This window comes from Acomys minous (genome assembly GCF_964271855.1).
Source record: "Acomys minous genome assembly, chromosome: 15".
Taxonomy (NCBI): domain Eukaryota; kingdom Metazoa; phylum Chordata; class Mammalia; order Rodentia; family Muridae; genus Acomys; species Acomys minous.
In genome coordinates this window covers 81326388-81397709 of record NC_140497.1, presented here as the reverse complement: position 1 = coordinate 81397709, position 71322 = coordinate 81326388, and the positions used below count along the sequence as shown (strand labels likewise).

At 45.9% G+C, this 71322-nt stretch overlaps 2 protein-coding genes across 2 annotated transcripts; both read right to left on the bottom strand.

Moving 5' to 3' along the window:
* Positions 1–31607: 31607 nt before the first annotated feature.
* On the bottom strand, positions 31608–39179 carry CASP14 (caspase 14). Its single transcript, XM_084758993.1, has 7 exons — positions 38946–39179; positions 36661–36731; positions 35218–35367; positions 34908–35133; positions 34290–34406; positions 34033–34136; positions 31608–33480 (listed from the first exon to the last, which is right to left on the bottom strand). Exons 2-7 carry the CDS (start codon positions 36685–36687, stop codon positions 33376–33378), a joined length of 729 nt encoding a protein of 242 aa, XP_084615119.1. The 5' UTR covers positions 36688–36731; positions 38946–39179; the 3' UTR covers positions 31608–33375.
* Positions 39180–63612: 24433 nt separating this feature from the next.
* Positions 63613–69604, bottom strand: TEKTL1 (tektin like 1). The gene is made up of 8 exons (XM_084758824.1): positions 68938–69604; positions 68363–68467; positions 66801–66999; positions 66293–66459; positions 66088–66183; positions 65881–65994; positions 64385–64886; positions 63613–63961 (listed from the first exon to the last, which is right to left on the bottom strand). The coding sequence occupies exons 1-7, from the start codon at positions 69505–69507 to the stop codon at positions 64638–64640; spliced, it is 1500 nt and encodes a 499-aa protein (XP_084614950.1). The 5' UTR covers positions 69508–69604; the 3' UTR covers positions 63613–63961; positions 64385–64637.
* Positions 69605–71322: the final 1718 nt, after the last annotated feature.

The window sequence follows — 71322 nt, the reverse complement described above, 5'->3', positions numbered from 1 at the left end:
GCGGTGTTCACTCTGTTGTAACGTCAAGAAACATACATTTCCTGGTGCTAAGGTGAGTCTTGAGGTTGTTGAGCTTTGTTTTCTCTCCATTTTTGGTCCTAGCTGACTTTTCTGGCGTGGAGTTTGACTCCACCTCTGTGGGCCTCTCAGCTCCGTCCCAGCAGGAAAAGACTCCAGGTTGTAACCCAGAATGACTGGTTAAAGGGGTTCATCTCATTATTTGCTAATAAGCACTCAATTGGTATGCCAATCTGAGTATCCTGATCTCTTGTATTTAAATCTGGGCTTCCACCAACTCTCATTTGGCAACACTGAGGACAAAGCCCAAGGTTGGCATCCTGTCCTTGATATAGCGATAGGAACCATCTTGAAAATGATTGACTCACGATGATTGTGAATATTTATGAGATAAGATGTGATGTTTCAATATAGGTATACATTGTGAAATGACGAGGCAACTAGCAAACATTTATCATTTCTTTGAGGTGAGAATATTTAAAGATCTCGTCTGGTTATTTGCCACGCACGATGCATTGGTCGCACGTACAGTCGCCACACTGTAGCATTGTGTGCCAGAATGCATTCTTCCTTTCCCTTCCTCACCTCCCCCCCCCCCCCCCCAGCTCTTGCTGGGTAGTTCAGGCTGGCCTCGAACCTGGAGAATCTCTTGCCTCAGCCTGCCAAGTGCTGATGTGTACCACCACACGCATCTTACTCCTCCATCGAGCGATTTTGTTGTACTTGCTCACTAATCTGTTCCCATCTTTCTCTCTCATCTCAAGGGGAAGGCATATTCTACTCTCAACCTCCATGGCAGTGGCTGTTTTAGACTCCACACGGGTGAGAACAGATAGCATTTGTCTTTCTGTGCCTCACTCCAGGCATATTATGTAAGCTATTAACACAGGCTCGTCCGCAGTCGTGGGATTACATTCTCTCTATAGCTGAATAGCTCTGGTTGCATCGACAATCAGCAGAATTTGAGGCAAGCCTAAGTTTCCCAATCACCTGGGCAGGTTGGATTTTTCTGGAACGCAGAATTTTTTTTTTTGTTACTTCAATACACAGAAAGTTGAACACACATATACAGTATGGAAAACTAGAGGGGGAAAATATTATCTTTCATGACTTAAGCGTGTGCACCATGGCACACATGTATGGGTCAGAGGACAATTTGCAGGACTTAGTTCTATCCTATCCTGTGGAGCCCAGGGGTTGAAGTCAGGTCTCCAGGCTTGGTAGCAAGTGCCTTTTCCCACTTAACCATCTTGCCAGCCCCTATACCACATTTCTTTATCCATTAATGGAAATGAAGGTTAATTCTATATCCTGCGCCATCTTGGCTAACCAGGTGTCCTTTTACTGGAGGACATAGATGGGCTGTCATGTAGTCTCACAGAAAACTTTTCCTCTGTCACCTAATTTAAAAACTCATTGCAATGAGATTTTGTTGTACACATATTTTGTGTGTGTGATGCTGGGATTAAAACTGAGGGCCCCACATATACCAGCTCTCTTTTAGTGAGCTTCATTCCTAGTCTCTGCTGGCAGGATTTTAGAGAAAATATCAATGTCTCAATTTATCTGGTCTGGGGGCCTCTTTGGGCAGGCTAGAGAGAGAGAAGAGAATTTTTTTTTCTAGTGTGTCCTTTGGTACCCAACATGATCTGAATCAGATACTTGCTTCCGTGGTTCAGTGACCTGTGACTGACCTTTGGTTTCTTTGGGGATGCTGGTGGATGAGAAAGAAAAAAGAAATAGTGAGGGGGGTGGTGGCCTATGCCTTTAATCCGGGCACCCAGAAGGCAGAGGCAGGAGGATCACTGTGAGTTCAGGGTCAGTCTGGTCTACAAAGCAAGTCCAATACAGCCCAGGGAAACTCTGTCTCGAAAAAACAAAAAAACAAACAAACAAACAAAAACCAAAAAAAAAAAAAAAAAAAAAAAAAAGGCTGCTCAAGCAGCAACTGGTTTCTTGCTATGGCTTAACTATGAAACGCCCCCTATGGGCTTATGTGTTGAATGCTTGGGCCCCATTGGAAAACTGAAAAGATGGAGGAACCCGTAAGAATTTAAGGCACAGGGACTGAAGCTCCAAAGGTGCGCAATCTAGACTGCTCCCCTGTGTAGGCTGGTCCAGGCAGGAACCTGACATGCTGGTGAGGATGTGGAGAAAGGGGAACACTCCTTCATTGCTGGTGGGAATGCAAACTTGTACAACCACTTTGGAAATCTATCTGGCGCTTTTTCAGAAAACTGGGAATAGGGCTTCCTCAAGACCCAGCTATCCCACTCCTTGGAATATACCTAGAAGATGCTCCAGCACACAACAAGGACATATGCTCAACCATATTCATAGCAGCCTTATTCATAATAGCCAGAACCTGGAAACAGCCTAAATGTCCCTCAGTTGAAGAATGGATAAAGAAACTGTGGTACATTTACACTATGGAATATTACTCAGCTATTAAAATCAAGGAAATCCAGAAATTTGTGGGCAAATGGATGGAACTAGAAATGATCATACTGAGTGAGTTAACCCAGAAGCAGAAAGACTCACATGGTATATCCTCACTTATAATTGGACACTAGCCCAAAAGGCATGTCCCATGAAAGTCTTCACTTACCAGGAGATTGGGATAGATGTGAGGACATCCTATGGGGATCCTAGGTGAGAGAAATATAGGTGATGGGGAAATAGAAAGACCCAGAGGGTCCTAGAAACCTACAAGAAGAACATCGTGATGGGTGGATTAGGGCCCAGGGGAGTCTGCTCAAACTATTGCACTAGCCAAGGACAATAAAAGCAGTAAACATCGAACCCCTATTCTGATCTAGCCAATGGACAGAACATTCTCCACAGTTATGTGAAGAGCGGGGACTGACTCTGACATGAACTCTGGTGCCCCATATTTGACCACTTCCCCTTAGTGAGGAGCCCTGGTGGCACTCAAAGAAAGAATAAGCAGACTACCAAGATGAGACTTGATAGCCTATGTCCATACAGTGGGGGAGGAGGTCCCCCTCGGTCATAGACCTAGGAGAGGGGAATAGAGTAAAACAGGGAAGGAGGGAGGAATGAGAGGATAGAAGTGATGGGATAACAATTGAGTTGCAATCTGAGTAAATTAATTAAAAAAAAAAAAAAGAATCAGGAGGTTCAGGTAAAAAAGAAAGAAAGAAAGAAAAAGAAAGAATTTAAGCACAGATTGCTTTCGCCATCTCCTTCCGCAGACATCACAGGCACCCTTCTGCGACACTGTAATCTCTAGCTAATGCACTTCCAGGTGCCAGGATTTCGGATCTGGGGAAATTGAATTTATACCAAAGATGGTATTTGTGGCCACAGCCTGCTCCCTACCCACTTCCCTGCTTCCTGCTAGGGAATCAGAGAGTCTGGCTACGGCTTCTGTGAAACCAACCCCACCCACAGAAAGGAATAAGGAGGAATTCCTTTCTGCAATGTGTTCCCTGATTTCTCTCTTTAGGGTCCCTGGTGTGGTGTCAGTCTCTACTGCTGGGGCCTCTGTCCATGTTCTAAAAGACTCCATGATTCCAGCAATCTGTGTCAGTGTCCCTCTTGAACCCTCATCCCAGACCTTTCATGGGGTGAGGGGAGGGGGATGGGCTGGTGAGCTTGCTTAATAGTTGGTGTTTGGGGAGTGACGAAGCTCAGTTGAAGTTTTGTGTTTTCCATTCTCTGTGGCTTAGCACCAGCATCCGTATTCTTGGGAGGGAATAAATAGTGGTGGTGAATTCATTATTATTATTTTCTTCTTCTCGAGATAGGGTTTCTCTGTGTAGGTTTGTCTGTCCTGGTGTGGTGGTGGATTTTAATTATTGGGTGCATGGTATGCTTGGGGCATCTTACATGTATTATCTCTCACCCGCCCCCCAAACCAGCATATCAGTCAGTGTAATTCAGATTTATTGAGGAGGCAAGTAAGGGAGGCTCAGTCCAGTGCTGTAAGATTTACTCAGCTTATCAAAAAAAAAAAAAAAAAAAAAAAAAAAAAAAAAAAGAACATTAAAAACTCTCAAAGCAAAGCAAAACAAAACTATCTCTCCATTCCTGACTAGAGATAAGCCTCGCTGTTCGAAGCTTTTGCCTGTGGCTTTTCCAACCATGATGGGCTATAGCTGGCAACTAAGCTAAATAAACTCCTTAAATTTTTTTTTTAACCTAGACCACTCATAAAGTAACATTAGGAGGATTTTCAATTCTATATACTTGATTCTGAATTAAAAACAAACAAACAGAAATATAGGGGGGGGGGACTTGCTGCAGGGCGGGGGCTTGGTGGTAGAGGACATTAAGAGAATAGAATCTTCTGGTCAAGAGAGTCATTCTAGCTGGACCAGGTCAATTGTCTAGCTAGGAGACCAGCCCTAAGAAGGTTGGCTTGCTTTAAGCCGCTCTGAAAACACAAGGAAACGATTAACTCCGGTGTTAGAGGCCTCATCCACAGGCTCACTGCAGCACTCTCACCCACAATCATGAGTCAGTTATTATAACAATAATTTACTGTTATTAGAGACTTCATGATGTTAGACTATGCTGGCTGGCTGAGTTGGATTTTTTTTTTTAAAGCATAACAAAGAGAGAATAGTAAAAATGGTTTCTATCCTTTGTAGGTTAACTTGCTATGGGGCACTCCTTTTGAATGCTATCACAGCTTTCATACTGGTTAACCAGTCCCATCAGATCATGAGGTAGAGCTCTCACCAACAAGATGAGACATAGTACCTATCCATCTTAAAAATCAAAGATAAGGTGGCAGCATGCCCGTAATCCCAGCACTTGGGAGGCAGAGACAGGTGGATCTCTGAGTTTGAGGCCATTTTGGTCTACAGAGTGAGTTTCAGGACAGCCAGGGCTACACATAGAAAACCTGTCTTGGAACACCTCTCCCTCCCCCCTGCTTCCACCCCCCCCCAAAAAAAAAGGAATCAAAGATGAAGGCATCTCCATCATGTGTGCCTGGTCTGGGTTCTGGCACATCCTTTTTGCAAAAAGAAATTGCCTTGCTGGGTTGCTTCTGCTTTCATTGTGTGCTTCTTTGCGTGATACTGATTTCCCAGCAAGGGTAAGGTGGAGACTGTGACTAGAGTGTCTTATATACATGTATACAATTGTCAAAGAAGAAGTTAAAAATAAGTGAACTAACAACAACAACAACAACAACAACAATGCAACAGCTTGCTTGATGTGGTGAGGCTGAGTTTCCAGTTAACCAATTAGCCAACGAATCTCTCAGTCAAACAGTAAAATAAATATGAGCATATTGGGATGCCTCTGAGATTGATAAAGCCTTTCTCAGGGAGTTAGTGTCCCGGAAAACTTGACAGCTACCAAAACAATCCTGAGGTAATAACTTGTGTCACAAATCCTAGGAATGAAACTCACTGTATACACGAGATGAGCTTTAGAAAGAAGTTTATTACAGATTCTTAGAAATTTATTCAGATTTATTCAGATTCAGTGCACAGGGCAGGGGCAGGTGGGGGTGGGGGTAGGGGGTGTGGAGGGTGGGGGTAGGGGGCATGGAGGGGTGGGGGTAGGGGGTATGGAGGGTGGGGGTAGGGGGCATGGAGGGGTGGGGGATGGGGAGCAGTGAGTTGAGCTTCCATATAGTAGGAGGAGTCTCAGGAAGTAGGGAGCACTAGTCTGGGAGCTTTTAAGGGATTTACAGTAGAAAGTGGAGTGAGGTATGGTCATCCTGCTGGCCCAAAGACCAGGTGTCCAGGTGCCTCCCATAGTGTCAATATCATGTAAGCCTCCAGGCAGAGTGCTCACTAAGGAGGCAGAAGAGGAATCAGAAGGATGTGAGTACAGGTGCTGCTTGGGGAAGGGTCTCTGCCCACTCAGAGGAGCTTCTGTCACATGGCCTCATCATAAACAACTACGGCCCTTTGTTCCCTTCTTCCAGTTCTGAGGCAAGGAATGAATTAGATGTGGCTTCAGAGCAATAAAAGCTTGCTACCCCTGGGGAAGGGATGCTAAGCTGACTCCATTTTTCTTTGGACAATTGGACTTTGCTAACTTCAATAACTATTTTTTTTTTGCAGTGTGCATTAGTGCAATGACACAAATAGTTGTGGAAATGTCAAGACAGTGCCTTCCTCATCCTTATTGCACGCTGAACATTATCTGGAGAGTTCTTAGGGGGTACAAGTTTTGATTTTTTCTTTTGTCCTGGAATTTGCTTCAGATGTGTTGAGTCAGAAAGTCTGGGCTCAGGCATGTGACTGATTTTTATTTGCCAGGTTCGAGGGCAACCTCAGCGATGACTTCTTTGCCTAGCACAGACTGAGACTCTTAAGATGTGTCCAGTATGTGATAGAAACATTGAAACAAAGCTTCCGTTTTGAGTTCAGAGAGTGTGTGGAGGGTCTGAAGAGAAAATTCAGGCCACCTGGAAGCTCTAGGGGGCCCACTGCAAGCCATCTGGAGAAGGAGAAGGAGGGGAGTGTCTTCACTGTGAGGAAGGGGAAAATCTAGAGGATTGGGGGGCTGTAGAAGAGTGACACCTTGAGGTGTCTTTGCAGGACAAGTCAGGGGTGTGCCATGGGCCTTTGATGCCTGCTGCCTCTAAGTTGCTTGGCACCTGCCGATCTGCTCCAATCTCAGCATCTAGGGAGCTGGCTGTACAAATGCAGACTGCCCGTTTACATCTCCCTGTAGCAGCAGGAACAAGAATCAGTTCCGAGGACAAAGGGTGGGGTGATTCGGGGTTGAAGTGTTCCCATGCGAGACAGACATACTGTGTCTCCGATTTAGCAGTTCCTAGGGAGCCCAGGAAACTGGAGACAGACTCACAGACATCAGGCCCTATCTCAACTCTAACAAAAACTCACATGGCTAAATATTTGTTGGGAACGCTCTTTCCCATCAGGCATGATGAACAGAGGGAAGGGATAATAACGTCCAGTGCTTCAGTCTCTGTCATGCTGACAGATAAGGAAAGAGGCCAAGTATTTTCTTTGATGGTTGCTTCTTGGCCTCAGCCTGACAGAGATTGAAGCGCTAGATGAATGCAAGGCAGCCTGCTTCCAGTTGTTGCTTCACCTGGAATGGGGCTTGGTCTATGTTTTTCCCCTTGCTGGCTGAGTTTCCGTTCTGGCTGACTTGCCTCAACTGCCCAAGGCTCTTCCTAGACATGTCTCCACTTGCACGAAACTCTAAGTCTCTCAAGCCCCTCTGATGGCTAATCTGAAAGGATGGGGGACCTACCTTATAACACCAAAAAAAAAAAAAAAATACTTAAAAGATCCAAGCCCTGGAGGGTTGGAGTTTAGTTTCCTAATCCCTCTCCACTTGTGGGTAGTCTGTCTTCATGTGCTTTGTTGAGTGTTGAGACCTTGATTTTCCTTAAATTGTCGGAGAAAAATAATCCTTTTTTTTTTTTCAACAAAGATGATCTCACCATGAAGGCATCAATTTCCTGACAGCTGTCAGGCAAGAGATCCTCCACAGTGAGCTGCCTCCCAGATTTGGAAAGCCAAACTCTTTCCTAACATCTAGGGTATGGTTTTGTACCACCCAGAAGCTGGCCGCAGGTTCCTCCCTCTCCAGGACCAAAGCCCTGACTCATGGTAGCTCCCAGTGGTTTGGATTTGACAACTCTGCTCCTGGCTTGGGTGTGAATTCTAGCAGACGGATCCCAGTTCCCTTTTTAGGAGGAAGTCTCACACTGGGAAAACTCCGGGCACAGCTGGGCCTACCTATGTCACTTACCAGCGTGCGTCCTTGAGTAGGGATGAAAATCTTTTGAAGACTTTAAAATTATTAATTTGTGTGTGTGAGTGAGTGTGTATGTAAGTGTGTGTGTGTGTGTGTGTGTGTGTGTGTGTGTGTGTGTGTGTGCTTGCATATGACTGCAGTGTTATTACTGCAGACCAGAAGAGGGCACTGGATACATTGGTGCTGGAGTTACCAGGCAATTGTGAGGTGTGTAACATGAGTGCTGGAAACTGAACTCAGGTCCTCTGGAAGAACTGCAAGAGCTGAGCTATCTCTCCAGCCCCATCTTTTGGTGAATGTGTATTTTTTCTGAAGTCAGGGATGGCATAATACTCTGAATGTGAAGTGCCCCACAGAGGCTGGACATATGGGAATGGTCAGGTGCCTTTAGAAGGTGGTGTTTTTGCTTTTAGAAATAGGGGTAGGTTTTATGTTTTAAATAGAATAGAATTTAATAATAAAATTAAATGGAATCATTTATTCTTTGACTATTTCATGCATGTAAACAATGTGAAAGGTCTCAAATGGGGGCTTGAGGGGACACTGAGATGTATTGTTGGGCATATGGAATTTATTAATGCTATGAAAAGACAGAGAGAGAAAAAGACAGACAGACAGACAGCATCATGGCAGGACTCTGAGGCAAGTTCAGGACCTGTCACCTAAGACAAACAGTATACTGGGGTTCTGAAGAGAAGAACAAGGACTCATGTGGCAGAGGTGGGGTACGTTCTTGAAACTTTCTGAAGATGGGGTGATCTCACAAGACAAGCCTGCAGTCAGCCTCTGATCCCCAGGCAGGAGTCAGGGACTTGGCTTGGGAGCAGGATGTGTGGCCACCTCTGACCTAAACTCACTTAGCCGGGTGAGAGATCTGGTTCCTAGTGACTCAGTGTGGGTCGCTGCCAGCATCTGTGAAAAGGGAAGGTCTGTAGCAGGTGTCATGGCCTGAAGTGGATTCTCAGATCACATTCTTACACAGTGTATGTAAGTGTTAGAGCGCTGAGGGGAAAGGAATCCTAGCAGCTGAAAGCCAAGGGACTCTCTCCTCTGCTCAGGAGAGAAGCAGCAAAGAACCAAGTGGGAAGTGGGCACATACAGGGTTTCTTGGGGTTGGAGTTTTCCATGGTGGAGAGTTGCAGGGTGAGGAATGGTGGGATTTCAAGTCCTGATCTTGGGGCAAGCTCAGGGATTGGTGGGTTTTCAAGACCAGGAACTGAGCTCCAGCTTTTTACCCTACATCATTGGTTGTTTCCCCCCCCCCCCCTCTCTCAAAGATTTTATATATTAGCCAGCGTGGTGGCGCACACCTTTAATCTCAGCCCTCAGGGAGGCAAAGGCAGGGAGATCTCTGTGAGTTCCAGGCCAGCCTGGTCTACAAAGTGAGTCCAGGACAGCCAAGGCTACACAGAGAAACTCTGTCTCGAAAGTAAAAAGATTTTATTTATTTACTTTATGTATATGAGTGCTCTATCTGCACGTACACCTGCATGCCGGAAGAGGGCTTTAGAGGGTATAGACGGTTATGAGTACCATGTGGTTGCTGGGAATTGAACTCAGGACCTCTGGAAGAACAGTCAGTGCTCTTAACCGCTAAGCCATCTCTCCAGCCCCCTATGATGTATCTTGATAATACATATTCCTATTTCCCTCCTCCAATTGCCCCTGGACAGCTGCAGCACACCCCTTCCCCATTCATGTCCTCTTTTTTTTTTTCCCTTTGTACACTGAGTCCAGTTAGTGCAGCGGTAGATACTGGCTGATCTTGTTGGCTTGATCTTGTGCTAGCAACTGCAACGGTGGTGATCCCATGCGTAGTAATGGCCAGGTCTTGTTCAGAAGACAGTACTCTATAGCTCTCCTTCCCATCCCCCAGCTCTGACATCCCCTCCACACCTCCCTCCTTCATGATGTTCTACAGGAGCATTGGCATTAGCTCTTCTTTGCAAGTCTGGTAGAATTCTGCGCTGAAACCATCCGGCCCTGGGATTTTTTTTTTTTTTTTTTTTTTTTTTTTTTTTGGGTTGGGAGACTTTTAATGACTGTTTCTATTTCCTTAGGCCTATTTAGATTGTTTAACCAATCTTGATTTAAATTTGGTAAGTGGCATCTATTGATTAAATTGTCCATTTCTTTTACATTTTCTAATTTTGTGGAGTACAGGTTTTTAAGTAAGAACTAATGGTTCTTTGGATTTCCTCAGTGTCTGTTGTTATGTCCCCCTTTTCATTTCTGATTTTGTTAATTTGGATATTCTCTCTGTCTTTTACTTAGTTTGGCTAATGGTTTTGTCTATCTTGTTGATTTTCTCAAGGGACCATTTTTTTTTTATTAATTTCATTGATTCTCTTTTTCTAGTTTTGTTTTGTATTGTTCTCTTTGTTTCTATTTTATTGATTTTTATCCCCATGTTTGATTATCCTGCCATGTTGGGTGTGTTTGCTTCTGTTTGCTCTCGAGCTTTCAGGTGTGCTGTTAAGTCACTAATATAAGATGGCGCCAATTACTTTGTGAAGGCACTTATGCTGTGAACTTACCTCTTAGCACTGCTCTGTGTCTGATAAGTTTGGGTATGCTGTGCCTTTCATTTTCATTGAATTCTAGAAAGTCTTTACTTTTTTTTTTTTAAATTCTTCCTTGACCCATTGGTCATTGAGTAGAGAGTTGTTCAGTTTCCATGAGTTTGTAGGTTTCTGTTGTTTCTGTTGTTGTTGAAGTCCAGCTTTAATCCATGATGATCTGATAAGGTTCAGGGGGTTATTTAAATTTTCTTGTATCTGTTGAAGTTTGCTTTGTGACTGAGTATATGGTCAGTTTTGGAGAAGGTTCCATGAGGTGCTGAGAAGAAGGTATATTCTTTTGCGTTTGGGTGAACTGTGCTCTAGATATCTGTTAGGTCCATTTGAGTTATAACATCTGTTAGTTCCATTATTTCTCTGTTTAATTTCTGTCTTGTTGACACGTCCATTGGTGACAGTGGGGTGTTTAAATCTTTGACTATTAACGAGTGTGGTTCAGTGTGTGATTTAAGCTCAGTAATGTTTCTCTAACAAATGTGGGTGCCCTTGCATTTGGGTATAAATGTTCAGAGTTGAGACATCATCTTGGTGGATTTTTCCTTTGATGAGTATGAAGTGTCCTCTATCTCTTTTGATTAATGTTGGTTTGAAATCTATTTTGTTAGATATTAGAATCACTACCCCAGCATGCTTCTTGGGTCCTCTCTCTCTCCTTCTCTCTCTCTTCCTCCTCCTCCTCTCTCTCTCTCTCTCTCTCTCTCTCTCTCTCTCTCTCTCTTTCTTTCTTCATTTTCTTAGAAAATCTTTTTCCAGTCCTTTACCGTGAGATAATGTCTATCTTTGAAGTTGAGGTGTGTTTCTTGTATGCAGCAGAATGATGGGTTCTGTATTCACATCTGTTCTGTTAGCATCCATTTCTTCTCTTAAGGTTTTTTTTTTTTCCTTTTTGGTTAGGTGTTTTATGATAAAAAAAAGAAGTACACACACACACACACACACGGAATTACACAAAAGGTGCCAATATCTTTCAGGAGAAAATTTTCAGCATAGTGTGAGGCCCACAGAAGTGCAGGGAAGTGTGTCTGACTACCTTTAACTCATTAAAAATAAAAAATAAATTGTTATTTTTTTTAACTTATGTGTATGGGTGTGTATTTGAATGGATGAATGTCATGTGAGCGCAGTGCTGTCAGAGGCCAGAAAAAAGCATTAGATCTAGAGCTGAAGTTACAGACTTTTGTGAGTTGCCCCACTTGGGGCCTGGGAACTGAACCCCAGTCCATGCTCGTAGCTGCTGAGCCTTCTTTTTCCATCTTCATGGTGTGTGTGTGTGTGTGTGTGTGTGTGTGTGTGTGTGTGTGTGTGTGTGTATTTTCACACATGCATGCAGAGGCTGGAAGTTGATTATTTTGTGTTTTTGAGACAGGGTTTCTCTTGTAGTCCTGGCTGTCCTGGTGTCCTGGACTCACTTTGTAGTTCAGGCTGTGCTCGAACTCACGGAGATCTGCCCGCCTCAAGGCTGGAAGTTGAGAAGGGGGTAACAACTTCTATTGTTCCTCTACCTTATTCACTGAGATAGGGTCTCTCAGTCAAACCTAGATCTCACTGATAAGACGAGTTTTTGCTAGCCAGCTTGCCCCTTGGGATTTCCTGTCTTCACCTTCCCAGCTGGAATTATAGGTGGACATCATGCCCATCCAGAATTTGTGTAGATTCTGGGGTTTGAACTCTGGCTTCCCTACTTGCACAGCAGATGTGTTGACCACTGAGACATCTTTCCAGCCCCCATTTTCTTTTTTCTTCTTATTTTAAGATTTATTTATTTATTATGTATATGGTGTTCTGCCTGCATGTACGCCTGCAGACCAGAAGAGGGCACCAGATCACATTATAGATGGTTGTGAGCCACCATGTGGTTGCTGGGAATTGAACTCAGGACCTCTGGAAGAGCATCCAAACCCCGTTTTATTACTCTATCCTGAGCACTGAGCCCAGCAATTTGGTGTAGAAGACAGAGGCCAAATGATTGCTTCATGGCTCCGGGAGGAACTATAAGTTCTTAGAGCAGTGTGGGTCTCAACCTTCCTAAGGCCACAACCCTTTAATACAGTTCCTCGTGTTGTGGCGACCCCCAACCATAAAATTATTTTCATTGCCACTCCATAACTATAATTTTGCTACTGTCATGAACTGGGACGTAAAGATCCGATGTCCAGGAGATCTGATGTGTGACCCCTGTGAAAGGACAGCTTGACCTCCCCAGGGCTTGCAACCCATGGGTCGAGAACCATTGCTATAATTTTGCTGCTGTTGAGAATTGTAATGTAAACATCTGTGTTTTCTGATGGTCATAGGCAACCCCTATGAAAAGTTGAAAACTGCTGTCTTGGAGAAACACTAATGAGTGATTGTGAGACTGGACCACCTTTTCCTGGAAGGGACCAGACAGTGGAGCCCTTCAGCAGTGAGCCCTGGGCTCCGTGGAGACAGTTGCTCTCCGCCTTTGTAGTTCAGAGGCATATAGACAGCATTAGGTGATGCTCCCAGCTGATGCTGAGCGTGGGACTCTAGTACCATGGCTGTTCTCAGCTGTAGTTTGACTGGGCTGAGGGATGTCTAGAGATGATGAAGCCCGACCCGGGGCATGTCTATGGTGGCATTTCTAGAGAGGCCTGAGTGGGAGTGCACATCTGGATTCCAGCTGTTGGATATTGGAAAGGGAGAGCTGAGAAGCTCAGGAGTTTGAGGCCAATTTGGGCAACACAGTGAGACTCCAGTTCAATAAAACACACAAATAAACAACAACAACAACAACAACAACAACAACAAAAGAAAATACTGTAAATCAAACATGCCCTGGGGGCTAGGGAGAGGACTCAGAAGGTAAAGGCCAGTGTCCCTAGTCCAGTGCCTAGAACCCATGAAGCAGAGGAGAGAACACTCCAGAAAACTGTCTTTGACCTTCACACATGTGCAATTGTATGTGCGTGTGCGTGTTCCTCCAAATAAGCAAATAAATAAACGTAAGAAACAAGTAAGTACCCGTGCTTGGAACCCGCCTAGTTCATTGCTTAGCAACCCAGCACACTGCAGAGAGTGGTCCATTCTCCCCACACCCAGAAAGGAGCGAGGGATGAGGCTGACAGTGCAGTTGACAGCATACTACTGCACGTGGCAAGCCTAGGAACAAACCAAAATTCAAAACTGAATCTTGTACTCTTTTGTTGTTTTAAAATATATTTCATTTCTATTTTAGGGTGCACATGTGTGTGTGTGCACACACACAGACACAGATACACACAGACACACACACACACACACACACACACACACACACACACACACACGCAGTGTCTGTGAAGACCAGAAAAAACTATTGGCTCCCCTGGCACTTAAGTTACAGGCAGTTGAGACCCACTGACAGGAGTGCTGAGAACTGAGTTCTGACCTGCTGTGAGAGCTGTACATGCTGTTATCCACAGAGTCACCTCTTCAGCCCCTGTTCTTTGTGTTTGGAACAAGGTCTCATGTAGCTAGCCTGGCCTCGAACTCACTATATAGCTGAGGATGACTTTGTACTTCTTCATTTGCCCTCCCCCCCCTCCCCCCATCTCGGGCTGGGATTATGGGTATGTATCACAACGCTAGGCTTGAAGTACAGTTTTTACTGAATGCATGTCACTTTGACACCATAGTAAAGTTTAAAACTGGCAAATTAAAACACTGTAAGTTTTAAAGTATATGTGTGTATATTTTGAACTGATGTATTTTTTTCTTCTTTTTGTTTGTTAGGTTTTTTTTTTTTTCCCCCAGGCAGAGTTTCTCTGTGTAGCCTTGGCTGTTCTGGAACTCCCTTTGCAGACCATGCTGGCTTTGAGCTCACAGAGATCCGCCTGCCTCTGCCTCCTGAGTGCTGGGATTAAAAACGTGCATCACCATGCCCGGCTCAGGATCAAATGTTTTGTCCTAGAGAAAATTGCTACACAATTGTGTGTGTGTGTGTGTGTGTGTGTGTGTGTGTGTGTGTGTGTGTGTGTATCCCGGGGATCAGATGCAGGTCATCAGTCTTGGCAGTAAAAGCCTTTACCCACTGTGCCCTTTCTCTGGCCCCAAGCAGAGGTTTGTTGACCATCTAAAAGTTTGGCAGCTGAGAGAGCTTATTACTTTCTCCCATTTAACCTGGTACCCACGTTGATGACACGCACTCTTCAAACTTCTGCTCCAATGGCTGCTTCACATTCCCAGCACACTCTCTTCCCTCTCCTCCCTCCCTTCCTCTCCCTCTCCTCCCTCTGTCCCCGCCCCTCTCCCACTGTGTAGCCTGGGCTAGCTAGGGGACTCACCCTATAAACAAAAACTCACTGATCCTTCACCGGGCTTAAAGTCAAGTCCTTTTGTAGCATGACATAGTGGCCTTTCTTTGTTTCTGTCAGTTTCCTAGACAGATCGAAGAGGGAGAACAGGGTGACAGCAGACAGAGCACTTGCTTAGGGTGCGTGAAACCTGGGGTTGATTGCCCCCCGCCCACTCACAGTAGTGCAAAACCAAACCAAAAACCAAAGTCAGAGAAAGCTTTTTATGACCTTCAACACAGGTGAGAGCTCCAAAGGCAGCAGGAGTTTATGCCACTACCAGGTGTTTCACTGTTAGCTACTAAAACTCAGCCAAGAATTTATTAGCATTTAACACGTCTCTGCATGTCTGCAGGAGTTGGCTATGCAACACTTTTATGATTAATATAAGAAAAGAAGACGCCACACAACAGATATTAGATAAGGAGTTTATTAAATGGACATGGGGAAAGAAGGAAAGTGGGAGGACGGGTACAAGTATGAGAGAGAGACAGACAGACAGACAGACAGACAGACAGACAGACAGACAGAGACAGAGAGATAAGGAGAGAGAGAGAGGAAGAAAGAGAGAGGTAAGAGAGAAAGACACGAATAGGATTTGGCCTTTTATAATCTTGGGTAGGGCCACGCCCCCAGGGCAGGTAGGCGATGACGTCACAGGCTGAAGCCGAATCCTAACACGCACTCTTTGTGGGCAAGCTTATAGAGTGAATGCTCCTCATGCAGCTTTGTGTGAGAGGGTGTACAGAGTAAGCAGGCCCACGGTTCCCCGCGTGGAGCGCCTTCCAGTGGTGGACGCTTCCTGTGAGGTTAGCCTGACGTCTGGTTCTGTGGATTCTTGCTTTCTCTTAAAGCCATAAATAACACTCTCCCCTGCTGAGCTCCCCTTTCAGGGCTTTACTGACCCTGTAGGTGTTAGAATTCAGTACTTGCATCTCCCCTCTTCCCATTCATAGATACAGCAGGACCCGCCCTTCCCTCTGCCTTTGCTTGGACAACCAATCATGTTTGGTTTGTTAAGTCAGGCTCTCATCAATGGCATGAAATGAAGTCACTGCTTAGAGCAAGGATTCTGATGTATGCTGCACACCTTTAAGCCCAGCACTTGGGAGGCAGAGGCAGAGGCAGGCCTCTGTGAGTTGGAGGCCAGCCTGGGCTACGAAAGCGAGTCCAGAATAGACAGGACTGTTACACAGAGAAACCCTGTCTGGGAAGAGAGAGAGAGAGAGAGAGAGAGAGAGAGAGAGAGAGAGAGAGAGAGAGAGAGAGAGATACATTCATACATTCTGTTTTTGTGTTGCTCTGTGTACCTTGAAACTATGTTTTCCTTATTTTCTAACACTGTGGCGAGTCTGCCTGATGAGGTCAACTTCCTAACAGACCCATAGGTACCTGACTTTCTCAAGTGAAGTTTCCAGACTCTAGACATCAAAGGGCTACTTTGGCTGCAGATAGTGAGACCCCTCCCCCACCCCCTCCTCTGACTGACTGCCTTCTAGGGAATTAGAGAGCTGGCTGCAGGTTCCCGCTGTGTATAAGAAGGGCCTTTGCTCATAAAAGGCCTGATTCTCCTTGAAGCCTCCATCATAGTTTATTGCCCTGATAAATAAACTCAGAGCAGTGCTCTGCTGTTGTCTGTCTGACCATGGCATTAAAAACCCTTCTAATATGCTTCTTACCCCAACAGTCTGCCTGAGTGCTCAGTGTACCCCAGCCCTGCATCTGACTCCTTTCACTTAGGGTGGGTAAATACTTTATTCTCGTGTTATTTCCAAGTTATATATATTCCATATAACAGAATATTAACGATTAGTAATTAAATAAAAAAAGAAGAGATATGGGAACTTTGATAAATATGGACCTTTCTTAGGGAGTTAGCACCCTGGAAAACTCATTGGTCACCAAAGTCACCCCAAACCAGTGGCTATTGGGTTCTTGAACTTGTAAATTCAAAACAGAACAACTTATAGGTCGCAGAAGGTGAAGTTTATTATAGGTTCATAAGAGAGCTGAAGAGGGAGAAAGGCAGTGAGCAGGGAAGCCCTGAGCTCCTGTACGGCAGCTGGAGTCCCACAGACAGGGCCTTTGGCAGACACTGGGATGGGGTCTGGAGAGGGGACAGTCCAGAAGGCCCAAGCAGGTGTCCACGTGCATGTTCTTAGTCTCAGTCATCAGGCATGTAGAGCGACAAAGAACCAGAAGGCAGAGCAAGGACATTGTCTTATATTCTCAGAATTACTGCTTTGGGCCTATCTGACTAGGAACTTCTTCCTGTCCTCTTCAGAAGGTAGCATGCAAAGACTGTGCGCTCCATTTATTTGTTTTGAAACAGGATCTCGCTATATGGCCCAGGCAGGTCTCAGACTTCCTGCCTTCATCAATCTTCACAGGGTTTTCACTCTTCCAGCTCTGGACCCAGATGTCACTTCCTGGCCTGGGGGTGCAGAGGCCAGTGGTACAAAAGCTTGCCTAACATGTGTAAGGTTCTGGCTTCGATCCTTAGCACAAACAGACGAAATAAGGCTGGGGTGGTGGTGGTGGTGTTTGTTTTCTGTGCATTCTCAATGATCATCCTCTGCCCTCCGCACTTTTACTGTGGCCTGTGTGCTTGTCTCCAGACACACAAGACAACAAATAAAAACATAACGAAAAGGGCTTTGCCAAAGAGGAGAAAACAAAGCAATACTAACCAAAGCAAGACCAGCTACCTAGACACAGGGCCTTCTTTAGGGATGATGAAATGTTCTGAGACTATTTGGAGATTGTGGATACCACTAAACTGTGCATTTTATTTAAAATAACAAAGTAAGCATTATGCATATTTTACCACAATAAGAAAAGCCTCTTTCTCCCATTGTTCTCCAAGCCCCGTTGTGCTTAACTTTCCTCTGTTGCACTTAACACTTACTACCTTCATCATGCTGTACTGTTATGAATTTAGTAACTATCTCCCTACTCCCCCCCCCCCCACCGCCCCACCCCATCTCTGTGATGTGCATGAAGGTCAGAGGACAACTTGTGGGAGCAAGGTCTCTTTTTCTACCACATGGACTCTGGGATCCAACTCAGGTTGTCAGGCTTGGTGGCAAATGCCTTTACCTGCTGAGACATCTCACTGGCCTAGATCTGGCACTTACAAAAAAGAGATTGACTTATATTTATATTATGTGTATGAGCATTTTGGCTGCATGTGAGTGCCTGGAGAGGCCAGGAAAGGGCATCGAATCCACTGGAAACTGGGATTGTCCACGATTGTGAGCTGCTGTGAGAAGAAACCAGGCACTTTGCAAAAACAGCTGTCTTAATCTCTTGAGACATCTCTCCAGCCCTTAGATCTGGCACTTTTAAAAACACATTATTTTCAGTACCTCAAATACATCTGGCATTTGGTAGAGGTGAATAAACTCGTTTTAAAGCAAGAATGAGTAGGCAAATAAGTCAGAAATAAAAATGCCTTATCCCAGCCAGGCATGGTGGTGCACGCCTTTAATCCCAGCACTTGGGAGGCAGAGGCAGGTGGATTGCTGTGAGTTCAAGGCCAGCCTGGTCTACAAAGCAAGTCTAGGACAGCCAAGGCTACACAGAGAAATCCTGTCTCAAAACAAAACAAAACAAAACACAAAAACAAAACAAAACAAAACAAAAAAGCTTTATCCCTTTGGACTAGCAGTTCTTTTCCTGCAGAAATATTTGTATATGTCCATAAAAGGATATGGACCAGGGCTGGGGACATGGCCCAGAGGTAAAGCCTAGAGTCTTCCAGTGAGGGGCTGGGGACATGGTTCAAAGGCAGAGCCTCTTCCTAGAATCCACTAGTGAGAGGCTGGGGGTGTGGTTCAGTGTGGCAGCTTCTGCCTCAGCTTCTTGAGTAATTGGCCTTATGGGCATGTACCGCTCTGCCTGGCATTATGTGGCTCTGTGCAACTGGAATTTTCCATTCTTTCAAGCTTCGTTCATGTTATAACCTGTACCAGTTTTTCATTCTTTGTATTCCCAGATAAGATTCTGTGTTCATGGACAACAACATAGAATCATTTTAAAGAACATATCTGGGACCTGGAAAACAGCAGTTAAGGGCGTTCACTGCTTTTGTAGACAACCAGAGTTCAGTTTCCAGCACCCAATACAGTGGCTCACAACCACCTGTGACTCCAGCCCCAGGGAATCTGATGCCCTCTTCTGTCTTGTATAAGCACCAACACATATGCATACATATCCACACACAGACACGCGGGCACACACACAGTTAAAAGCAAAACTAAATTTAAAAGAGAAACAATGACAAATGCTTTGGAGTAATAGCGCATGGCATGAAGATTTAATATAAAAACACACAACTATGAGGCCTGTGATATAGAAATCCTGTCTGGAAACGAACTGCTGGGGCATGCCTTCTGGGTGTGTGTGTGTGTGTGTGTGTGTGTGAATACGCTTTAATTCTGTGGTTTGAGAGGACCATTTATGGAGTGAATTATCCATGCTGAGTTCAGCCTGCTCTATTGAGGTAGTAGTGGGACAATGCTGGGTGGAAAACACTGGCCAGGGAGGCTCAAATCAGTTGCATCATCTTTCTTCTCTTTCTTCACCTAAGAATCTGCCCAAAGGAGCAGCTGCCTTAACAAGTTAAGTCCACATTCCCGAACGTGTGTGAATACACCACCCTCACACACTACACTCATACACAAAAAATCACGTGACACCCGTAGATAGACACACGCATCTACCATGTCACAATTCAGACCTTTCTAAAGCAGTTTGTTGAAAACAGGCAAGAAGGAGAACTAGGCTAGTTTGTGTATGTGTTTTCTACATTCATTAATGTGATCCTTACACATATTATTGGGGATTAATTGTCCCCAGGTTGAGTGACAGTTTATCTTGATACAATAGCAAAGGAACCCTGAGCACCAGGACCGAACATCTAAATTCCTCTCAAGTTAAGCCATGACACAAAGCTAGGACTTGCTAACCAGAAGTTCCTGGCAACTGACAAGTTCATTTGCATAGATTAGGTGCCCTAGGTCTACTTACTGTGCTTTGTAATTAAGGAGGATTAAGCCCTGTGGCAATTAGGATTAAATAAAGGAAACAAAGCACAGTAATCTATTCTATATTGTATGTCTGACCTACAGAGAGAGGAGCTTGAAGGTGCCAAGAAGTGACGAGGAGCATGTTCAGGGTGTGCTTCAGCGGTAGGACACTTGCCCAGCATGTGTGAGGTCCTGGATACCATCTCCAAAGCTGGGGGAAGAAAAAGAAGAGAAGAGAAGTGTGTTCTCGGCTTCTGCACAGCTGAGGAAACAATCAGGTAAAGAGGAAGCCCAGGGAACGGAAGAGAAGCCTTCCCAGGTGTGAAGGATATGACTTCTGACAGAGGATTTATATCCAGAATATATATTAAAAAAAAAAAAAACTCAGAAAACAAAGAGTCAAAGAAACAAATGACCTTTTTTTTTTTTTAAAGGGTCTGGGACTGAACAGAGAATTTCTGGGAGAAGAAGAGAAAAGGGAGGAAGAAGAAGAGGAGGAGGAGGAGGAGGAGAAACTGCTAAGCAATATCACAAAAATGTTCATTCATTGTCTCTAGAAACTATGGAAATGCAAATAAAAACATTTGTATTGAAATTTCATCTTACCCCACCCAGTCAGAACTCAAAGATCAGTGAAACTACGGACGACAAATACGACAAATGCTGGAAGAGGTGTGAGGAAAAAGGGAGCCCTCATTCATTCTTGGTGCCCAGGTACTTTGGAAATCAGTGTGGAGCATCCTCAAAAAGTGAAAAACAAATCTGCCACATGACCTAGCTAGACCACTCCTTGGCCCAAGTGACTTGATATCCTGCTTCACAGACACTCGTTCAGCCATGGTCATTGCTATTCCAAGAGTAGAAACAAGTTAAATGTCCTTCAACTGAAAAACAAATAATGAAAACATGGTGCACACATACACACCGTGGAATACTCTTCAGAAGCAAAGGAAAATGAAACCACAAACCTTGCAGGTAAATGGATGGAACTAAAAAAAGACCATATTGAGCGAGGTAACCCAGATCCAGAAAGACAAACTTTGCATGTTCTTTCTCGTCTGAGTTGCCTAGCTCCAAATCTTCAGGTGTAAGCACAGAGCACAAAGTAACCACAAAAACTAGCAAAGAAAAAGGGCTAGGAAAGCCACGGGCCTTGCTCATCACTTTTACTGATCTCCAACTGGCTTCTAAATATTTGTCCTTTTACCCACACGTAAGTGTAATACTCACCCCTCATCAAGGAAACTTGTCTTTGTAACACATAGAGACCACTACAGACAAGCTGAACCAATCAAAATGTGGAATTGTAGAGCCCAGTCCCATTACAACACAACTCCTGCATGTTAGCCTCAGGGATAAAAACAAACAAACGCTTTCTCATACTGTAGAACCGTTGTTACAGGCAGTTGTGAATCTACCACTGAGGGTGCTGGGAATCAAACAAATTCCAAACAGCAAGTGATTTAAGTGATTTCAGCCACTGAGGATCTCTCTAGCTCTTCAGAGAGAAACTTTTAAACAGTAACTCCCAAATCCGCCCCCCACCCCCCAGACCTTTTAGTTTTTGATAACTGCAAACTGGTTGCCTGTCTCTGTGAACTTGCCTTTCTGGATACTTTTTGGAATCATGCCTTGTATCTATCTGTCTTATTTCTTGTAACATGTTTCTAAGGGTCATTCAGGTTGGAGAAGAAACACAACACATCTTAAAAGAGAGACTTGAGCGTAGGCATCTACTAGACAATCAACAGAGGACTAGAAAGGCAAGCAGGTAATGCTAGGCTGGTGAGATGCCATGGTAGCTAAAGGCACTTTTCTCTAAGCTAGGTGACCTGAGATCATTCTCTTGGACTCATATTGTGAAAGGAGAAAGAACTGACTCCAAGTTGTCCTCTGACACACAAGATATGGCCTGCATGCCCATACCCACCCATTCAATTAATAAATTAAAAAAAGGAAATGCTAGGATTTCTTTTATTCCCCTCCCCCAATTTTAAGATTAATTTTTGTTGTTGTTCTGTTTTGTTTTGCTTTGTTTGCTTTTGTTTTTTTGATGTGGCCTTGGCTGGCCTGAAACTTGCTATGTAGACCAGGCTGGCCTTGAACTCATGGAGATCAGCCTACCTCTGCTTCTTGAGTGCTGGCATTAGAGAGATTTGTGTCACCACACCCAGCCTCTAAATATGCTTGTGTGTGTATAAATGCTTTGCCTGCATGTTCATATGTACACTACTACTGTGCATGTCTGACCACAGAGGTCAGAATATGGCCCTGGATTGCCAGGAACTGTATTTAAGCATGGTTATAAGTTGGCATGTGGTGCTGGGAATCCAACCCAGGTCCTTCTCTCAAGAACAAAGTGCTCTTAGCTGCTGAGCCATCTCTCTGGGGCCCTGGACTCTCTCTCCCTCTTCCCTCCATCTCTCCCCTCACCCTTCCTCTCTCCCTTCTTCCTCTCTCTGTCTCTCCCTCCCTCCCTCTTTCCCTCCCTCCCTCATCCCTCCCTCTCCTTTGCATTCTATTGACAGTGCTCCAAATGTAAGCTGGGGGTTTGTCTATACGAAGCGTGGGCTTTTACCACACACCTGTTTACAGCACTGTGGTTTTAGCAGATTATTCTTGTGGGAATCAGCTGAGCAGCCCAGGTCTGGGAAGTAGAAGGAAATGTTGACGTGAGATCCTAGACGTTTCAGAGGTGAAACTGAGACTGCTGTGTGCATCTGCATTCCTCTCTCAGGAGGAGTGGGCCCAGCAGCTGGTACCACTGTGTCAAAAACAGAAATCACTGGCCTGAGAGATGGCTCACCAGGTAAAGGAACCTGCTGTCAAGATTGACAACTTGAGTTCAGTTCCCAGGAGGGAAACAGTTTCTGTAAGTGGTCCTCTGATTTCCACATGTGTGTGGAGGCAAGCACACACCTTCGTGCACACATAATAAGTAACTAACTTGTAAACAAAAAGGACCAGAAATGATTTGATGTTAATGGCACTCAAATCAGACCCTATCCCTCCACCTTCCTTCTATCCCCCTCCGGCTCTCTCTCCCTCTCCAGTGCCTTTCCCTGTCAGGAGCTAACAAGAAACCAACTGGGCACATGACTCTTGGCTTAAGGTCATGGGTGTGGACTCTGATTGAGGACCTCATCAATAAGGGTGTTAGTTTAATGAGCTGGCTGGGGTGAGGGTGACCTCATTTCTTATAATTGATTACTCTAAGGACAACTTCATAAACAGGTGAAATACTTTCCTCCCCAATAACCCAGCGAATTAGAATGAAGGTGGACTGGTTTTTGTATGCAGTTCTCAAAGCTGTTGAGTTTAGGGCTGAACATGGGCTCCTTGGAAATGGCTTGTGCTTCCTTTAGAGTGTCTAAACTCTGGACATTGCTCATAAGTAAAGTGGCTTTGTCTCTAGCTCATGGATTCTGTGAGTTTCTTACATGGATTCTAGGTCACTTACTATGATATTCATTATAAGGTGCATTTCAGTCTGGCTCCTCATCTTCAGCCTTGTCTGGTGATAGGTCAGCATAGGCCAGGATATGCTGTACAATACAAGTGCTTCCAAAGCTCACTGGCTTATAATATTTAATCAAGGAGCCATTAAGTGGAGAATCCAGGTTTAGATACTCATATAAGCCACAGCTTCGTTTTCTTTAGTGTTCTAACTTTTTAAAGTTTATTTGATATGTCGTAAAATCAGCATGTCATTTTAAAGCTTAGTGAACTCCGACTTCGTGCCGAACTAGGGGCCCGAACTTGAGGTCTTTGGAAATGGCTTGTTTGTGAATAAAAATTGAATGCCACAAATGCAAATTATTTCTAGATACAGAAAATAGATTGTGTGTGTGTATGTGTGTGTGTGTGTGTGTGTGTGTAAATATGTTCTCATGTGATCCTGTGCATGGAAGTGCATGGGGGTCACCCATAGATACTGTTCTTCAGGGGACACGGCCTTTTCTTTTAGTTTTGTTTTGAGACGTGGCTTCTGTCTTGGACCTGGGCTTCTCCAATTAGGCTAGACTGGCTGGCCAGCAAACCCAGAGAGCTGTCTGTCTCTGCCTCCTTGACCCTGAAATTACAAATGCACACCTCTATGCTTAACTTTTCTTTTCTTTTTTAAAAAAGGTTATTATATATTTACATCACTTTCCTCATCCCTTTCCTCCCTCCTAATTCTTCCGTGTACACACAACTTCAAATTCAGGTCCTTTTTTCCTTTAATATACATGTGTGTTTATAAATATATATATCCCTAAATAGAGAAACACAACCTGCTGGTCTGTATAATGTTACCTGTGTGTATGTTTTCAGGGCGGCCACTTGGCACTGGATAACCAATTAGCATGCCTGTCCCAGGGGAAGTACCTACCTCTCTTGGTGTTCCTTAGTTAACTGCAGCTCTTTGTGCAGTGTTGAGGCCTCTTGAGCACCACCCCCTGCATTAGCATGTCTATTGGGGTCATGCTGATTTAAGTCACATTTAGGCAGCCATGTTGGTGAGACTTCATGGGTGCAGCTTCTGACCCATGAAGCAGTAAAACTTCTTTTGCTTCTGACTTTTGTAATCCACCTCCTCTTCCACAAGGGATGACTGGGCCTCAGACGCAGGTTCTGTTGTAGAGATGTATTGACTGGGAGTGGGCTTCGCAACTCTGCGTTTTGGTTAGTTGGAGTTTTCTGTAATGGTCTCCATCTGTTGCAGAGAGAAGTTTTCTTGATGAAATGTGAGAATTACACTTACCCGTGGGCATAAGAATAACTTTTAAACTGTGCTTAGGGTGTTGGAGATCAAACTCAGCTCCTCACACTGGCACCCACATATATTTATTTGTTTATTTTTAAAACTTTTTAACCGATTCTTTGTGAGTTTCATATCTTGTACCCCAATGCCACTCATCACTCCGTCCCTTCCTATTTGCCATCTGCCCTTGCAACCTCCCCCCGCAAAGAAAAACAAAACAAAGCTCAGAAACCAGCTCATCATGGAATCTGCAGTGAATGTGTCACAGTGTGTCCCACAGTATACCTTTCTGTCCACACAGCTTCGCTTGCACGTGTTGATTGCAGGGAGCCATTGATTTGGTTTGATGAGGCCTTTGGCTTCTGGTACACCATCAACAGTGGATCGTCACCAGGACTTCTATAGGTTACCTTGTTGTCCCATTCCATGGAGATCCTGCAGCTGTGGATCAGCAGGACTGGCCCTTTCACACACTCCAGCAGTTCATAGATGAGGTAGAAGTCGGGGTGGGCCAACTCAAAGCCCTGGATCTGGGCCTAGGTGGTAGCTGAGTCGGAGAGCCCACCAGGCAGATCTCCTGCACCTCCAGCAGTGAGCTCTCCAGCACTGCCCAGGCTAGCTTACTCAATGCTGCAGCTGGCGGTCGTGGTGGTGGTGTGCATGTTTGTGTGTGTGGGGGGGGATGGGGGCACAGGGAGGGGTGGAGGTGGGGACAGGGCTAGATCTACTGTGCTGCTCAGGTGAGGGGCAGGGCCTGCTCTCCCAAGTGTTGCAGCTGGTGAGGGGCAGGGATGGCTCTTCCACTTTCATGACCTCAGGGCTAGTTGTTCTAATTGTCGTAGGTGGCAAGGGGTGAGGAGATGGAGGGCATTACCCCTACGCCCAAGCCAGTCCACAGCTCTCCCATGCTCTCCCCCTCAGGCTGGCTCATCCACATCCTGGCTACCAGGGCTAGCTCTACTGTGCTGCCCAGGCAAGCTGCAGGCCTTGTTCTCTTGAGTGCTGCCACTGGTGAGAGGCTGAAGCAGCCAGTGAAGGGCAGTGCCAGCTTTGCACAGCCCTAGCACATCTATGTGGTCCCAGGCAGAAGCCCAAACCAGGGACTTCTGCATGGTCTTCAGTGGTAATTTGAGCCATAGACATCGACGCAGACCCCTGCTGCTGCATAGCCAGGGACTCAGACATGGCCCTCAGCAGCAGCACAAGCTGGGACTTCACCAAGGCTTCAGGTGGTAGGGCAGGCTACTCACAACAGGCTATTCCTTTCCACCCACTAGTCTCCAGGTCCACTTCCCTTCATAATGCTCAAACTTTTCCACTTCTCTTTTCCCATTTGTTCATCACGTACTTGACCATTGTAGTGGGTCCTGCTGAGGGTCCTGCTGAGGGTACATGGCTGGAGGGTCTCTGGATGTCTTCCTCCACCTGTTTGCTTGGTGTGGTGGCAGGCAGACTTTTGGGTGTCCTCTGCCTTCCTCTGCCGTCTTGTGGCCCACATTTATTTTTAGCTTCTAGATTCTGTGAATTTGTTTTGTGACTGCATTATGTCACTTGTGTGAATGAAAAAATATACCGAGAACTAAACCTTGGTATTATATGAATAAATAATATTTGTGCTATAATAGGAAATTTTCGAAGGGGTAACTCAGTGGTAGAGTTCTTGCTTAGTGGCCCAGGTTCCATCTCAGAACCACACACCCCTAAGCACACATATGAGACCCATAAACAGATACAAATACTCAACACACACATATATACAACACATATATACATAACATACATATACACAAAATACATCATAAACAGACACACACACAAATTATGCACATATGAGACCCGTAAACAGACATAAATACACACAACACACACATACATACAATATACACATAATACACATGTATACAAAATATATCAAATGAGATCCATAAACATAGACACACACACACACACAAATCACACACATAATACAATACACACAAAACACACCACACACATATTAGACGTATATATACATATGTACATACACACACAAACACATGCATACGTGAATAGCAACAATGTGCACACACATACACATCAACCCCCTCCCCACCCCCCAACATTAAGCTTTCAAATCCTTCCTTTGGTTGCCTTTGTCACTGGGTATGGACCTTGGGCAAGTGCACTAGCCTGGCCCTCCCCCCAGCCCCCTTACTTAACAGGCAAGGGCAGCCTGCAGCTGGGAGCAGGCTTTGTGAAACACTAAAGCCGTGGATCTCAGCACTTTGCAGCCCCTTGCTACACACACAGTCCTAGTGTGGAGTAACTCTGACTTCGGCAGAATTGGAGTTAAAAACTGTATGATTTAAAGTGTATAACGTGGTGCCCATATGTACAGATGCGGTGGCGTTCTTACAGTGAAGCAAATTAACGTATCCATTACATCGTTTAGTTGGCCAGCCCTCCCTCTTTTATTGGTGATAAGAGCACTTGAAACCTATTTTTCCCCCGTGTGTTGCCCAGGCTAACCTGGGACTTGTGATGCTTCAGCTTCCTGAGTGCTGGAATGACAGGCCTGGGGCCACTTCAGCTGTCCTAGCTGGTGTTTTGTGTCCTTTGACCAACACTTACCCGGTTCCTTTTCTCCTTTCTCCTCTATAAGCAGGATTTTACTTCTCTACCCCTGTGCGATCAATGGTTTTGAAATCTCACATACAGGGACAAGAACGGTGACTAGCAGTTAAGAGCACTTACTGCCTTTGCAGAGGACCCAGTTACCTGGCAACCTGCCTGACTTTTTTTTTTTTTAATGATTTTTTCCCCTTTATTTCTTTAAACTTTAAAAAAAATGTTTTCTGGGGTTGGAGAGACTGCTCAGTGGTCAAGAGCACACTGTCTGTTCTTCCGGACGACCCAGGTTCAATTCCCAGCACCCACATGGCAGTTCACAACTGTCTGTAACTCCAGTTCCAGGGGATCTGACGCTCTCACACCAATGCACATAAAATTAAATAAAAAAATTTTTAAATGTCTTATGATTATGGGTGTTTTGTCTGACACACATCTGTGCACTGTGTGAGTGCTTGGTGCCCTTGGAGGCCAGAAAAGAGCACTGGGTCTCTTGGAACTGGAATTACAGATGGTCATGAGATAGCTCGTGGATCCTGAGAGTCACGAGGACCAAGTACTCTTAACCACTGAGCCTTCTCTCCCGTCTCCAACTTCTTTTCTTTAAGAAAGTTTTTATTGCATTATTTCTTTGTTTAGTGTTTGTTTGCTTGGTGTGTATGTGTGTGTGTGTGTGTGTGTGTGTGTGTGTGTGTGTGTAGGACTGTGTACATGTCATGTCATGTCATGCAAACAGATGTCAGAAGACAACTTTCTGGAGTCAGTTCTCTCCTCCCTGTGGGTACCGGAGGACATACTAAGGTCAAGCATGGTTGCAGGTGCCTCTACTCTCTGAGGCAGCTCACCTGCCTGTTTTTAATGTTGTTAGAAAGCTCTGTGCTTTTCCCCCTGATGGCTGTGTCAGTCTCCTTTCTGTCAACAGTAATACAAGGGTTCCTTTTCCTCCACATCCTTCTGCATATTCTTGCAACCCCTGTCCCCCCACCCCACCGAGATTCCTTTCTCTATAATAGACATACTCACTGTCACGAGGTGGTATTTTGCTGTGGTTTTCATAGTAAACTTGAGATTGGTTGGCTGGAAAGATAAGTTTCAAACTTTAAAAAAATAAGTAGTTGCTTGGAGCAGGAGAGCTGACCCTGTCCTGAGGACATGGGAGCAGGAGAGCCGGCCCTGCCATGGCCCTGCCACAATGACATGAAGCGGGAGAGTGGGTCCTGCCCTGAGGACACAGGAGCAAGAGAGCTGTCCCTGCCCTGAAGACAAGGGAGCAGGCCTTGATCCAGGGCTCTGAGTGGACCTCACCCCAACATCTACACTATGTATGACCTGCTGGAACACATGAAGGGGCCAGACCTGTAGATTCAAAGATTAAGAATCTCCTTGACACACGGCAACAATGAGATATCTGACAGTAGTCCCAGTGAGGATCCGGTAACAATAGTGTATGCCTCCAACCAGACCCATGACTTGTAGCAATGAGCATTTGAAAGTAAACATATGTGGACAAAAAGGCTATACTGTGTGATACACTACAGCTTCTGTGACAAGATTTTTTTTGTTTGTCTGCTTGTTTTATTTTACTGGGGGTTGGTGCATGACGTGTAAATCATAGGCATTCAATAAAAGTAAAAAAAAAAAAGTAGCTTCACTTATTTATTTAAATATTTACTAACATTTGGTTTTCAGTTCTGGATAGAGTTCTGGATAGGAAAACATAGGTATTTGACCTAGGGGTTGGTGGGCAGTACATGTTTGTGTATGTTAGAGAATCACTCAACTACATCCCTACCTAGAAAAATAGCTATACTTTTTTTTTTTTTAAGCCAGGTGGTAGTGATACAAATCTTTAATCCCAGTACTTGAGAGGCAGAGGCAGACGGATCTCTGAGTTCAAGGCCAGGCTGGTCTACGGATAAGTTCCAAGAGGGCCAGGACTACATAGAGAATCCTGGTCTTGGACCACCACCCCCCCCCCGCCACAATTTTATTAATTAAATTTGTTTTTTAAGATAATTTTATACATATACACAACATTGACCACTCTCACTGCCTACCCACCTGCATTTTCTTACCGCCCCTCCTGCCAAGCTATATTTTTTCAATGAATGGCTTTTTCCTTATCAGGTCTATTCACTTTGTTTTGTGACCCACTGAGCTTAACCAAGACCATCTGTGTGAGCATGGATTTGTAGCCATCTGCTGGAGTCTGCTGGGCTCACCTGTGGTTAGACAACTGAGGGCATCAAACTATTTTTGTAAGGGGCAGATGGTATTTCTAGTTTGCAGGCCATATTGCTGTCTGGTGTAATGAACCGTTATTACTTCTTGGAGGATGAAGGAAGCCGTAGACAACATGTAAATGAGTGACCGTGACTCGGTGACAATAAAGATTTGTTTATTAAGAGGCTGCAGCCTGGCTTTAGCAAGTGGGCCATAATCCTTTGATCTGTGCATTTAAAGACTCCAGAACGACTCCACAAAGACTCCAGGAAAACATAGGTATTTGACCTAGGGGTTGGTGGGCAGTACGTGTGTCATCCACACTTGTTTGGTCCTGCATGACTACAACTGCCTTCGTTACTTGCTCTACAGTCCCATAGACAAACCCCAACCGCACCACAGCCATGGCTGTAGCACAGATCGGGATCCCTAAGATGGCCCTGCTCTGTCATTCCTTGTGTCTGTAAGAAGTGAGAAGGTTGACCTGAACCAGCAATGACAGAAACTCAGTGGTGGAACACTTTCCTAGAATGCACGAGATCCTGGGTTTTATCCTGCAAATCACTAAAAGAAAAACCTTTTAAAAAATGTCATTAGGCCTGCTCCACAGTAGGGAACCCAGGCCTGCTATACAATATAACCCGATCAAAAGCAATGCTTGGAGAAATTATAAGGCCTGAGGAAAGCCTACTATTATTGTTTTCCCAAACGTCCTTCTTAGAGATTTCTGTTTGTACCCCTACACTAGTGCTCCCTTTAATTTTGGTTAGAGAAGCTTTGTTCTGCAGTGGCAGCAGTTAATGTACACAGACTCAAACTTTTCTTTTTTCCTTTTCATTTTTTTTGAGATAAGATTTCTCTGTATAGCTTTGGCTGTCTTGGACTTGCTTTGATGACCAGGTTGGCCTCGAACTCACAGAGATCCACCTGCCTCTGCTTTCCCAAGTGCTGGGCTATCAGATGTGCTCAACAATGCCCGGTTAGATTCAGAACTTTTCAAACCGCTGAGAACAAGGGCTTGTTTAGTATTCAGCCCTAAATAGGAAATCTGTATCAATACCCCTAAAACTCAACGATCAGGGAGCAGCATCACATAAAAGGGGTGGAAAGAGAGCTGGGTGGTGGCGGTGCATGCTTGTGTGTGTGTGTGTGTGTGTGTGTGTGTGTGTGTGTGTGTATAAAGACTGTAAGAGCTGGAGGATGTGGAGGGGTGCTGTGAAATGCTGACTTTTGAGCATGAAGGGCCATCATGCTCATAAACTCACTGCTGCTATTGGTCACCTGCACAAAGGTCAAGCCAATGAGATCAGTCAACATTACAACAGGCAGCACTAACTGGACTCAGTGAATTATTAAAAAAAAAATAAATAAATAAAAAAGGAAAGGCCACAAAAGGGATGTGTTGGAGGATCCTGGGGAGAGTGGGAGGGGATAACTGGGTTGCATATGAGCAAGACACCTTGTTTACATGTATAAAGTTTTCTTTTAGGGAGGAAGGCAGAGTTTCCAGACAGGGTCTCTCTGAGTAGCCCTGGTTGTCCTGGAGCTTGATCTGTTTGTAGCCTAGGCTGGCCTTGAACTCACAGAGATCTGCTTGCTCTGTTTCCTGGGGTGCTGGGATTAAAGTTGTGCACCACTACCACCTGGCTGAAAACTTCAAAGAATAGATAACAGAGATTCTATTTTACAGTCTTCTTAAATATGAATGACACACCCATGCCATCGGATAGGTCTAACTTCCTGGATGCTGAGAAGAGAAACTTTGAGGCTACATCTGAATTTAGTAGGAGAGGAGGTGTAATTGATTAGTCATGTCTGCCACAGGCACCAGGATAGAAACAGTAGCATGTCTGTTAAGCATTTATGTTCCTGTGACACAGTGGTTCTCAACCTACCTAATGTCAAAACTCTTTAATACAGTTCCTCAGGTTGTGGTGACCCCCAACTAGAAACTTATTTCATTGCTACTTTATAACTGTAATTTTGCTACTGTTATGAGTAACAATGTAAATATGTGCTATTCAGGTAATCCGATATATGACCTCTATGAAAGGATTGTTTGACCTCCAAAGGGGTTGCTACCCATAGGTTGAGAACCACTGCTATGACAGGATGGTTTTCAACATGTAGCTTTGACAAGGCATCCTAGTATGCCCAGATATTTCCTTGGAAGATAAATCTAGCATATATCCATCTGGTACAGAAATGGGAGCTGTAATTTTACAAGTCTAACATATCTACTTGTATGTAAGAGTCAGGGTAAGGGTTTTGATTTTCTGCTCATGGTAGATACACACAAGAAGCAGCTAGCCACTGGGTAAAAAAGAAATTAACAACTCCTGGTTTTTTTTTTTCCACGAGATTGTCTCAGAGCAAAGATTCTTACATATTTCTTGCAAAGTTTGACAGCTGTTTATTGACTACTCATTTCACCAATTGAAGATTGCTTTCTGCCTTCCAACAAAGGAAACTACAGCATTTCATCATGTGTAAGAGGCAGCATACATTAGGTAGAGTATTAGGAGCGGAGTAAGTGGTGAGGGAGAAGTAGTGGGAAAAAGGAAGGAGGGCCAGACACATGGGAGACCTAAGTTGGAGAAATGGTGAATCGCGTAAAGGCAGAGAGGCAGAGAGGAGGCCTGGGATGCTAGCATTTCTGGGAGGATGAATTCATAGCAAAAGAGATGAACTTATCTGAGGGGCATTTATGTGGGCTCATAAAAATATGAAAATCACAGATATATGGTTTGACTTTGGTCTCTAAATAATAGTGCTCTTTGTGTCTCCTTGTGGCTTCCAACAATACCTCTTTCATAGAACTTGATACCAAGGAGGTGGGGTGGTTGTTGTGATAGACCTGACCATGTGGCTTTTATGCCCTGGACAGGTTTTGTGGCAGGTATGTGAAAGCTTTGGGTATACTGGGCTGGAAAAGCCATTGAGTCCTGGAGACAGAGCTAGTAGGCTGTTTTGTGGTAGCTTAGACAGTTGTGGCCTACCTCATGGGGTTTTGGAGAGGAATATGGACTCTCTCAGGAACAGGGGCTATTCATAGATATTTTGACTAAGAATTGGTGTGTTGATCATGATGGGGCTGACGAAGCCTCTGAGATAGTCAAAGAGGTCAGTGTCATTAACATGACATCTCCCTCACTGGGACAGGCCCTTTGGAATAAGATGGTTGGAAGGTTAGCAGCTGGAGGGTAGGCGCTACTCAAGTCCTTTGGGTTATTTTGGTGTGATTGCTTCATGCTCCAGTTCTTTGTTTTTGAATAAGAGTTCTTATTCTGTGCTGCCGCTAGCGGTTGCACTTTCTGCTTTGAATCCCCCACGATGATGAATTGTAAGCCGAGCATGAGAAACATGGATGAGCTACCTAAGTATCTTTGGTCTCAGGGCTCACTGTATCTTTTAGAGTGTTCCAGAGAGAATTCTCCCACGGGGTGTGCAGAGAGGTGAGGAAGGGTCCTCTCTGCAGCAAAGTTAGGATCCCCCAGGCTGAGCCTTGAGGGTGCTGGGGAAGAGAAGAGAGACAGATTCAAAAGCCATTTCAAAGTGAGCTGGAGGGATGTGAGGAGTGTATGAGCCATGGAAACACTCCCCAGGCAAAGGCCAATACAAGGAGGAAGTTAGGAAAAATTGGGAAGAGGGAACATAAAGAAAAGACCCTTAATCTGTGAGTGTTCATAATGACAGACACCTCCATAAAGCCATGAACCGTACGTATACTTGAAAGACAACATGGCTGACCTATCTTCTAGCCTTGGGCCAAAATCCCACAGCGGTGACCTTAGCTGGAGGTTAGTGGAAGTTTCTAGAAATTGTTCAGAAGGCTCCTTCCTCTGAAGTAGGAAAGAACTTTTGTTTATTTTTTGTATGTAAAGTCAGAGGAGGGAGAGGAAGGCTTGGTGAGGCAAAGGAGCAGAAAGGTAGCTATAGGAAGGCAATCTGAGGTGTGTTAACAGAAGCAGGGAGACCAGCCAAAGGAAGCTGATGCTAATGAGCTATATACGTCTGGCTTGCTTTAAAAATGACATGGATAAGGGCTGTGATGAATGAAGACTCCAGTAATCATCTTTGAGGAGTGGTGGTCCTGGTCTAAATATCTGTGGGGGCAGAGAGAAAGCCCCTGCAGGACAACCATCACTGCCCTTCTTTTATTGCAGATAGAGCGTCTTTCGGAGGGTGCTTTGGATTTCAGGGTTCACTTTCCTTGGTTTTCCGTCCTGAATCACTTCCATGTCTGCCATAATCCGGGTTACCTGCAAAATAGATGTGGTCAGCTATGAGAACAGGGAAGTTGGTGTCAGGAGAGCATGAGATGAGGCTTCAGAGAAGGGCAAGTGGGCATCCATGTCGAGACACGTTAATTGTCCTCTAGTACACCATGGTTCCTATGGAAACATTGGTTAGGTAGTTTGTGTGCATCTGTGTGTGTATATATGTTTCGGTCATAAATGTGACAATTGTTTGAGAGAGGTGACATTGAGATGTCTTCTTCAATAACTCTTTACCTTGTTTTATTGAAGTAGGGTCTCTCACTGAATTAGTAGTTCACTGATTTTGACAGACTATCTGGGCATCCACATGCAAAATCATGCATGAATACCCATGCATCCCCACATATGTGGGCCTATACACATGTATAACACACACACACACACACACACACACACACACACACACACACACACATTCCCATACATGGTGAGCTTGAGAGTTCTACTATGTTTGCATGGAGATGAGGGCATTGGGAAAGGTTGGGAGAGGCTCAGCCCTGGGGGGGGGTGTCCCAGATGCCTCATTTGGCTCACCTCTTCTAGCAGTTCTAAGATGTTTCCTTTTCTATTCGTGAACACATTTGTCAGAATCTGGATGAAGGCAGAGCCTTTCTGGTCATGTCTATAGGCGATGAACCCTGGGAAGGTCAGAAAATTGAGTTTGGAGACGTCTTCAGTGAGTTGAGGGGACCCCGGAGGAGGGTCCCTTCCTGAAGGAGAAGTTCAGGGGTCAGGGGTGCTGGTTCACGGGGAGGGGCATAGGCCACTGTGGGACCCTGGAGTGCTCATACCCTCTACTGTGGAATAGATGTGAAGGGCATCCGTAAAGGTTGGGATAGTTTGGAGGTTGTCCTTTGTGATCACAGAGACCTGTTCTTCACCTATTTCTTCGCCGGGGTCTCTGTGCTCTGAAACAAAGGGGAGGGAAGGGAAAAGTCAGGGAGGAGAATGGAATAACGGGAAGGTTGGAGGGCGATCTGGTGGTGTGCCAGGTTCGGCCCGGGCTCTGAGTCTTGGATTGGCCTGGCTCAGTGTTTAAGAGCATTTACTGCTTGTTTATGCAGAAGACCGAAGATCAGTTCCCAGGGCCCATGTAGGTCCTATACCTCCAGCTCCAGGGAGCTGCACCTTTTCCTGGCCTCCTCAGTTACCTGTAGTCATACATGCAATACATACACACACACTCACATAGACTAAAAATAAAATAAAGATCGAAACCACAAAGACTCAGCTGGACGTAATGGTGCATGCCTATCATCTCAGCACTTGGGAAAATAAGGCAGGAAGATCATAAATTGGAGACCAGCCTGGACTACATAATGGGCTCCAGGCCAGCCTGGGATACACAGTGAGATTCTGTTTTAATACCCTTGCCCCAAAGACCAAGGGTGTGCTGTCCCAGTCCCCACCTCCTCTACAGGCCTGAATGATGTACACTTTCGGCTTGGCTCTCAGGCCCTTGCAGTTCTTGTTGTTCAAGACCTCAAACAGATCCTCCAGTCTGACCATCTTCTCGTCTTCTCCCTTGAGAAGGCCTTCCTCGCCGTGTGCCATGAGCACCACGAAGGCGCAGCTGACAGGATCTTTCCAATTATCTATGGTCTGCTGAAATTTGTCCATCTCATCCAGAAATTGCTTGGAGGAAGAGGAATGAACAGGATTAGATAGGTCCCCCAAAGCCTAGCCCCCCTTCCCTCCTCACTGCTGGCTGCTCAATACCTGCGCAGTAGGATCTCTCTTCACGGTGCTTTCAAATTTCAGGTGACGGAACATGCGTTCCAGGGCATCAATGTCTGCCTCACAACCCTCTCGGGCTTTGGTGACACACAGTGTCAGGGCCAGATGGGCACCTGACATATCATACCTTTCCTAGGGGAGAGAGACAGAGGAAGAAGAAAACACAGTACAGTGAAGCCTGGGGTTGGCAGCTAAAACCCAAGGTGCCTGTGGCATCAAACTTCAAAGTTTGTATTTGTGGTACTAGGAATCGAACCCAAGGCCTTGCCTGTACTAGACCAGTGCTCTATCACTGAGCCATATCCCTAGCCCCTGATTCTTAAATAAAAAACAAGTATAAGTATAAATGCATCCACTCAAGCATGGGAGACACACTAGTGGCTCCGTGCCCATGCCCATATGGACAGCATGGGTTGGACCTAGTGAATATACGAATAAAAGAAAGCATGAAGTTGGGAAGGGACATACTGGGGAGAATATGATGAGAGTTGGAGAGGAATAGGAGTGGATATGATCATATTTCATTATATACATGTATAAAATTCTCAAATGATAAAAATATAAACAACAGCAACAACAAACCAAATAAATATCTGGTGTAAGCATTTCCCAAATACTGCACGGGTATATTTAGACAAGAAAACCATTTGTTAGTAATGTAGAATTCTAAACCACCTAAATATTCTCTATTTTCGTTCCCTAAGGGATGGTAATTCCTGTTTTGAGTCTAACTTCGAATTTTGGATATAAATGAGTGCGTGCATGTGGGTTTGGAAGACCACCTCCAGTGGTCAAATCTGGTGGGTTTGACTCTTTCCTGATCCTTCTAGACATAGCTCTGGGAGTAGGGGTGATCTGACTGTGACATCTGTCACCCCATTGACCTACAGGGCTGGCTCAGTAGATGTCTCTTTCCTCCCCCACTACTCCCTGTGTGTCCTTCCTAAAGCTGTGTGCTCAGCTTAAGAGGAAGATCTTCCCTGACTGACACGTAGGTCAGAAGTGTAGGAGTAACCGCACTCCCGTGCTCGAGCTTCCAAACAGGCTGCCAAGAGGCTCAGGGTGCTCTGAGGAGCTCTCCATTTCGTGCTTCCTTGCCGAGGTCTCAGAATGCCTAAATCCATGACTGAGAGCCTGTCTTATACCATCTGAGAAAGAATGTGTTGGGTGGGATTCTGCGCTTCTTTACTGAAGAAAAGCAGTGGACTGAGAATCAAAATGATAAGGGCTTAGTTCTTGGAGACAGATGTACTGTATTCCTTTCCTCCCTTTCCAACTTGGATTCCATTTCTGGATCTCTCTCTCTCTCTCTCTCTCTCTCTCTCTCTCTCTCTCTCTCTCTCTTGGTCATCCTTTCTACTCTTTCTGAACCATTAGGTTTTTCACCCCTTTCCACATCCCCATGCGTTCTGTATCCTCACCCACCTCCTGCAACGGCTGAGGGCTGCTCATCTCTCTTTGATTCCAAGTCCGGCTTTCGGCACCCTTGTCTTGGCCTGGAGGTCAAGAGAACATAGGTAGAAAGTTCTACGAAGGAAGCCTGAGGGGATGACCTGGCAGATTCATTTGTCTATCTTGGGCTTTTGAGACTGATTAGGAAAGTTACTATGTGGTCAGACCTGGACGAGAAATGACAGTCCCTAGAGTATGTTCTCTCTAGAGTTACAGTATGGTGGAGTCTTTCACCCATGCTATTCTAGGCCCATCAAAAAAATGACATCTCTCTCTCTGGGTGGTGGTGGTACACACTTTTAATCCCAGCATTCAGGAGGCAGAGGGAAGAGGGTCTCTATAAGTTCCAGGCCAGATTGGCATACAGATTGAGTTCCAGGCCAGCTAGGGCTACACAGAGAATCTTTGTCTTGAAAAACAAACAAGCCAAAGCAACCAACCAACCAACCAACCAACCAACCAATAAATAAATAAAAACAAAAGCAAAAATGACATCTCTTAAGCCTCTCTTCCCTCCTCCAAAACATTTACCTGCCTGTGTTGGGGCAGACTTCTTCCCCTGCACCCCCCAGGACTGATGATCATGGCAAAGAGCTCACATACTCCTCTATTATACTAAGGGATTCTGGCTGGGGAGGGCTCAGGCTGAATAGAGAATCCTATCAAAGTGAGGGCTGGCTTGATACTGTCCTGGTGGGCCTTTCCTCTGCAGAGGTCAATCTACCTCGTTCTCTGCCTTGAGACTGAGCATCTGCCAGGAGTCTTCATCCTTCTCTCGGAGTCCCATCTTGTACTCTGGCTAAACTGAAGAATGTCTGGCACACCCTGGGCCTTTCCCTGCACTTCTCTATCAGACTGAAATGCTTCTTATGATTGGAGTGACACAATGTCTGTTATGCCTTTTCTCTATTGAACATCCTTCCACCCACTTATGAATCCACATGTTCATCTGCTATCCATCCATGAGTCCATCCCTCCATCCATCCATCCATCCATCAATCCATCCATCAATCCATACACTTTTTTTTATACAACTGTGTCCAACTGGGCACTCGCCCCTTCAGTTACTCTCCTTTCACCCACCAAGCAATCATCCATCCATTCATTTATACACCAACCATCAATCTATAGGCTCTCCATATGTTTATCCCCCCACCCTCTTGCATCTACCTCTCCACTCCTCTGCTGACCAAGCACATGTTTCCTGAGGATTTATTATGTATTAATCACTGGGAAGACATTACATCAGATAGATCTTCTCCTTGCCCTCATGTAGTTCTGTGACACACATGAACATCAACTCTTTTTCTCTGCTATGAACACACCACACACACACACACACACACACACACACACACACACACATATGGATGAATGCGGCATGAGGAAAGAGAGCCAACTACTGTGACTAAGGAGGTGATAGGAACCCAGCTCTGAAATCAGAAACAGCAGACCCCCATCTCCACCCTGTCACCCCAAGAACTTAAGCATCAAACTCTCTCTCTCTCTCTCTGAGCTTCAGGTTTTGCATCTAGAAAGGCAGGACCTTGGAACAGCAGTAGGTACTTTAATGAAAGGTAAGGTAAGGCAGGCTTCATGATCCCTACTGGCCTCCTGGATGTGCCACTCCCTTTTCTGCCTGTTTATACTTGTGATACAGCATGCATGATTTTACAAACTACTCATCATATATCACGTGAATCATCTTTATGAGTGCATGCATGTAAAGATGGTTGCAAGACAGATGTGCTCACAAATAAAAATAATTTTACAAGAAACATGCCATACTATATGTGACTGAAAAATATTAGATTCCTTAGGCTAGAACAAAGAAGAACTTGAAGCCGAAGCAGCCATCTTCTGACTCTTACTCCTGTGGTTGAACTGGTAGCTGAGCTCAGTTTTCATAGCCAAAGCCTGCTGCCCTTTATCTGTGTCTCCATCAGGGCTGACAGCGTGGGTGGAGAGGCAGTGTTGAGGAGAATGTGTGGAGCAGACAAATAACAAGTAAATGAACAGATGAGAAAAGGCCTGTGTGGACAGATGGAAGAATGGGTGGACTTTTCTTCAGTTCTGTCAGAAAAGAAAAGGGGAAGGGGGAAGGAGGGAGGGAGGGAGAGAGGGAGAAAGAGAGGGAGAGGGAGGGAGAGGGAGAAGGAAAGAGAGGGAGAAGGAGAGAGAGAGGGAGAGAGAGAGAGAGAGAGAGAGAGAGAGAGAGAGAGAGAGAGAGAGAGAGAGAGAGAGCGCAAATCCCTCACCAGCTGCAGAAGCAGGTGCTCCTTAGGGACAGGCCCTGGCTTGTCTCTTTCCAAGCTGCGGATACAGTGCTGCCGCCCAGGAGGAGTTTAAGTCCACCACGTGCTGCTCTCCGAGAAAGGGTGGACACAGAGAGCAGAGAGATCTTTCTGCGTTTCTCCCAAAAGCAGGTCTGTGACTGGAGTAGTGCAAACTCTGTCCCTTTATTGCCAGCAAGTTTTCTGCCACTCAAGAAACCTCATGACGAGAGGGCCACACCCTCGACAGCAGGTGTGGAAATAGTCAACCGCCCATGGAATGAGTGAAGGAATGATGGCGTGGCTCAACGACACCCCCCCCCCTTCCACTGGCCTAGGTACTTGACGTAGAGCAGAGCATCCAAATGAAACAAACAACATCCTGCCCTCCCCCCACCCCCAACTCACAGCCCCACAGCCCAGGGCTCAGCTCTACTCGTTATTAAGATGTGATCTCTATCATTAATCCAATTTCATCCATTCATTCCACCCTCTATCAGGCAGCCTCATTTTCTCGTGATCTCCAATCCTCAGGAGCCCTCAAGAGGCCTTAATTAGCATTGTCCCTCCCATTTTGAAGCCGAGTCTCATGGCTGTGCAAATAGGTGGCGGCTCCAGGACAGTACTTGGCGTTCGAACCCAGGACTGTCTGGCCCAGCTGCCTCCACGGTGCCTCACGTTTTCCTCATCAGCTCTTCCTCTTCCTCCTCAGTTCTTTCCTTGTGTCTTGTTTTCTGATTATTTTTATGTTGGCAGCTTTCATGAGGTAAACTTGTAACATCACCCAATGCTTCCACTTGACGGGGTCCAATTCACAAGCTTTAACACGTTTACAGAGCAGTGGAGGGACTCTTCATGCGCACTGCCTTACAAAGATAGGGTCTCTCATTGAACCAAGAGTTAGGTTTGCAGCCAGAAATTCCTGGCCATGCTCCTGTCTCTGTCTCTGACCGTGCTAGGGCTGTAGGCCTGGGCATGTGGCCTCACCTGGCATTCTGCATAGGTTTTGGGGATTTGAATTTAGATCCTAGCTGGGCGTGGTGGTGGTGTACACCTTTAATCCCAGCACTGGGGAGGCAGAGGCAGGCAGAGGCAGGCAGATCGCTATGAGTTCGAGGCCAGCCTGGTCTACAAAGCGAGTTTAGCACAGCCAAGGCTACACAGAGAAACCTTGCCTCAAAAAAAAATTTTAAAAAAAGATGAATTTAGATCTGGATGCTTGTGTCTGAAAAACTCTTATTCACCGAGGCATCTGCTCAGCCATGCATTTTTAAAAGTAAATTTTATTACACATATATTTATTAATTGCATACCACAATCCATGTCATAGCAACTATATGGAATTGTGGGAATTGGTTCTCTCTTTCTACCTTGTGGTCCAATGGGTCAATCTCAGGTCATCAGACTTGCAGTAAGTTCCTCTACCCATTGAGCCATCTTGCCCACCCACCATGTTTTGTATATGTGGCACTTGCGTGTGTGGGAGTGCACGTACGTGAGTATACACATGTGTGGGAATCCGAGGTCAATATTGGATATCTTCCTCTATTGCTCTCCACCTTAGTCTTTGAGACATGGTCTCTCACTGAACGTCAAGCTCACTGATTCAGCTGGACTGACTGGCCAGCAAGGCCCCCCGCCCCCATCCCCATATCTACTAGTCTTCGCCTCCTCATGGTTAGGATTATAAACGTGTCCTGCTGTACTCAGCTTTCTATATGGGTGCTGCGAACTTGAACTCAGCATCTCATGACTGAGCCATCTCTCTATTCCTCCTTTTCTGCATATTTCACCGGAATTGATTCGTATTGTGAATACATTCTTCTGTGTCTGGCTTCTTTCATTTAGCATAGTATCTTTGAGGTTCTTTGACATTATAGCTTTTACCAGTCTCCATTGCTCTTCAGCATTGAACGAGCACTATCCCATTGAGTGAAACCTGTCTGATGAAGGATATTTGGAGCATTTTTGCCTTTGGATGAGGTGCATTACACATATTCAAGTGCAATGTTGTATACAGTCATGGACAAATGTTTATATAAATGCATGTATTTTCATTACTTTCTTAAGAGTGGAATACTGAAACAGGGACTTTTTTTGGCTCTCATAACTGGAATATTCCTGTCTACTCACTTCTCCTGTTTTCTTTGGGACTACCCAGTGCAAATCCCATAATTTTCTCTACAATTTCCCAAACACTATCCCACTATCCTAATATAAAACACTAGAATTAATTTTTTTCTGCTTTTTGCATTTCACACAAGTGAGATCTCATAATATACTCTTTTAAATTTTATTTTGAAAATTTAGTTACTTTTTAATTACACTTCTCTTTCTCTCTCGTGTGTGTGTGTGTGTGTGTGTGTGTGTGTGTGTGTGTGTGTGTGTGCGTGTGCTCATGACAATGGTGCAGTGCATGAGTGGAGGTCAGAGGGCAATCTTTGGGATTTGGTCCTCTCTCCACCATGCATGTGCCTGGGATTGAACTCAGGTAGTCAGGCTTGGCAGCAAGTGCTTTTATCCTCTAATCCATCTTGCTAGCCCAATGTTGATATCTTTCTGAGTTGGTCCACTCAGCATTGTGTTTATGAAGTCCAGTAATTTTTATGCATGTATTTAGATCTTCAATCCAATTGCTTTAAGGTACTGTTTCTTGGGCTTTTAAAAATTATTCACACTCACAGGCCATTTGAGATCTTTTTCCTCATTGTCCTGTCATGAAATTTCAGCTAATTATTTATGTATCTATGTAACTATGTATCTATATATCTATCTATGTATCTATCTATCCATCTATCTAATATACATACCTATCTATTTTATGGTCTATTTATCTACATGTCTGTACACATATTTATATCTGTATATGCTGTGTATATATCTGTGCATCTGAGACATACAAAGAGTAAGGTTAGTTTTTTTCCTTTCAGACCAATTTTGCCCTGCTGGTGGTGGTGCTGTTCCCTGAGGATGGAAGTTTCTACGTACTGCACCTTGTGGACAGACCACACCTTTCTTACCTGATTTCTCACGAATGGGTATTTGGGCCATTTCTAGTGCAACATTTTAGGTTATGAACCAGGGAGTTGTGCACATAGAACATGCATCTTTTGGTGAATGGACACATACATTTCTTCTGGGTATACCTTTGTGAGGAGCCATTGACAGAGTGGCAACTCTGCTTCGAGCCTCATGCCAGCAGTCCACAGCACGCAAAGTCCACAGCAGCGTTGGTTTTCCACCCTTTCTACCTTGGTCATCTCAATACACGAGCACCCTCCAGGCTCTGTGAGCTGCAATATTTCACTGAGTGGGTGTCAGGAATTTGTTTAGTCATTCCTTTGCTGATGGACACTTCAGGTGTTTCTTGTTTTTCTCTGTGACAAGAAAAGGCTGCCATGGGCAACCTCACACATGCCACTTTAAACACAAAACTGAGTCTCTTTTATTTTCAAAAATTAAAAACATGAGTGCATTTGTATATTTGCCCTTATGCGAGGGTGTGCATGTGCCACAACTTTTGGGAGTCAGTCTTCTCCTCTTCTCATGTGGTCCTAGGAATCTCACTCAGACAATCAGGTGTGGCAGCAAGTGAGTGCCTTTACTTTCTGAGCCATCTCACCAGCCCCTAAGACTTTTCTGAAGGTCAGGTTCATAGAAATAGACTTACTGGTTCTCAGATTGTTGGACACTCTGACATATTCTGCCTGTCATCATTCCTGCCCCCAGTCACCTTTCTATCTCAAACAATATGGCGCGGGGGGGGGGGGGGGAGGAAGGGCAGAACATTCATTATTCCCGACTTGTCCTCAACCCAGGCTATTCATGCCAAGCCCAGATTTCCCATGTGTAAAATCAAGGTGACTCTGCCTGTGTTCTCAGGCTGCGTGGGAGACATATATACAGCAGTGCTTGAAGCTGGCTCTCTGCACCTAGGACAGCCACGCTGTGATTCCTCCTCTATTTTTTCATGTTGGCAGTCATGCAGATAGGCACCACTATGCTAGGCTTTCTCCCTAGTCTTTCCTCCATTCACTCTGTTATTTTCAGCCATTGTTCCCTAGGATGTGGCCCAGATATTTCTATGGAAAAACCTATCCTCCTGTGTAATGGCAGCACATGCTTTCAATCCCAGCACTCTGTGAGTTCAAGGCCAGCCTGGTCTATGGAGTGAGTTCCAGGACAGCCACCCATACACAGAGAAACCCCATCTCAAAAAACCCCAAAACCAATCAACCAACCAACCAAAACAAACAAACAAACAATAAAAAGAAAAATGAAAAACAGCAACCTATCCCAAAATAGAAAACATGTGAACCTGAGAATATTCCCTCTTGAATCCTCTAGCTCAGACAGTGAGCATCTCCTGTTGGAGTCAGGCCAGGAGGAAAGGTAAAGAAAAACGCTGGCTGATGTGCAGGTGGGCTTTCATGTAGTATTAAGGTTGTGGGATACCGGCCCTTGCCTGGTGGTACTTACCCTTAGGAACACTGTGAGAACTGGGAGTTTTCCAGTCTGCGACAGCTCATCACATGATCACCTCTAGTGACAAGAACCCAGTCTAGAGTGCAGAAAAACGGAAAACTGATCTGTGTTGGGGTTTGCTGCAAATGAGATGACAAAAGATCAAAAGCTTCTAAAATGTTTTAGAATTCTTGGCTGCTTTTGTTTTTGTTTGTTTGGTTGGTTTTTGGTAGCATTAAAATGCTGTGTGTATGCATGCATGCATGCATGCATGTATGTATGTATTATGTACATATTTTTGGAGATTTCTTTTACTCTATTTGTGTGCATGTGTAAACCCAAGTTTAATGTCAGGAATTGTCTTCCATCTCTCTTCCATAGTTCATTGGAGCAGAGACTGTCAATCAATCCCAGAGCTTATGGATGCAGTTTGTCCTGCTAACCCACTTTCTCTGTTGATCCTTGTCTCTGCCTTCTAAGGTTGGAATTGCACTATGCCCACCTAGCACGCATGTGAGTTCTGAGCTTCTGAACTCTGGTCCTCATGCTTGTCCAGCAAGTGTTTTAACTACAGAGCCATCTCCCCTGCCACTGAAGCATTATTTAGTAAGTGTCTTTTTTTTTTTTTTTTTTTTTAAACAGGAGCTGGTCAGCTAAGAAGGTAAAATTTTGGAGGAAGGAATTGGGGATGTGAGTATCTGCTGCTGTGTGTGTGTATGTGTAAGATGTGCATTGGGGCACAGGCCTTTAATCCCAGCTCTGTGGATTCAGGGCAGGTACACTTCTGAGTTCAAGAGCAGTCTGGTCTACAGAGTAAGTTCCAGGACAGCCAAGGCTACACAGTGAAACCCTGTCTTAATAAATCAAAACCAAAACAAAACAAAGCAAAAAGAATGTATAAAATTTAGAACAACACACACACACACACACACAGAGAGAGAGAGAGAGAGAGAGAGAGAGAGAGAGAGAGAGAGAGAGAGACAGAGAGAGAGAGAGAGAGAGAGAGAGAGAGAGAGAGAGAGAGAGATGAACAAAATCCAAACCGTGAAAAGCAGAGAAGATAATAATAAAGTTCATTTGCAGCATTTGACAATTTCTTTCGTGTAAATATTCTTGTGGCTGGTGTCAAGCTATCAAGATAATGCCTGAATGTGGGTTTAGGAAGAAGAGGCCTGAAGTCAGGACTGAGTGGTATACAGGGCAGGAGGGAGTCTCAGACGGGCTATGCCTAGGTAAGGGTATTGCCTGAGCAATTTCCTTGGAGACAGTATATGTAAGTATCCAGAAAGAAAAAGCAGGTGACTGAGTATCTTGGGATGTCTAGTTAAATCTTGCAATGGAAAGTGATAGGGAGGGGTCCTTATTGACTTTTCTTTACCCCACCCATGCTGAAATCTGGTGATATCCCTGGTCTTCTAACAAGACATACGCCTGTATGTCAGGAGGTGTGGGAGAGAAGGATGTGTCGATGTAGTCTAGGATAACAGCTAATCAACTACCTCAATTGATTAACTGTGCTAATAAGGTATCAGATGATGGGTGAATGAGAGGAAGACTTGTATACAGGCTTCATGGATGGATACATGGCCAAAGTCACAGGGTAACGGGGTTTTTTTTTTTTGGTGGGGATGGTGGGGGGAGGGAGACAATACAGAGGGATGCCAGCATGGACAGTAGCAGAGGAGAGAGCTCTGTGGACATGGAGCTCCATGCTTGCTTTCATATGGCTGAGGAATAAAGTGTAAGAGGATGGTGGTGTTACTCAGTGAGCCTGGGTGGTGAGAGGCTATTGTATGACCCTGTCCGGGGGAGATGCACACAAACGTTTACTCACCCTGAGAGAGTACTGAACTTGGCGAAACAATGGGTTTATTTGTGTTACTCACAGGAGTATGGATAAAGTGTTACTTAGGAGAATGAATGACTCAAAGGTCACCAGAAGCTCATCCCAGCCTGGCTGACAGATCGTGAAGCTGTGTCCCTGGAGCTTCCTGCATGACTTGCAGGCAGCTTGACAGGTTGGAGAGTGTCCTCTCCCTAGAGTCTTTACTGCTTTTATAATCTTATGGAGGGGTAGGGTCTTATGCATCCCGTCAGTTTGAGGGCTACACACTAAGAACATGCATCAAAGAGTGGAATGGTTGGGGGTGGGCTCTGAGGCTCTGAGCCATGCCACTATGTGGATAAACCCTGAAAATATGCCAGACACTATGCCCATGTTGTGTACTGTGGCCTGGGAGAATCAAATACCACATTGTGCCATATTTGATATCCATCATCAGTGGCTTGATATCAGGAAGCGATTGACATTCACATTCATACTTAACAGTAGTATTCTGAAACCTTGTACTCTTTGACCAACATCTCAAAGCCACTGTGAAATTGGAGGAGCACATCATAGTGACTTGCGGCACACGACTCAGAGACAATGTATAATAAAGCACTGCATTCTTAAATGACAAGCAGATACAGTGACGGGTGTGCTTGTTAGCCTAGCTTAATCATGTCACCATGTACACCAGCCCACTCTATTTATGGGTTCTGCATCCGTGAATCCCACTCACTGCTGACTGAAAATCTTTGGGAAGGATCAGTGAATTGTTCAACTGGTAAAGGTGTTTGCTGCCAAGCCTGAGGATCTGAGTTCAATTCCTCGGGGCTTTACACGGTGTAAGGGAAAGACTGACTCCTGAAAGTTGTCCTCTGACTTCCACATGCACATCTTAGCAAGTATGTGCTCCCAAACACAATGCATGCACACACACACACACACACACACACACACACACACACACACACACACACACAGAGAGAGAGAGAGAGAGAGAGAGAGAGAGAGGAAAATAAAAAACTATTTTAAAAGGAGGAAAAAAACTGGCATCTGAGCTGGCTGCACAGGCCTACAATCCCAGCTACTTGAGAGACTGAGGCAGGAGGATCACATGCTCAAGGCCAGTCTGGATGACTGAGACCTTGCTTCAAAGCAAGAAATAAGAGGAGTCCTGGGGGTGTGAGAGCCAGAGGGTATGGAGGACAGTACTGAACCAGAGCCCTCTAAACCAGCATGATCAAAGCTCATAGGAACCATCTCTCCAGTCCAGGTCTTGGGTATTTTCTAGCAATGCCCATACACAGGGCTGTAGTGGATATAAACATGTTTTTGTTTTGATCCCAAGTGTGATCTGCCGAAATCCTGCCGACTACGCCAGGTGGATCACTCCCAGGAACTGAAGCCAACAAGATCTATTTTCCCTGTTCCCATAAACCTTCTTTCCCTCCTGTCTAGGGTAGGTGGGTTGGAAGGGAGGTATAAGAATTTAAAGAAGCCCAAATAAAGTAGGTTTGGAAAAGTTGGAGCCTACAGGTGACGCCCAATGTGCTTTGGGCATAATGGGTGACTTAACTTCTAATTTTGCCGGGGAAGATACAGGTTTTCAAGATACAGCAATGCTCTTTCAGGGTGTCAGCAAAATCATAGCTGCTGTTGCAAAGTTCTTTCCTGCTTTTACCCAGAGGGAATTTTTTGTTGTTGTTTTTTTCTTTGTCTTTTTGCTGTATAACATTTTTTAAAAGGTTGGAAGTAAGACCAATAAGATACGAAAACCGGAAGGGTCAGTAAACTCTATCGTTCTGGAAAGGATTGCAGAGTTGGCTGTACAACTAGAGAGTTTGTGGTTGAAGCTTTTGGAAGGTAAAGGAAAAAACACCTGGTAGCTGAGAGCCAGTGTTTCCCACAATTGCCTCCCTGCCCTTCTCCACGCACCAGCGTGTGGAAGGGGGCAGAGAAAATCGGGAAGCTGGAGAGGCTGTAAAGATTCTACAGGAACTAGAAAGCGGACAAGCCAAAAGGCCTTCGGAGACAAGTGCTCCGGCAGAGAGTGAACTATATACAGTAGCCTAAACACACTGATACGTGTTGTTTACTATGATGCCAGCAGTCAGGAGACTGGTGACAGGAGATTCGAGGGCTCACAGTTTGAGGCCAGCCTAGGTCACACACTGAAACCTTGCCTTAAAATGAATTATATGAAGGTGGTTGTGGTGGCACAAGCTGGTAGGGTTTGCGGAAGGAGGTGGAGGCAGGAGGATTGTGAGTCCAGGACAGCCAAGGCTACACAGAGAAAGCCTGTCCTGAAAATACAAACAAACAAACAAACAAACAAACAAAAAACCCCAAAACATGTTTATATCCACCACACAGCGCCTACACAGGTCTGCAACCAGGTCCTTTGAGTATATATTATGACTTCCAATTTAGTGTTTTTATGGGATTCCTGAGTGTGCCAATGATTGCGTCCTTTCTTGTGCCTTCTCTTGGGTTCTTCTCCTTCTATTTGTTTTGTCCAACACCAATGGGTTTGTTTATGTTTTATTTTTACGTCATGTCATATCGGATCATATCATATCTTTTCATTAGTATCTCTTAGAGTTCTGTTTGGTTTTTAAAGAGAGGCAGGAAGGAAGTGGATTCCGATGGGAGGGGAGGGGCCGGGAGGAACTGGGAGGAGGAGAGAGAGAGGGAACCATAACCAGGATATACCATGGGAGAAAAAAAAAAAACAAAATCTATTTTCAATAAAAGGAAAAATAAAATTCTGTATAATATCAAGTGATTGTAACCAATAAATAGTTGTGTTAGTATATGACACACACACACGTATATGGCTTTATAGCACAGTGGTAGAGCATGAGTTTAGCGTGCACAAGAAGGTAAGTTCAGTCCTGAGCTGTTCCATGTAAACTAAAAGTCTCACAGAGCTCCTTCTTCATTCTCACTGTTCCGTTAATGATAGAGCACAACTGTTTCCTACCATTTGCGTTGACTCGGTGTTATAAACAAGCTACAGATACTTCCCAGTGTCGAAGGGAGGCAGGAGTAATGATGGCTCAGCAGTTGAGAAGAACACTTGCTGCTTTTGCACAGGACTTGAGTTTGGTTCCTGATACTCACCCAGAGGCTCACAACCATCGGCGGCTCCAGCTCTAGGGACCTGATCCCCTTTTCTAGCCTCTTCAGGTATTGGCATATGTGTGGCACACACACAGACCCAGACACATAAATACAAATAAAATTTAAATACTGTTCAGAAGGGCTGGGGTGTGTAGCTTGGCTGGTGGAATGCTTGCCTCATGTACGAGGAGTGCAGAGTCTGATCCCCAGCACTGCGTAAAACTTAGTATAGGAGCTCACATTTTTTCATCCCAGCACTGGGAGGTAGAGGCAGAAAATCAGAAATTCAAGGTCATTTCAGCTACATATGGAGTTCCAGGCCAGCCTGGGCTACCTGAGACCATGTCTTTAAAAGGAAGCAAAAGTACATTGAAGGATTGAAGGATGCCTATACGTTGTATGCAAAACCAGTGCTATTTAAACATTTTTATTACAATCATTTATTTCACATATGAACATGGGTGTGTGAATGCCATAGCATGCGTGAAGGTCAGAGGACAACTTGTAGGAGTTGGTTCTGTTCTTCCACTATATAGGTCCTGAGGATTGGCGTCAGGTCTTCAGGACTGATGGCGACCACCTGTACCCACCGAGTCATCTCACTGGCCCTGTGTCTCTGCAGCCACCAAGTGTTTTCTCTGTCGGAGCCTGTATTCTGTGTTGCCAGTGGACGGTTTCAGCAGACCCAGGACCTGACCCTTTTCCCTGTATCATGAGCAACAGAAGAGAGCTGCACAGTGATGAAAAGAAGGAAGGCTGCCTTGGAGCGTAAACAATGCCCTACACACAGCACTGGCAGGATGGGGTAGCATCTCGCTAAGCAGGATTTTGTCAGCCACAGTTCAGGAAGACGCCCAATGCCCCAGGCACTCACGTCCTCCTTGAAGACATGGAAGTTTTGCAAGACCTTAGCTTGACAAGCAACTGGGAGGGCTTCTGTGTGGCTGTGAGTTTTCAGGCCTTCATGTGGAACATTTTATTTTATTTTTAAATATCCCCTCTGGTATTTGTTACCACATATATTTACAATAAGACTACAGGTAGATTTAATAGCAGTAATAATACTAGAAGCTGTTATGGTTGGGTAAAAAGCTTTTCATGACTTATTTATTTTTCAATCTAGGGAACTGAACCTAGGGTCTCATACAAGCTGGGCAAACACTTGACTATTATGTTGTATCCCGACATCTTTTTACATTTATTTGTTTGTTTGTTTGTTGAGACAGGGTTTCTCTGTGTGGCCTTGGCTGGCCTGGACTCACTTGTAGATGAGGCTGGCCTCGAACTCCCAGCAATCTGCCTGTCTCTGCCTCCCCGAGTGCTGGGCTTACAGGCATGTGCCACCGTGCTCAGCTTTAGTTTTTATTTTGAAACAAAGCCTCGCTGAGCTGCCCAGGCTGCCTTTAGCTTTGCAATCTTTCTTTCTTCAGCTATTAGGGCAGCTGGGATCTCAGGCCTGTGCTACCAGACAGACCAGGTGAAACAGCTTGATTTTTCAATAGCTTGTTTTCCCCTATTTCATTTGCAATTTTTTTTTTTTTGCAGAGATGGGTTGATGTCTCAACACAGCAAAAACCACCTAACATATTTTTGCCTTGTACAAAAGCACATGGCGTTCTTAATGGACACTTGTAATTATGTATAAGTATGTGGTGCAAATTGACACTTCAGTATGTGATTGTAATATATAATGATGAATTGGCGTATACATACATACATACATACGTATATATATGCCAATTGATCATATATATGTAAACATACATATAGTAAAGGACACAGAATCCCCAAAGTTCAGGTAGGATGAATATATCTATGTGTGTGTGTGTATGTGTGGCCTATGAACACATGTGGAGGCCAGAGAAGTGTCTGCTTTGTCACTCCAAGACTCTTCGCCTTACTCCCTAAGGACGAAGGTCTCTCACTGAACCTAGAGCTAGGCTGGTAGCCAGCAAGCCACAGTGACGCTCCCATCTCTGTTTCCGGCATCACTATAGGTTCAGGTGATACATGACCACCATTGGCTTTTTGGGTGCATGCTGGGGATTTGAACATAGGACCTTATGCTTGAGGCAAACACTCTGAGGGCCGGCTCCCCCATTACCTGGCCCTTACTTACCAGAGGAAGCTTTTTAATCCTTTCTTGGAATTTTCAACACCAGGACTTGAAACCTACTGACAATTGTGCGACAACTTCCTCAGAGGGAAAAAATGTGCAAGTTTAAGGGGAACCGAGGTGGGGTCACGGGTGTTGAAGGCAGCTCTGTCACTCTTGATGGAGTCTGTAGCCTTGGGGTCAGGTAGGGGAGAAGAAAGAGCTGGAAGACCTCTGGCCACTGCAGGTCCATGCTGAGACAGTCACATCAGTTCCACCAAAGGTCCTCTGCTCTGGGGAGCCCAAGGAGATCAGAGGAAGAAGCAGTTTTGTTTCTGACTTTGACCAACTACACTCTTCCTTCCTGGCTATGGCTATGATTTCCATCTTGGCCAGACTCATGTTGTCCAATTTTTATTTTTCTAATTTATTATTTAAAATGTATGTATTTGGGGGCTAGCAATTGCCCAGTGATTAAAACCACTGGCTGCTGCCCTAGAGGCCCTGTGTTTAATTCTTAGTGTCCGTGTGGTGGCTTACAATTGCCTGTAACCCCAGTCTCAGGGGATCCACCGCCCTCTTCTGGCCTGTGCAGGAACTGCACATAAATAGTGCACAAACCCACGCAGGCAAAACACCCCCTACACATAAAATAAAAATATTTTTAAAAAAGGGGAAAAAGAGTGCATTTAGGGGGGGATGGGTTGGAGATAATGGCTCAATGGGTAAGAAAGCTTGCTGCACAAGTATGAAGAATTCTAAACCCAAAATCCCCTCCCCCGAAATGGGGCATACCTACATGCGTGCTTGTAGCCAGCCTCAGTGCTGTGGGGAGTGGAAACAGGATGATTGTTGGGGCTTGCTGTCTAGCTCCAGTTTCAGTGAGAGACCTTGACTTCAGGAAGGCAGAGAGTGGTAGAGTCAAACATCTAATGATCTTTGGACTTCTGCACATGCATAGGAGCACACAGCCCACCCCACATGTGTGTGCATACCACATACATATATCACACACAATTGCAAAGAAAAAAAATAATGTGCACGTGTGTGTATGTGTGTGTGTGTGTGTGTGTGTGTGTGTGTGTGTGTGTGTGTGTGTGTATGTGTGTTTGTAGGTGTAGGGAGGAAGGAAGCGTCACTCTGTATAACTGAGTAGAAGACAGAAACATAATGGAGGAGAGCAGAGACTTTGCAGTCCAGCATTCTGGCCTGGATTCCTGACCCTGCTGTCTTCAGTCATAGAACCATTGGTGAGTCAGCTTCTTAGTCTGTAAAGAAAAGATACTGATTCCCACTTTATTAGAGTGTCACCTGGGTTGATAAGCCTAAAGCACTTGGGGAAGTTCTGGTTATTTTTAGAGGGCACTTGGCTCCCTGGTACCCTTTCCCCCCCATTGCTCTCTCTCTGTCTCTCTGTCTCTCTGTCTCTCTGTCTCTGTGTCTGTCTGTCTGTCTGTCTGTCTGTCTGTCTGTCTGTCTCTCTCTCTCTCTCTCTCTCTCTCTCTCTCTCTCTCTGTGTGTGTGTGTGTGAGTGTGTGTGTAAGCTCAAAATCCAATCATCCCCCATCACTCTTCCACCTTATTTACTGGAGCAGGGTCTCTCAGTGAGAGTCAGAGTTACCCGAGATGACTAGTCTTATGAGCCAGCTTACTCTGGGCATCCCTTTGCCTCTGCCTTCCAAGACCAGAATTACAGTTGGGCTGTCCCAGTCATCCAGCACTGGCTTACACGTATTTCTGTGGACCAGAGCTCTATTCTCCAGCCTTCGGTGGCAAATGCTTTAACCCCCGAGTCATCCCCCCAACCTCAAGATACCGTTTGAATCCGCCATTTCCTCTCCATCATCACTTTTCTGTCTTAGATGTGATGAGCAGCACCCATGACAGCCTTCCATGCCCAGCAGCTCAGAAATGAGTAATATGGACAAGACCTCTGTGCCCTGAAGACACTTCCTTTCCCCCCTGTGCCCCCCGCCAACAGGCTCTGGTTCTTGTTGGATAAGGTGCATAGGTGGCCAGAGCCTGGTCTAGGCCTATGCTGAGACTGGTCTTCCAGGGAGGCTCATGGCGATGACTTCAGAGCAATCTGCAATAGCTGCTGGTGCTGTGCTTATTAATGAGGCATGAGGTGGAGATAAAGGAATAATCATCGTGTGTTAGTGCAAACAAGGAAAACAGCAATTGTGGTTATTCTTACAAGTAAGAGTCACAGACATGTTTGCGTGTTCAGGAATGGTTGAATGATGAAGGGGAGGGAGTTCCAGTGACACAATGAAATGCCAAGCCAGAAAATTACAGCTGGAAAAGGGAGTTCAGGGGAATTACCTGCACGAGGTTATTGCACCACAGTGCAGTGCTGTGGATGCCCTGTAAATGATAGCTACGTGCTAAGAGTGGGACGTTTTAAAGTTAATTTTTAGATTGTTTTTGGCCTACAGAAGCATGGACCTCATTATGATGTTTCCATTCCTTCTATTTGTCTACCCACAACCCTATCTCTCTCTACTTTCTACCCTTCCATGCTCTTTCTTTCTCATAAAAAGCCTCCCTTCTGCTTTCATATGTGTGCCATACATATGTAGATATGTACATGTGTGTATATATGTGACATACATGTGTCTCTATTTCTCATGAAATATGTGATGTTTCGTCTTTCTTTCACCATATAATGCTTTTTCATTCCTCCTCCCCTTTTTATTGATTCTTGACAGGATCTCTCTCTCCCTCTCCTTTTCCCTCCCACCTCTCAATCTCTCCCTCCCTCTCTCTCTCTCTCTCTCTCTCTCTCTCTCTCTCTCTCTCTCTCTGTGCGTGCATGTGTGTGTGTGTGTGTGTGTGTGTGTGTGTGTGTGTGTGTGTGTGCGCACATACCAGAGGAGGATGTGTGTGTGTCCTGCTCTATCTTCCAATACCTGGTTTCCTTGAAACAGGGTCCCTTATTGAACTTGGAGCTGGGTTGATGGCCAGAAAGCCCTGTGAGCCTCTTGTCTCTGCCCTCAACAGTTCTGGGGTTATAAGTGTGCACGTGACCAAGCCCAGCTTTTTATGTGAACGCTGGGATCTATACTCTGGTCCTCACACATATGTAGCAAGTGCTTTTCCCCATTGACCATCTCTCCAGCCTCTGCAGGAACTCCTGAATCTCAAAGGGATCCTGTCGAAGAGACACCAAAGGCCCTAGCATGATTAGGTGCAGTGCTTTCTCTGGGGAAGGGCATGTACTATGCTACTCAGAAACACAGTGTGTTTATTATGTACAATACAAGGAGGAGGGAGTTAGCTAGTCATGGCAGAAGGTCCCTGTAGTGGGGCAGAGTCAGGGTGCAGTCTCTAGGGAGGGGAGAACTGCTGTTGCTAGTTTTTGCACACACTGTCAACACACACACACACACACACACGTGCACACACGCACACACACACACACCAGAGGAAGGCTTTGCCCATCCTCTAGCCTGGCCTGGGAAAGGCTCTGACATTGTCTGAGGCATTGGGATCCTTGAAATGTTTATGCCTGTGTCAACAATCCACATTCACGCAGGACTTCTGCTTCCCCGATACCCTTTCTTTACAAAGTCCCAAGAACAGAGCAGAGTAGAATACCGTCGAACTTTGATGCTGAGGAACCAGTGACTTTGCTGGGTACACTTGCAGAGCGCGAGGGAAGGGTTGCCTACAAGAGTAGGGTTGGCAACAAAGCGGCTTCACTGGAGAGTCTTTACCCAGCATGGACAACGGCTTCCCATAGCTTCATAGGTGAAGGCCTGTCAGTAAACCTCCCTTAGCCTACCTACTATAGCACCTCAGAGACCCCAAGGCCACATGCATTTCAGGCAGAAATGCACACAGAGGCCTCAGAGGAGCAGCTGAATGTCAGATGAGGGTTCAGTGCCACCCACACCTTTTCTATGAGGGAATGCCAGCAGTCAGTGAGCTCCATCCTGGTAGATTTGTGTAAGTAGGCACAGCTGATCTGATAAGGATGGCATCTACTTTATTCAGAAGATAATCAGTGTGCTGCAGTCTGAACCCTTCTAAGACCCAGCCTTAGTGACCTACTTCTGCCACCTCGAGTCATGTCCCAAAGATTCTCCTGCCTCTCAGAAACATTGCTATCAGCCGGGGATCGAGAGTTCCGATACGGGAACCTGTGGGGGAACATTTCAGACTCAATTCATAATGCGTGCTTGTGCATATGTGTGGCACAATCACCAAAATCTCATTGTCTTGTGCAATTCATGCGTGTTAAATAAAAACAATCGTTCTATTCTAAGTTGACACTGAGAGGCACAAAGTTCAGCCCAGGGCTGTTCAACTTCAGTACAGCTCACATTGAAAACTTCTCCTGTTTATTCATTGGCAGTCTCACACACACGTACAGTCCCGTTCCGGTCCTTCTGCTGCCCCCTCAGATATTCCCAAACACGGCCCCTCCCTCTTCTCCTCATCCTCTCTCTGATCCAACTAGTGTTGCCGAGGAATGCTGACTAATCCTGTTGATTTGATCTTGCGCAGATGCCAGAGCCGCAGTGAGTTCGGGAGAGCAGCAGCCATGGCGGCTTGTGTAGACAACAGCATTTCTCAGCCCTCCTCTCTGTCCCCTGCTTCTTACATTGTCTCTGCCCCTCTCCCTTGATGTTCGCTAAGTCTTGGAATGTGGGCGTGGTGGTGGGTGTGGTGGTGGTGGTGGTGGTGGTGGTGGTGGCGGTGGCGGCGGCGGCGGCGGCGTTGCATATGCACTACACTTAGGGCCGAGCATTCAGCACCTTGACAGTTAGTTTATTCATCTTTGTGCTAACCATGGCCCCACCCCCTACCCTGCCCCACAGAGAAAGATTTGCTGAAGGCTGAGAGCAGCACTAGGGGAATGTTATAAACATACATATTTAGGAGGCAGCTGAGAGCATGGCCATTTAACAGAACCATGTTGTAGGCCTATGAGCCTCTGAGCAATGGGTTTTGACCTAACTTTCGGCATGAATGGTTGAGTTGACATTTTTGACCGAGTCACAGTGGAGTGGCGTCCTGTGCAGAGACATTTAGCAGTGCGTCTTCTCTTGACTCCTTGCGTTTCAGCATCATTCTCTACCCTGCTATTGCGACAGCCGTACCTGTCTTCAGATATTGCCAAATATCCCCAGGTGCCACAAACACACCTAATCCAGAGACACTGATTTTTATCGATTCATTATTTCAATACTTGAGAACTTCACACAAGTATACTATGTATTTAGATCACATTTAACGACCGGTCTGGCAAGGTATACCCATTGGTATAATTGTGCCACGAATGTTATTGGGGTACCTGACGGCTATCTAACTGGACCTAAGGCCCACTTTACAGAACTCATACCTAGTGTCTTAAGCCTGGAAGAACCATTGTTTTAATCCTCAAGTGCCACATTCCTGGAACAGTCTACCCTGTACTTGATTGCTCATGTGCTGGGAAACTTGTGACCTCACAACAGGCCCCCTGCAAAGTTATGCATCTTCTTTAGAGTAGAGTTGGGTGTGCTGGGTGATGAGGGCAGGGTCTTCTCTTCAGCCTGATAAAATTGTTTGGAATTTGGTAAAGGTAATGATTTCACTACATCACAAGGTTACTAAATGCCAATGTCTTGGTTAGCATTTCTATTGCTCTGAAGAGGCACCATGTCCATGGCAACACTTACAAAGAAAAACATTTCACTGGGGCTGGCTTACAGATCAGAGTTTAGTTCCTTGTCCTCATGGCAGGAAGCATGGTGGCTCGCAGGCAGACATGGCGCTGGAGAAGAAGCCAAGAGTCCTATCTCTGGATCATCAAGAAGCAGGAAGAGAGAGTGACATGGGGTCTGGGTTGAGTATCTGAGACCCCAAAGCCCGCCCCCAATGACACACTCCCTCCAACAAGGACATACCTTACTCCAACAACGACACACCTTAATAGTGCAACTCCCTATGAGCCTATAGGGGCTATTTTCAAAGCACCACATCCAGTAACTTAAAAATGCCAGAAACGCTATGTTGTGTGAATTGCATCTCTTAGGAAACAAAGGAAAAGAAGATGAGACTCACCCACTCCTCTCGATAGAGAACTCACTCTGTGCTAAGCACTGGAGTAAGCGGCATACAGTGTGACTCCAGTGGGTCCTCACAGTAGTATCCTGACAAGCAAGGCATTAAAACAAATCTTCCTCTGCTTTATAGGTCAGGAAAACCCAGCACAGAGAGGTCAAGTACATAGCAAGAGACCCCAGGAAGAGCCTGATGCTTGCCCGGCCGAGCCTGTGCTTCTCCCCGCCCTGCACTCCCTGCTGCTGTTGTGCAGCTAACCCTCTAGGAAGCTAGAGGTCTAGAATTTTCCGTCCTCCTGCCCCAGCCTCCTAAGTCCTGGTACACAGGCACGTGCCAGCACGCTGGTGTGGGCCAAATGGTTGCTCGCAACGGAAACTTTCCAATGTGAAGATTGAGAACTGACCACACGATCTGCGCAGAAACGCCTTGTGAGCTTCAGGTTGCATTGTTGGCTTTTCCAGTTATGTTTTGGTAAACACTGACTTGATGCCTTCTATGTGCCAGAGGATAGAGGGAGAACTGAGAGGAGCATTAGTCCCTTCTGCAAAAGATCCTGCTGACGCCTCACAATTACTCCCCGCCGTCGTCTCCCTCCCATCCTCTGCCCACCATCTTTTGGCATCACCTTTCACAATCAGCTCTTCCTATTCTTTCTGCTCTAAACATCTTCTGTGATGTTTCCTGAGCCCTGGGAAGGGAAGAAGTTAATACACATTCTCCATCTATGGCGGAGCAGTAGTCACATAATCTCAACGCCGTGAGCATATTAAGATGGACAGAGGATTGTGGATTACACGGGCAAGTCCAGTGTAATCCAAGGGTCCTTTTAAGCCACAGCCAAGAGGACCAGAGTCAGAGGGACAAAAGAAATTAAAAATACAACTGGTACCAACAGGCGTGGTGGTACACACTGGTCGCCGCAGCATTCAGAGGCTAAGGCAGTCTGACTCTGTCTAAGAAAAGAGAGAAGATGCTACCACTAGCTGGCTGTGAAGATGGACAGAGAGGCCATAAGCTAAGGCAGGCTGATGGCCTCTAGAATTTGGAATATCCAGGAAATGCATTTTCTTTCAAACTCACAGAAGGGCCTGTAGTCATCCTAGAAAGCTCATGTGTGTGTATGTGTGTGTATGCATATGTGTGCACGTGCCTGTGAAAACCAGAATCAACCTTGGGTATAATTTCTCTATTATTATTATTATTATTATTATTATTATTATTATTATTATTATTATTATTATTTGTGATGTGTGTGGGGTATGCATGTGCCATGGCGTGTATGTGGAGGATACATTTGTGGAGGCAGTTGTTTCCCTCCACTTTTATTGGGGGTTCTGGGAATTCAACTGAGATTGTCAGGATTGAGTGGCGAGGTTCTTTATTCACTTAATCATCCCAGCAGCCCCACGTTGAGGTTTTGAGACAACGTCTATCATTGGAACCTGATGCTCACTGACTACAGAACACAGGCCAGCCAAAGAGCCCCCAGGCAACCACCTGTCTCCATTTCCCCACAGCTGACATGACAAAAATGTGCCATCACGCCTGACTTTATATGCGGGTGCTGGACAGCAAATTCAGTCCTCATGCTTGTGCTGACTGACTTACAAAATAGTAAACCTGTTTTAGATTTCTAACTCTAGAGCACCGCTAAAGGCGAAAAGCACTAAATTCATGGTTCTTTATTATAATATTAATAACAAACACATATAGAAATGAGAATGGCTGAAGTCACGAGAGAGTTGGCTGAGACGTGGGGAGCCTGAGAAAGGGCAGGGGGTGATTTGTTCAGGGGCCGCGGCAAACTGTGTTCCAGGAGCAAAGGGTTCTGTAGTAGGTGGTGGTGACTAGAATTCTGAAGACACATGTGGACACTGTTGCGCTTTGAATGAGAGATGTCCCCTGCAGGTTCATGCATTGGAACACTCAGGTGCCAGGTGGTGGCACTGTTTGAGGAAGTTGGGAAACCATCAGGAGGTAACGCTTTGCTGGAGGAAGTCTGTCACCGAGGGCAGGCTCTGATGGTTCCTAGTCTCACCCGTTTCCTGTTGTCCTTCTCTCTCAGCTTCCATGTGTAGATAAAGACGTCATTAGCCAGCGTCCTACTCCTGCTGCCATACCTTCCCCATTAGGATGCACTCTGTCCCTCTGGAACAGTGGTTTCCATATTAGTACCCTGCATATCAGATATTTACATTATGGTTCATAACAGCAGCAAAATTAGAGCTATGAAGTAGCAATGAAATCGTTTTTGAGGAGCTATATTAAGGGGTTGCAGTTTAGGGAGCATTAGGAAGGTGGAGAGCCACCGCTCTAGAACCATAAGCTAAAAGGAACCCTTTTCTTCCCTAAGTTATTTTTGCTCATGACATTTTATCATAGCGACAGAAAAGTAACTAATACAGACAGCCAGGAAGGAGGCTTCATAGGAGTCCTCAGGCAGATGGCAGCGGCATGGGCCACAAACTGGGTTGGGGTAGAAGGGAATGGATGCATTTATGATTTTTTTCTAAGATTATTTTTATAGATGCAGTACTTTATCTGCACGCACACCTAAAGGCCTGAAGAGGGCACCAGATCTCATTATAAATGATTGCTTCCTTCTCTCTCTCTCTCTCTCTCTCTCTCTCTCTCTCTCTCTCTCTCTCTCTCTCTCTCTGGATGCAGCTCTGTAGTTCAGACTCCTTTGCCAGGCCTGGCGATTTGGGTGTTGGGGATCTGACCTCAGGTGCCCACTTTTCTGAGACATCTACCTAGCTCCCCTTTTACTGAGTTTGTCCTTTGGCAATCTCATACATATACATGATACATTCTGGTCACCCACCCACCCGCTATCGCACTCCCATCCCTATCAAAACTCCCTTTGCTGATGGATCTTTTGTTTTTGTTACCTACTGAATTTAAGCAGGGATGTCTGGATGATCGACCATTGGCTTAGAACCTGAGAGAGAGGGGGGGGGCACTGTTCCTGGGGAGAGGTGAAGAAATTTCTGCTGATCCCAGATAGAAAACCAATGACAGACCAGTACATACTTATAGGAATGTGGGTGAGAGGTTACTTATGGCACCCAAAATGATTCAAAGACAGCGGTATCACCAAAGCCCATCCCAGTATGAGAACGGAAGACCTGGAGCACAGTGCACAATCTGCAGCCACTCAGTAGGTTAGAGAGTGTCCTTTCCAGGTAGCTTTCCAGTTGGTCTGAGCCTCTTCCAGAAAGCTTGCCTTGTCTGTGTCTTCTAGGCAGCTTGTCTTCTCTAAGAGTGATTCTAGGCAGTCTTTACTGCTTGTATACATTGCAGAGAGGGGTAACTAGTGAATCCACTCAGTTTCAGGGACTTCCTGATGCTATTTTGAGTTGCATAAGTCTGTCTCAATGGAACTTCCCTTTAGAGTTCAGTGTTTCACTTCCCCTGGTTGTTTCAACCTGTTGCTTCACCTCCTTGTAAACCTTCTGTACTAAAAGAACATGTTTCACTTGTGCTTTTCATCTTGTGTCTTAAGGGGTTTCCATCCAACGTGGAATGTTTTTAACCTCAAAGGAAACTGTTGCATTAGGTTGTGTTGTGCCATTTCCATAGGCTGAGCAGATACTTCAAAGTGCGATTAATAGGGCCACTGAACAAGTGAGCCAGGGTGTGTTCAGTATGGAAGGGAAGGCTTTCAGACCTGGAATATTTCTTCTTTTGAGATGTATTCCCCAAGCTTGCTAGCTTGCTTTTTCTTTTTTTCATGCTTGCTTATTTATTGAGACAAGATCTCACAAACTAGTGTAGATTGGCTTTGAACTCAACATGCTCATTGTCCAATTTCACATTGGAGTACCTCTTTTGACTAAGACCTTTCAGTTCCGTATATACTTTGGACCAGTGGTAATGCTGTGATCTTCTAATACAGTTCCTCATGCTGTGGTAACCCCCAACCATAAAGTTATTTTTGTTGCTACCTCATAACTGTAATTTTGCTACTGTGTTTTCCAATCATCTTAGGAGACCCCATGAAAGGGTTGTCTGATCCCCAAAAGGGGTTAAAACCCACAGGTTGAGAACTGTGACTCTGGATGTTAGCCTATTCCTCAATCACATGGGCTACATATTTCTCCAATTCTGGAGGCGTGTCTGTACTCTGTCCGTGGCTCCTGTTTGCTGTGTGGAAGCCTTTCATTGACATGAACTTGCTGGCCAACTCTTGCTCTTGCTCCTTGTTTTTGTCACCAGTATTTACAAATCAGAAAGAGCCTTGTCCGTGATGAGGGGCATATCCGAGTCTCATCACTGCCTCCCATCTGGTCTGCCTTCTCTAATATGTGGATTTGACACCACCTTATGGCCTCCCAGAGAAAGTGTCTTGCTGAGTCCCTGCCACTCACCCCTGGGGGAAAGAGCTGACAGCTCTGAGGCAGAGGTGGGATTGTGCAAATGCTTGCTGGGAACATTTCGTAAGGTGTAAGGTGACAAATAGGACTGTGTCAGCAAGGGTGAGTAGTGGCATGGGGGCAAGGCATCTCTTGCAAAAAGAACATTTGCGTCCCTGAGAATCAACAAGGAGACCCATGTGCATGGAGGAAGTTCTGTGGCTTCAAAACAAGTGGTTTTAGGTAGAATTCCCTGACAGTTTCTTGCTTTAGGTCCCTGAGACCCACCTGTGGAAAAACTTGAGCAGTTAATAGCAGGTTGCACTATCATGGGACATTTTCTGGCCCATGACTCACATCTTTGTTTAAAAAAAAAAAAAAGGTCTTGTTAGTCACCATAGCCTATGCTTTAGAAAGTTCCTGTGAGCACTGAGTCAGTGAATGCTGAACCCTGGCTCTTTTGGGATACGAAAGGTGAGATTTCTGTGAACTTCTGGCCACATTTTAATGCAATAATCCACACCCAAATTTGTTTTCAGCTTCTGTTCAGAGGCATCTGATTTAGGAGTTGGATATTGTTGACGTGTTTACAGTAAACAACAGTGTAATGCATGTGTGAATGAAGCTTATATGACAGGAGTCAGTCGTGTGTGTGTGTGTGTGTGTGTGTGTGTGTGTGTGTGTTTGTGTGTGAATGTAAATGAATGTATGTTCACATTAGGTTCATGTGCACATGTCTATTTTTGGAGACCAGAGGGATGACATGAGATGACTTCGTTTGTCACTCTTCACCTATTTATTTATTTTGGTCTTTTTGAGACAGGGTTTCTCTGTGTAGCCTTGGCTGTCCTGGACTAGATTTGTAGACTGGACTGTCCTCGAACTCACAGAAATCTGCCTGTCTTTGCCCCCTGAGTGCTGGGATTACAGGTGTGTGCCACCATGCTTGGCTTTTTCCACTTTGTTTTTTTGAGACAGAGTCTCTCACTGAACCTAGGGCTTACCAGTTTGGGCAGACAGGCTGACCAACACACTCAAGGGATGCAGCTCCGTGGTTCAGACTCCATTGCAAAGCCTGGCAATTTGGGTGCTGAGGATCTGACCTCAGGTGTTCACTTTTCTGAGACATCTACCTAGCTCCCCTTTTATTACGTTTGTCCTTTGGCAATCTCATACATGTACTTGATACATTCTGGTCACCCACCCACCCATTATTGCCCTCTCATCCCTATCAAAACTCGCCTTGCCGATAGACTTTTTGATACCCACTGAATTTAAGCAGGGATGTCTGGCTTAGAACTATCCACTGGGGCCTGGTAGATTTATCAGTGGGTACTCAGTTTAAGACACTGAGTCCCCTTCTCCACCAACCTATCAGAAGCCACTAGCTCTTCAGGGTGGAGTCCCTCCCTGATTCCTATCTGACTGTTGACAGGCTCAGTCTGGCATAGGCCCAGATGCAGGCTGCCCCAGCAGAGACTGAGTTCATGACTGCAACTGTCCTGGCCAGAAGATGGCGCTCCTTACCTTTACCTCACCTTCTGCCTCCTACAGTCTTTCTATCCCTCTTCTGCGGTGTTCTCTGGGCCTTAGAGAAGGTGGTCTAAATGTTTTGTTTATCCCAGTCTACTTTTCTTTTCTTTCTTTCTTTCTTTTTTTTTTTTTTTTTTTTTTTGGTTTTTCGAGACAGGGTTTCTCTGTGTAGCCTTGGCTGTCCTGGACTCACTTTGTAGACCAGGCTGGCCTCGAACTCACAGCGATCCGCCTACCTCTGCCTCCCGAGTGCTGGGATTAGAGGCGTGCGCCACCACGCCCGGCTTTTCTTTCTTTCTTAAAAAAAAAGTTATTTATTTATTTACTTATCTATCTATTTATTTATACAATGTTTGCCTGCATGTGTGCCTGCAGGCCAGAAGAGAGCACCAGATTGTTGTGAGCCACCAAGTGGTTGCTGGGAATTGAACTCAGGACCTTTGGAAGAACAGACAATGCTCTTAACCTCTGAGCCATCGCTCCAGCCCTCCTCTTCTTGGTTTTGCAAGACAGTTTTTCTGTGTAGCCTTAGCTATTCTGGATTCACTTTGTAGACCTGGCTGGCCTCAAACTCAGAAATCTGCCAGCCTCTGCCTCCCTGAGTGCTAAAATTATAGGAGTGTGTCACCGTTTTTTCTTTTCTTTTCTTTTCTTTCTTTCTTGTCTCTCTCCTCCTCCTCCTCCTCCTCCTCTTCCTCCTCCTCCTCCTTCTTCCTGGGAAGCTCAAAAGCTTACTGTGGATGAACCTGAACTTTTGGACCTCCTGCCTCCATCCAAATGCTGGGATGGCAGATCTGTGCCAACAGATCTTGCATCAGGGTGTTTTCCCTCCCCTCCAAGTCACATCATGACCTTTTTGGGTTAGGGACCTTAGACAGTGCTTGAACACTACCCCTGGAAGACATCTGACACAGTGAAACCACTAACGAAAAGCATGAGAAGTGCAGAATACAGGGTGCTACATAAACTCCTAGGAGGACACTTGCTTCCTCCTGAAGCAAGGAGGAAGGGCCTCTCCTGCTCCGTCCCTTCTGTGGGAGCCTGTGGAGTAGAATGGCTGGAAACTCACTGCTCTGTGACTGCAAATGACCGCATAAACATCAGTGTTGACTGGTAGCTACAATTTTTTTTCTTAATGAGGAAAGAAACACATACCTGTGGAATCTGATGGGCGAGGCTTAGCCATCATGTCTTTATCTTGGGTTGAGGCTGGAGAGATGGCTCAGTGGTTAGGAGTGTGCGCTTCTCAGCTCTGAGCATCAACAAAATTGGCTTACAACACTCTCTATCTCTAGGAGTCTGACACCGTCCTCTGGCCTCTGTGGTCAACTGCACTCACATGCACACAGGAAACTCCCCACAATTCCCTTCCCTTGAGTGTGCTCCATCTTTGAATGGTTTGGGGGGAAAGCCTGACAGGTGGAAGTCTGAGCCCTGGGAGTCCTGAGACTCTTTTCAAGTTGACAGTGGTTGAATCCATGAATTTAGATCCAAAGTGAGACTGCAAAAATCACCCTCTGCCTTGTCTGTGTGTCCCAGGTCCTGGGATCTAGGGAGAACAGACAGTAGAATTCTTTACTGGTGTTCAAGGGTACCAGGACACACAGGAGGAACTGAGCTGTGACTGGACGTCAACAGGGCCACTCAGGGGCCTATCCCAAAAGAACACCGCTGGCTGCAGGGAATGGATTTGTGAGCTTCCGGGGCAGTGGTCGTTATCAGCTGTGCTCACCGCTGCGCCCTGCCTAGTTCAGGGCATAGAGCTTTTTGTGGGGTGAGGACAGAAGCACACACTACAGGCATTCTGCTAAGAGAGCAGGCTCTATAGCCATGAAAGAAGATCCTGTGTGACCTTGGGCAAGTGGCTTAACTTCTCTATGTCTCGTTTTCCCAACTGTAATGGACAGCTGTTAGTTGCTTACGTTACCAGCTAGGCTATAGACCTACTACCGATATAGTCATCTGTTCTTACCAAAACCTTTCAAAGCAGGTGTCTCTCAGCTTGAAACCAGGCACCTGGGATTGGAATCCTAACAATTTGACGGCGGCAAGGAGACACTCGGTTTCGCTGTGTGATTGATATACAGTGGGTGCCTAATAAATTACAATACATTTAATTATAGTTCTGCTAGAGGCCATTTGGAGGGAGGGTTAGTCAGAGGGGAGGGAGGGCCATCTAGCTGGGGGGATCCTCTCCAACCACCCGAGCCCTAGGGTAGCTGTGGTCACTTGAGGGCGGTATTGGTTTGGCTGCGTGGTGGTGTTTGAGGGTCCCAGTCATTGATCAGGCGCTGCGCCTGCTCATAGCACACGTGCGGATGGCGCTGGCGTAGGCGCAGGCGCACTACATCGTAGTCCACGTCATGTCCTATCCTTTTACAGTTGAGGCCCCAGGCGAGGTTGTCGCGTGTTGTACGGAGCTCTTCTAGATTCTTTTCCATGTGCAAGTTGTGGCGCGTCAGCTTGTCCGTACCCTGGAAACGGAGGGGCAGCGATCTTGCTGGGAAGGGCTGGACCTTGGCGGGGAAGCTGCCAGCCTGAGCTGGGAGGGGCAGATCCTGGCAAAGGGGCGTAACGCTTTGCCGGGAGAGAGACCGCTCTTTAATAGACACAAGACTGGTCTGTGGTGGATAAAGCCTTGTGGATGAGGGGCGTGGCCACGCTGGGGAGGGACGTAGGCATTTTGCGGAGGGGTGAGGCTTTTAGGAAGTAGTGGAGCTAGCAAAGTCTTTCTGGGGAGGGTCCGGAGAGTGCTGGGAGAGGAGGGGTGTTTGTTTGGGAGAGGTGGAGCTGTTCTGGGATGGGGCGGAGCCGTACTGTGGGAGAAGAAGGACCCGTATTGGTAAGGGGAGGGCTTTACTGGGGAGGAGTGAGATTATGTTGAGGAGAGGTACGTAGGGCTCAAGGTAGGTACAGAGTGGGCAGTGCTGGGTGAACAGGGAAGCCAAACCCAAATCCTTGAGCTGGTGCTATGTGGGGGCAGGCACGAGTGTACAGTAGATGTGAAGAGGATTCTATGCAGAGGGCTGGTATTAAAGCTTGGGCTGGGTGACTCCTCACTTGCCAAAAAAAAAAGCATGTCTGAGAAGGTAGAGAGCTCGGTTGCAGGGGTCCTGGAAACAAAACCTGTGCCAGGTTTGCGAGAAAAACAAACAAGCAAAACACAAACACCAATGGCTGAGATGGCTGAGGGAGGGATGCTCTCACAACAAGATGCACCAGGAATGGTGAGACACATCTGAGCAATTTATGTTAAGAGTTCCGGGGTTGGGTGGTAGGAAGGCCAACCAATGAATGGTGTGGCCGAGCAACCCGGCCAACTTCAAAAGCCTGCTATCAGCGAGGTAGATCTTCGGTGAGCAGTTCTTCTTTGGTCAGGTGTGCTTGAGTTCCCTCAAGCAGCTTGCTAAGATGTGATCACACCCAGGGAGATGTGTGTGTGGGGGGGCAGGGGGGGGACAGACATACCTGGGCAAGGCGCGTAGCCTCGGGGAGCTGGGTGCCCACGTGTCTCTGATACATGTGAACCAAGGGTCTGTTCAGTTTCTCTCGAGCCTCCAAGTTTCTTTTCAACAGAGGACCCTGGCAGAGTGCGTTATGGTGAGCAGTGCAGCGGAGCCTACCAGATGCCTGCCCCTCCCCCCTTCCCTTAGCTGATTCTCCCTCAAGCCTTACCTTGATGAGGCCCCGCGTGACATACATCTCTTGATTGAATTTCATACACCGGTGGATAGTTCCCCTCATTAGCCCTAAAGTCATGGTCATTCTTTCCTGGAGATGGAGGGGGGTACAGGGTTCTCGTCCTGGGCTACCATCCCCTCCTTTCCCACCCACTCCAGTAGCAGCCATCCTCTGGAGTCTAGGGAGGCGGGGCTGGCACCTTCAACTCCAAGGTCTCGCGCATCTTCTGTGTTAACGAGGCGCATACGCGGTCGCTTATCTGCTTCTGTTGATTTTGAATGTCCATCTCGTTCTTGGCCATCTCTGCTAAGGTGTCCTTGGATTCCATCATCAAGCGCTTGGCTTCAAACAAGGCCTTAGCGCACGCTGTGAAAGCACAGGATGTACACGGTGTGTGTTTGGGGGGGGGGTGCTACGGCATCTCTTTGTCTTCCTAAATCTCTCCTACCCCTCTCCCCTCACTATGGTGGTGGTGGGTCAGGGGTGAAGGGCCAATGGATGAAAGACTGGGAGAAAGCCCAGGGAAGGGCTAGTTAGTGAGGATAATTCAAATTGTGCCTTGAGTTTGCTTCTTTTGCAGTAGAACCTGAGAATGAACGGGCATTGTGGGAAGTGCCCGGGGAAAGAGGCCAATCAAGGCGGTGTACTTAAGGGACAGCTATCTACGGGAGCTGTGGTTTTAGCAGACACCTTCCTGTGGTGCCTACCTGGGGTGTATGTGCCTACGGGGTCAGGGGGAGGCGTTTTCTGGCCTTGAGTTCGAGGAGTTGGGGGTCGGGTGATATCCACCCAAGAGTGGCGCCCAGCCTGCTCCAGAACCTTGTCCAGGGGCTGGTTCATGAGTTCCACGGCTTGCAGCCTTTCCTGACAGTAGAAGTCCAGAGTATCCCTGCAGGAGGCCAGAGCCTGAAATCCAGAGAAAGAAGACCAAAAATAAGCTTGGAGGTTGGGGGCAGGCCTGAATCCTGGGCCTCTAAACTGCTTTAGCTCATTGTTATAATGAAGCCCAACTTCATCAAAATAGAAGTTTTTTTCATATGTATATCCTTGTAAGCACACCTCTCACCTAGGTACTGTAGCCTTTCAGTAACCCATGTAATTTTCCTGGTGCCTCTTCTGTCGCCTGAATCAAGCAGATAGTTTTGCATGCTTTTTGAAGGGGTTAGCAAGCTACAGATGTAGATTGGCAGCCTGCTTTAATTTTTATTTATTTATTTTTTCTGGGACAGGGTTTCTCTGTGTAGCCCTGGCTGTCCTGGCACTCGCTCTGTAGACCAGGCTGGCCTCGAACTCACAGAGATCTGCCAGCCTCTGCCTCCTGAGTGCTGGAATTAAAGGTGTGCACCACCACCGCCCAACTATTTATTATTTTGAGCAGGACACTGTTAAAAGCCTATTCCTGGCCACACTGGCGAGAACCCACATTGGGCAACTCACAACTGTCGGTCCTTGCAGCTCCATGAAGAATTGACGTAGCTGGTTTTCTAGGGGCACCTGCACTACAGGTACAAGGCCCCCCCTTCCAATACACACATAATTAAAAATTATAAAAAATGATTCTGTGATATAACTCAGTGTGTTCAATACCTAATACTTTGAAAAATAATCTTTTTTTATATATTCAATTTATATATATAAGACCAATTTTATATATAAAAAATAAGATAATGATAGATACAAGGTACCAGATATTATGTTATATGAGGTTTAATAAATGAACATGGGGGGAGAAGGATGGGGGGTAGGGATGCCCCAGAGAGAGACAGAGACAGAGACAGGAAGAGTAAAAAGAAGAGGAGGGAGGGAGGGAGGGAGAGAGAGAGAGAGAGAGAGAGAAGAGAGACCTCAGGAAGAGTTTGTCCTTTTATATGGCAGGGCCACACCCCTGTGGCAGGTAAGTAATGACATCAGAGGTAGGTGGACTGCAGAAGAATCCTAACAGTCTTCCCTACACGAATCCAAACACTTGCCAAGTCCCTGCTGTGTGCCAGAGATTGTGCTGGGTGGGGTTTCGGTGTTCGGCTAACAGGAACAAGTTCCCACCAAGAGAAATCTGTAGATAGGCTTGACTAGCAGCTGGGTGTCAAGAGAGGAGGGCTATTATTTATTTACCGGTTTAAAAACTTTTTATTGGTAGGTGTTAATTTTACACAATGGGTTTATTATGGCATTTTTCAGAACTGTGCACAATTGTACTTTGACCCTATCCATCCCCACTTAGGCCAGAATAGTTTACGCATTAGGACCCTCTCCACAGATACCCCCTAACCTTGAGCAAGGTCTCCGATTTTTCCATGTCTTTCTCCATTTTTCTCTTCATGGACTTCAGTTCCTCTTTCTCCCATTCAAGCATGCTGTCAGCCTTATCTGGGATCTAGAAAAGAAGGGGGGAAATTACTTTCAGGAGAAGGCTGGTTGCGGGGGGGGGGGGGAGGAGATTTCATCTTTCAGAGTAGAGGACTAAACCTCCTTATGAATTGTGCATCGTGGCTCCCTCTTTAAACTTGAATCTCAGGACAGCGAAAATGGACAGAAGAGGGTCACTGGATGCATTTCTTTGCCCCTTTTCGCTATGTGGCCTCATTGGTTAAATACCCTTTCGGCTTTTTACTATTTATTTGGCTGTTCTACTTGGCTTTATAGAGGACGGGTGACCGAACCTGGTTTTATGGAGGCACAGAATGGGACCTCAATTTCGGTAACAATTTTGCGGGGGACTCAGGCTTTGGAGGCGCAGCCACCTATTCTGGGAGTGTCTGTGCAGGAGGTGGAGCATAGGTGTTGTCTGTCTATAGAAGGAGGCGGCAGCCTTTGTCCCTGGTGTGGTGGCGGGGAGGGTCGCACCTTCTCAGACTTGGGTCGGTAGCCCCGCAGCTTGACACTCTGCTGGTTGATGAGCAGGCCCTTGCGCACTTCGCTGAGCCTGCGGTCACTGGCCTCGCGCTGGCGCAGCAGCAGCCGCAGCTGCCCATTGATCTGGTGCTGCGCGCGGCCCAGGCGGGCAGCGGTGAGGCGCACCCCGCGCGCGTGCGCGTGCACCACCTCGGCGGTTTGCTGGGCGAGTGCGAGGCGGTGCATAGGCAAGGGTAGGCGTGCATACCAGGCCGGGGGCTTCATCTTCCCTTTCCACAGCGTGACTCCTTCTCCGGGCGGTGGCTTTTCTACGGTGCCGCCGCCTTTGAGCATCTCCACGCGAAAGCGCCAGGGCTCTATGTAGGCTGCCCGGCCCAGGTGGTGAGCCACGTTTGGGTCCAGCACACTGTCCTTGGGCTGCCACATGGTCACTGCTTCCTGCCCACAGCGATCGGTCAGATGGTGTGCCTTGCGGGATGTGGCCTGGGCCGCCTGGCGCCATTCTGGAGCCCCGATGCGCGAGTCCTGGCCACGGTCGGTGGAGGGGAGCAACACAGGCATGGTTCCTAACTCAGTGCCTGGATTTGGCCCGAGATCCTCTCGCAGAACGGACAGGGGTTCACCCACCCCTAACCACACACCACTCTTTTCCTGGTTGCTAGAATGAACAAGCCTAGTGCTTCACCATGGCAACAACCACTGAGACTGCGTTCCAGGGGCGGGGGAGGGGGGACAGCAAGCCAGAGAATCATGCTTGGAAATTCAGTTCTTATTCCTTGAGGAAGCCCTTTTTTACGGAGTTCTCGTTGTTTCTCTTGATTTTGGAAAAATGTCAACCAACCTATCCCCCCGAGCTGTCGACACAGATATTTGAAATACCTCAAGGAGTCCATGAACTAGCACTGTCATTAGTAGTTTTGAAGTAAACACGAATAGCATATACATGTATGTAATGGTGTGTGTGTGTGTGTGTGTGTGTGTGTGTGTGTGTGTGTGTGTGTACCACCACAGTGTTCATGTGTATGTGAGAAGACATCCTGTAGTATCATGTGGGTTCTGGGATTAAACTCAGGTTTGGCGACAAGCGCCTGCTGCTGAGCCATAGGGTTGGGCCCCAATTATGTTTTTTAATACAATTGGAATGAGCAATCAAAAAAAAAAAAACTGAATTAAGAATGCAATTCCTGGGCTGGGGAGATGGCTCAGAGTTTAAGAGCACTGTCTGCTCTTCCAAAGGTCCTGAGTTCAATTCCCAGGGACCACAGGGTAGCTGGCAACAACCCATAATGAGATCTGGTGGCATCTTCTGGCCTGCAGGTTTACATGTTTCCTCCATGCGTGTGACTTGCTGAGTTTAGCTAAGGCCGCCTGTGTGAGCATGGGTGGGAAGTTATTTCCAGGACACCACTGAAGAAAATGACATCCCCTCCCCAACAACAATTAACTGCCAGTTGTCCCTCTGGGTGGTGGCGGTGGGCCCTCATGGGCCCCTTCCTCAGATCTAAGACAAAGTATTTAGGGCCTTAATATTTTTAATATATATTCGTTGAGAATCTCATACAGGTACGAAAGGCAGTTTTGGTGATAACCACTGCCACCTCCTAACTCTTCCTGGGGCTTACCTCTCACCTCCCTACTTCCTGTCATTTCTTCACAACCCACTGAGTATATAATTAGTGTTGCCTAGCTACACATGGACGTGGGCCCGCCCGCTAGAGCATGAGCAGCCTACCAGGGACCATAAGAAGGGTGCAATCCTGTGTAGTTGGGTCTTGAGCAGACAGTCACAGCTGCAGTGAGTGCGTGAGGACAATGACTATGTCATGTCCAGGTGATATCTTTTTTTTTTTTTTTCTGCACTTCTCCCTGCCCTCTGGCTCTTAGGATATGAATGCACAATATTTAACACAGAAACACCCAAATGAAGAGAACGGGATTGACTCACCTTTCATTTTTACTATCCGGAGACACTCATTCTGAACGCATTCTTTATTTTGCTGTCTCCATCTCCCATGTCCCCTGCTTCTTTCTCACGTAGGCCACCGGGGGAATTTTTGTTGTTTTTGACGTTGAGAAATTAGGCTCTCTGGATTTTTTATAATAAATGATACACTATAGAGTTCCTTTTCCCTGCCATCTCAGCTGAGGATGTCCTATATTATGAGTGTCAAGTGGGCAAGGCACCTCTGTGAAGTTGCTATGTGGGGGGCTGAATGGATGAGGAGGGACCTCTGAAAAGTTCCAGCCCCTCTTTCCTCTTTTTCTTTTGCTATTACATGGAAATGCCCTTCGCTCTGAAATCTTGGCAGGTAATTATCAGAGACCCTTTTTTAGGTTCCCCGATGTCTTCCCTTCTGGGGCACTGGTTTCTACTTT

Excerpts from the sequence above, each read along its gene's own strand:
- CASP14 (XM_084758993.1), bottom strand. The coding sequence starts at position 36,687 with ATGAGCAGCCCTCAGCCGTTGCAGGAG. Across the intron at positions 35,134-35,217 it reads AGAGAGATCCTACTGCGCAG|CAATTTCTGGATGAGATGGA; the intron begins GTATTGAGCAGC and ends TCTTCCTCCAAG. Across the intron at positions 33,481-34,032 it reads TCTTAGAACTGCTAGAAGAG|GTAACCCGGATTATGGCAGA; the intron begins GTGAGCCAAATG and ends TCTATTTTGCAG.
- TEKTL1 (XM_084758824.1), bottom strand. The coding sequence starts at position 69,507 with ATGCCTGTGTTGCTCCCCTCCACCGACCGTGGCCAGGACTCGCGCATC. Across the intron at positions 68,468-68,937 it reads ACCGACCCAAGTCTGAGAAG|ATCCCAGATAAGGCTGACAG; the intron begins GTGCGACCCTCC and ends CTTCTTTTCTAG. Across the intron at positions 65,995-66,087 it reads TCACGCGGGGCCTCATCAAG|GGTCCTCTGTTGAAAAGAAA; the intron begins GTAAGGCTTGAG and ends GCACTCTGCCAG.